The following is a 72,089-nucleotide window of genomic DNA, read 5'->3' on the forward strand; positions in this document are numbered from 1 at the left end:
CCCAGGTACTGGGCTTGCCCCATGGGCTATTCAGCGCCTTTGAGAGATTCTATGGATCTTGATTAGATTTGTCCCATGTAAATGGTATAATGACGAGTTATTTTCTGTGTACACATTAGCCATCCCAGTCATGCGTAAGGGATGTTTCTCCTTTTGACAAGCTTTCAAAGCTACTTCGTCAGTCAGTAGGATTTTTAGCCATTAGCCATGCCCCATGCAACTTCTCTCTAATGTTTGAACATCTGCATACACATAGACAAGTGTACTTTATAATGAAATTCATAAGATGCGAATGCATATGTCTGTCTTGAAAGTTTAAAAACATTTTTTGAGTAAAACGGAGTTTTTTTTTTTTGTAAGAAAGTGATATCAACTCAAAAGTTATAGTAGACCTTAAGGAGTCGGGATACCTTTGGTAACAGCATGCTTTCGAACTAACCATGCTTCAGTTAGGACTTTTAAGGGTTGTAACATGGTCTGGTTCATGGTTTTAAGAAACAAGGATAGTGGCTCAAAGTTTATTTGTACCCATCCCCCTCTCCGTGATGTCCTCCGGTCCTATGCTCAGTTAGCTATGTGTTTAAGCTCCAAAAAGACTTTGGGAATATTGATATTTTTGATGGTTTAAAAACCAGAAGTTTATTTTGCAAAGGCAGTCATCCTCCTTTCTTGTAATATTTTCTCTTGTGAGGGTATGTAATGACCTCTTTTCGACTTTGTTATCCCTAACTTTTGCCTGAACTGTTCGTTTTAAAACTACAGTCAGCGGGATGCCCCAATTTTATCTAAGTCTCCTTAATAGGTTTTGACCTAGCAGGCCCTTGGATTGCTTTCTTTTTCTTTGCGGACATTGACTGCCGGACTTAATGATGACGGGGAACCATCGGTGATTATGTTCAAAGGAACAACTTGGAATAATTAAGTTAACTGAGCAACTACCCTACCCCAGGTTATGTATTAAGGGTTTTATTCTATATGAAGGAAAACTCCTACTTCTTTAGGCTCAAAGGGGTTGACAAGGGATTAACATCCTTATATCTCCGTTATTTAGGAATTGAAACAATGCCTGTACATCGTCAACACGGTCTGTTCGAAAGCGTAGTGTATGAAATTGTGGTATCGTTTTCGTCATTCTCCCTCTAAAGGTGTATGATTTTAACGAGAGTTGAATATCACAAAGAAGAAAATCGGGTAAAGACACAGTTTTAAATATAGTGAGAACACTAGGAGTAAATCAAGACAAACGTAAGCAATGCATTAATGATTATTGTAAAGTACACAGCATATGTCGTAAGACTAATGTTTAAACAAACGGAAAGAAATTGCGAATGAAAACAAAGCTAATGATCTAAGAAATCCTTCTTCTAGCCACCTATGGCGTTAGACTTGCGAGGATCTTCGAACTCAATGAGCCCTTCATCAATCAAATCTTGGATCTTGTGCTTCAATGGCCCGCAATCCTCTGTATCATGGCCAGGACTATCTGAATGATAAGCGCACCTAGCATGATGCTTGTACCCAGGAGCGGGGTTAGTTGGAGCTGAGTATGGAGGTAGCAGAGTTACCAAGTTCTGACTGAGCAAACGTTGCAAAGCTTGGGACAGTGGTATGTACAACGGGGTGAATGATCGTTTTGGCTTGGGCCTCCAGGTACGTTGGCCACCCTGTTGCTTTTGCTGATCCCTTTGCTGTGATATTGGGGTCTGATTACCCATGATTGCCCCCACAGTGTTGGATTCCTTTTTTCCGTCATACGACTTCTTTGTGTGATAGGAACTTGAGGGTGCCCCTTGTATCTTCCCATTTTTGATTCCATCCTCAATTCTCTCACCAATGACTACCAAGTCCGAGAACCCTGAAGATATGCTTCCAACCATCTTGTCGTAGTACGGTCCTTGCAAAGTGCTCATAAATATGTCCACCAGTTCTTTTTCCATTAGGGGAGGTTGGACTCGAGAAGCCATTTCCCTCCACCTTTGGGCATACTCTTTGAATGATTCATCCTTCTTCTGTGACATGTTTTGTAATTGCATCCGATTGGGTGCCATGTCCAAGTTGTATTTGTACTGCTTCAAGAATGTGTTAGCCAGATCATTCCAGCTTCTGATATAGGATTTCTCCAGTTGCATATACCAGTCAATAGATGCTCCGCTTAAACTATCTTGGAAGAAGTGTATCATCAGCTTTTGATCGTGAGCATAAGCAGCCATTTTTCGCACATACATGCACAAGTGATTTCTCAGACACGTGAGCCCTTTGTATTTTTCGAAGTCTGGAATCTTGAATTTGTGTGGGATAGTCAAGTCAGAGACTAAGCTCATTTCGAAGGCATCCACGTCGAAGACATCGTATCCTTCTACCACTTTTAGTCTCTCTTCCAGCGCCTTGATTTGTTCACTATCCTTGGAGTCTTCCCTAGAGTTGGGATTAGACTGTTGCGTCTGAGGTGCTTGGTCTGTGTTGTCCACCTCTTGCACTCCGTATTGTAGATCCAGGTAATCATCATCCCTAGGGACATTTCTAGCAGGAATGCGAACTGTGCGGGTTGTCCCTTTCATTTGTGGAGTGGGGACAAATCCTTCTTGGGAGGTCTCTCCTTTCTCTTGGAATTGGATAGCTCTCCTGACAGATCGGACCTGAGGTTTGTCCTTAGCCGGGCCATAGCCTGAAACAAATCCTAGCAGCGGGTTTTCGTCGTTAGGGATCTCATCCTGAACCAGGGTATCCCCAGACTGAACCTCTTTTGCCTTGTCTTGTTTATCTAGGAGGGTCTTCATGAATCCTAGCATCTGGGTCATACCTCCTTTAACCTCTTCCATACTAACCTTCAGTTGATCCACTTCCTCACAAAGGGCGGCTTGATTCTGTTCCAGCTGATCCATTGATCTCTTTTGTTGAAACCTTGTTTGATAAGACGGTCGGGATGTTAGGTTATCCTTCCCAATGGTCCCTTGTTCTTGAGATAGAAGAGAAATCTTCTCTTAATGCCATGAAAATGATGTGTATGCGATGCATGATATGCATGATATCCTTTTTTCTTTCTTTTTTTTTTTGAAGAAGATATGATGCAAGAATGCACATGATGTATGATGAATGGAAAAAAAAACAATAAAAAAATAATGATCAACACATATATATACATATAGCACATAATCACATAAGTTCATAGGTTCGACGTAGCGGCTCTTGGGAGCCAACCTTTTTATAGGGGGGTTCTAGAAGGTCTCATGGGGTCGTTCGTAGCCTCCGAGACTTTTTTGTCTCTTCCGATTTTAGAACAACTCATTTTATCCATGAGGTTCGAATTTTTGGGGTAGGTTCTCGGAGAGATCAGCCAAGTATCCAGTCCTGCCCTCAACAAAGTCAAGCCTCGTTTTGGACATTTCCGAATACTCAACCCACTCTGAGTGGAGTTATCGATGAGACTCGTAAGCGATTCATGTCCCCTATTGATCTCAAAGTTAACTCCCACACTTAGGGTTTAACACAACATAAAAAACAACAATGTATATAATAATATAGGTAAACATTTTAAGACAGATAAATAAACATTTAAGAAAAAACAAAAAACAAATAAAAATAATAATTTAATATTTATTAAAAGATGAACCTCCCCCAAACCCTAAAAATGGCAAGTTTGCCAAACCCTAAAAAAACTTGCCAAACTTAAACCCTGCCAAAACCTATAGGAGCATAGTATTCACTATTAAGTTGTCCCCAGCAGAGTCGCCAGCTGTAGCAACCTGCCTAAAAATTTAATGTTTAGAGTCGCCACCTATTCTACCAAGGCGAATAGGAAACCTCGCGCAGTTAAGAGATCAGGGTAAGATATTATATTCAGGTCGAGGGAAGGTGTTAGGCACCTTCAACCCTTTCCTATGGTTTGCATTTTAATGATTAGGGTTTGTGGAAAAATATAAAGAAAGATGACAGACAGTAAATAGAGTTAAAGGCTAATTATTTGAACATGATTAGAGTTTGGAAGAGGGGGACTCGCCTTGTTGCCAAGTGCCTACGTACCTCTTATGGAGGATCAGAGTCTACGTAGTTCGGGGGACGGGTTGTACGCCCTTTGAGTTTGAAATTTGATTTGATATGGTTTTGGAGGCTTTTGAGTAGCCTGTCGTAGTTTGAATGAGGATGAAAATCCGTATTTGGTATTGAGGTTTTGAAAGGTTTGAGAAGTGTTTTAGGATGTGGGCGTGCAACCCTGATTTTAGTATGCACTATTAACCGCGATAATCGATTGATTCAATTACCATAATTAACAGATTTGAAGTTGTATCGTTACCAATTTTAATCAATTGATTTGATTATCACTAATAACGAATAATAGTATTTTTTATAATTTTTATTAATTAATTTGTATCGTTACCCCTCGTAATCGATTGATTCGATTAAAAAGAATAACGAATTGGAATAAGAAAAAAGGAAAGATTAATCATCGCGACTAATAAGATAGTCGAAACCATTTAATCAAATAGAAATTAATTGCATTTTAATTAAATAGCATTTTAATTAAAATTATTGTTGACCATAGCGATTAATCGATTTAATCGGCACGAACAACAGATTAGAACTTTTAATATAAATATCATATAACAATTTATTTTAAAAAAACAATTATTATTATATTAATAAATATATTTTAATTTAAACAAATAAATAAATAATTAAAATTATTTAGTTTATTAGGATTTTAATTGAGTGTGGTTAGATTTAAGTGTTCATGATATAGGAATTAGTCCTGGGGCGTTTGATTGAGCTGGATGGTGATTTAAGGGTTAGATTTTGAGGGACTATGGTAGTATCTAGGGCTGCAGGCGCATGGGATCCAGGATTGAGAAATTCAGAAAAATAAATGTGTGAGGGGAGGCTCGAACCCATGACCTCCCCCTCATACGTGCGCTTCACTACCAACCAAACAAACACACAATTCTGTTTATGAACTGCATCCATGAAGCAATATATGAAACAAAAAAAAACCCTGGGTTATTCACGCGCGCGAAAGTTCAAATGGGCCAACCGTATCTTGCCACCTCATCGTCTTTTTCACCAAGACCCTGTAAATATTCTTTTACAGCGCTTATACAAGCAAGCTGTAAAAACTTGTATCTATTACACCTGACGTACATAAAAACCACACAAACATACACGAAAATCAAAATTAAAACCATAGTTCATCTCGTCTTGCCCAGACGAAACCAATCATGCCCGTTTTGGACCCTAATTCATGCCAAATCACGTAACCCTAAAATTTCCACCAAGAACCCTAATACGGCAATCAGTCACAAACGCACACCAAAGCTCAATTAAACAACCAGAATCAGTCAATACAACACCCTGATTAATAATATGCCAACGAAATTCAATAAACACGCATGATTTGTCGTACCCGACCTCAAATTTTTCGTGACATACCTTGGCTTTAATGGAGGTTATTTGGGGGTGCTGAAGTAGAGCGACGATTCAAACAGGTTCAGAATGGCCCAAGGAACACGTAGCAATCTTCAAAACCTCTTGAATACTCCTCAATCTCTTGATCCGGACCTGAGTTTTTTTGAGGAAGATTTGTTCCTTAAGTGTGCCCCTCTGAGCAGAATTCCGACCCCTAATCCATTGCTCTGTGTTGTATACTTATAGAGGAACAAAATTAGGTCAACAAAGAGAGCCCAAAGCCTTTGCATCCAATCTTGCCATATTTGAGAATTTGATTTTATTTCTTGAATAGAAACTTTCTTTTTTGGCCAAAATTTGTGTTGATCTTTCTCCAATCAATATGCACGAAAATTATATTATATTTGTCATTAATATTGATTGGAATCAATCTATATGTACTCCCTTACCAAAATATTTGATTTTTATCTCAATTAAATCACTAAAATGAAATAAAAAATCATATTAAATCAAATATAATGCTAAATTTCGTGGCAAATGATTTTAGGCATGCTAATGACTTGTGGACCAAGATTGCATCAAAAAAACATAGGCCCATTTGCAAAGTTTCTCAATTTGAACCTTCTTTTTTCATATTTGGTCCTCCAAAATCACCCAACTTTGATCAAGCTTATCTCACTCAATTTTTAAGCTATGAAGGAGTTCTAAGACTTTTTGGAAACCTCAAGAAGTCCTCTATAAGCCACTTTGGAACATATTTTCCATTTGGATCTTTTATCTGGATCATATCCTCTTTGCCAAAAAACTGCTTTTGAAGGATGCTTGAAAATGATCTGTAATCTTTTACACCATACCTCTCAAATGAAGCATTTCTAGCCCTAGATTGTGAGAGGCAAAGTTGTAGAGAATCCAATTTCCTTCAAAATAGGCTTTGAGTGGGGAATTTTTGATGTTCCATGTGAAAGTTATGCCCAGTCAAAGTTGGGTTGACTTTCTCCTAAGAAACCTTAATTTGAACCTTTTTTGTATTTGTTCATCTCTGAGTTTCTATTAATGGAATCATGATCATTCTTTGATCAAATGATGGTTATGCACCTCTATACTTGATGTTTGACCAATGATCATAGGTTTGAATCATGCTTTGATTGTAGTTGGCCTTTAGGATTGGATCAGTTGACTGTGGATCTTGGGATTGTTTGAGCAAAGCTTTGGAATTGAATCTTGAACTTTGAATCATTGTAAGAGGAATATGGAAGGCAAATTTTGGGGTATGACAAATGCAAGAGCATCGAATTCAAGGACGGCGGAGTCCGTGTTCCGAAACCAGGAGCCCCTAGACCGGGAGCAGACAAATCCAAGTGGTGCAAGTACCATAGATCTTATGGACATCTGACCGAAGATTGTGTCCACCTAAAAGACGCAATCGAAACACTCATCAAGGAAGGGTGCCTCTCGAAATACACAAAAAGAGGGGATACCACCCAGAAAGATAACAGGAGATCATATAAGCATGACGAGGACAACTCCCCCGACCAAGGGCCTTTCCAGATCGCTCTCTCCATAACCAGGCCGGAGGACTTCCTCCCCTCCATGGAAGTGGCCTCAGCATATAGCCGCTGGGAAAATTTCTCCGGTACAATGGTCATCTCGAATGGGGCCATCACCGGCCAATTATCTGTCGACTCGATAAAAAGAAAATTTGACGAACTCATCGACAACAACGCCGACATCGGCCATACCTTAAGAAGATTCAAAGGCAAGTCCGAATCAATCACATTTTACCTTGAGGAGCTACCCGGAGGATCCCCAAACGCCAACATTCCTCTACTCATCCGAGCAAAGATGGCGAACTTCGATGTCCGTCGAGTACTGGTCGACGAAGGCAGCTCGTGCGACATAATGTACTCGCATCTATTCAAGACACTCCAGCTCGACGACTCCCACCTGACCCCGTACGTGGGAGCCGACCTTCAGGGATTCAACGGCTCCACTTCCAAGCCTTGGGGATATGTCGAACTCCTGGTGACAATCGGCGAACAAGAAACTGCCAGGGTGATCAAAACTCAATTCCTCGTCGTCAACTGTGAGTCTCTTTACAATTGCATACTGGGAAGGCCCGCTATCGCCGAACTCACCGCAGTCCCGTCCACCGCCCACCTGCTGATGAAATACTACACCGAAAGGGGTAGAGTGGCGACGATCAAGGGCGATATCGAGGCAGCAAGGAGGTGCTTAGACGCGGCGGTCAAAGGATATCAGTCCGTGAACAAACAGCCGAAGATCTCCGGTAGAGTCGAGGAAGAGGAGCAGAGCAACAAGCCAGACGTGAACTCCATCGACCTGGACGCACGGTTTTCCGAGGAAGAACTAAGGCACGCCTTCGAGGATCCAGCGGCAGTAAACGGGAAGTCCACCTACCCCTTCCGCCCAATTCCTGACGGTGACTTTGAGCTCATCATCTTGGGAGACGACCCCAGCAAAAAGGTCAAGATCGGAGCAGGAATCCCGGAGATCGCGAAGAAACAACTACAAGCCTGCCTCCGTTAGAATGTTTATCTCTTCGCCTGGAGCGCCGCCGAGATGCCCGGACTCGACCCCGAGGTCGCCTGTCATCACCTTAGTATTAATCCTCCCACTAGGGCCGTAGCTCAACGTAGGAGAATGTAGTCTCCCGAAAAAGCGGAGGCTGCCGAGAAAGCTGTAAAAGACCTCCTAGAGGCGAATTTTATTTCCGAGGTCAAGTATTCAACTTGGCTCTCAAACGTTGTACTCGTTAAGAAAAGTAATGGAAAATGGAGAATGTGCGTTGATTACACTGATCTTAATAGGGTATGCCCTAAAGATGCTTATCCCTTGCCCAATATTGATAAACTGGTTGACAACTCAGCCGGTTACAAACTGTTATCTTTTATGGATGCATATTCAGGATATAATCAGATACCCATGGCGAGGAGCGACAGGAATCACACGGCCTTCATGACCGAATCAGGCAACTACTACTATAACGTAATGTCGTTCGGACTCAAGAACGTCGAGGCAACCTACCAACGGATGATGAACAAGGTCTTCCGAGGAGAAATTGGAGACACTCTCGAGGTCTACATGGACAACATGATCGTCAAATCTAGAGAGGACGTAACTCATACCGAGGACCTCGAACGAGTTTTCGCTCGAGCAAGACAATGCAAGATGAGGTTCAACCCCGAAAAATGCACTTTCAGAGTGAGATCGGGAAGTTCCTCGGCTTCTACCTGACCGAACGGGGCATCGAGGCCAACCCAGACAAGTGTCGAGCATTCTCCAGCCTCCCCACACCGAACGACAAGAAATCAATCCAAGTCCTGAACGGCATGCTCACTGCATTGTCCCGTTTCGTCGCGAAATCCGCCCAGCACGCCCTCCCATTCTTCAAACTTTTACACAAAGAGGCAACTTTTGAGTGGACTGACGACTGAGAGAACGCCTTGTCCGAGCTAAAACAAGTACTCTCACAGCCACCTGTCCTAAGCTGACCAGAAGTCGGAGAAACGCTCTACCTTTATCTGGCCTTATCTGCCAAGGCCGTAAGCGCGGCGCTCATACGAGAAACGGGCAAAGGACAGAAACCCGTATACTTCACGAGCAAAGCCCTCCAAGGACCCGAAGTGAGGTACCAGCAAATAGAGAAAGTAGCCCTCGCGCACACCATTGTCGTGAGAACCGACCAACCCATCAAGCAACTATTGGGCCGCCCAGATATGGCCGGTAGAATGCTCAAATGGTCCCTCGAACTTTCCGAATTTGACATCCAATACGAAAGCAGAAAGGCCCTGAAAGCACAGGTCCTGGCCGATTTCGTCGCCGAGATGACAATCCCCGGGCCTCTAACATCTTCCGGTGACGAATGGACGATCTTCGTTAACGGAGCATCCTGCTCGTCAGGAAGCGGGGCAGGCATCATCCTCGAAAACAACGAAGGCATCATAACAGAGGTTTCGCTCATCCTGTCATTTCAAACATCTAACAACCAAGCAGAATATGAAGCCCTCTTAGCAGGAATCCGTCTAGCCGAAGACCTGGGAGCACGGGTGATCACCATTTACACCGACTCCCAGCTCGTCGCTGTAGCGCTAAAAATTACTCGAGGTGTCTACACACTCGAAAAAGAACAGAGTCGCCACCGATCTTTATTTGTTCCAAAGAGGAAAGGGAAAATATCGAATAAAACCCATGAATAAAAACAAATGGATAAGATGGTCATCGCAACCAAATTAGGGTTCGGGAGTCGGTTAAGCAAGGGGAAGGTATTAGCACCCCTCACCTCCATCGTACTCGATGGGACCCATTTAGCTAGTTTTATGAATGAGTGTTTGCGTAATGTTTGTGTTCTTTAATTTATTAATCAATAAGAGAAAAGGGGTTTTTATTTTTTATTATTGTGAAAGAAAAAAGAAATATTTTTTATTATTATGCTCGCCAAGACATTTGTATCTTGTGCCTACGTATTCCCTCGTGCAATGGGAAAGTCAGAGCAATCGTAGTTCGAATAAAAACTACGAGTTTGTTGGTTAATTTTATGAAGGATGTTTAGTGTTTGGTTCGAAGGATCAAAGGTGTTCAAGAGGTGTGCACCCCTTGTCACTCGATCACTTTGATTTAATTAAGAAAAAATTTTAATGTTTGGTTTGAAGGATCAAAGGTATTCAAGAGGTGTACACCCCTTGTCACTCGATCACTTCGATTTAATTAAGAACTAATTTTAATATTTGATTCAAAGGATCAAAGGTATTCAAGAGGTGTGCACCCCTTGTCACTTAATCACTTCGATTTAATTTAGAAAGATTTTAATTGTTTGATTCAAAGGATCAAAGGTATTCAAGAGGTGTGCACCCCTTGTCACTCGATCACTTTGATTTGATTAAGAAAGATTTTTAATATTTGATTCAAAGGATCAAAGGTATTCAAGAGGTGTGCACCCCTTGTCACTCAATCGCTTTGATTTAATTTAGAAAGATTTTAATTGTTTGATTCAAAGGATCAAAGGTATTCAAGAGGTGTGCACCCCTTGTCACTCGATCACTTTGATTTGATTAAGAAAGATTTTTAATATTTGATTCAAAAGATCAAAGGTATTCAAGAGGTGTGCACCCCTTGTCACTCAATCGCTTTGATTTAATTAAGAAAGATAACTTTTAAGGTTTGATTCAAAGGATCAAAGGTATTCAAGAGGTGTGCACCCCTTGTCACTTAATCACTTTGATTTAATTAAGAAAGATTTTTAATCGTTTGGTTCAAAAGATCAAAGGTATTCAAGAGGTGTGCACTTCTTGTCACTCGATCTTTCGGTACCGTTTAAAAAAAAATTTGTAAAAAAGAAACTCGACGTTGGATCGAGAATTTATTTGAAACGACTTGGCATTGGACCAAGTTTATTGTTCTTTATTGGATCGAGATTAATATAATGTTTTTAGTATTTTAGTAACTAATAAAAAAAAACTAAATTAAAAAAAAACATATTTTAATACATTTTTTTTGACTAAAATCTACATCTAAACATATTTTTTGTATTTTGGACTATTAGAAATTAAAACAATAAAAACAAAAATAAAAGATAATAGCAAACAAACTTAATGGGCTAAAAAAAAGAAATGGGGGTGCATTATTATCCTGAGCGCTGGGCCTTTGAATGAGTAACAGGCCCATAAACACTCTATGCTGAACCGGGTCGAATTCAGACCCGATACTCTCTTTTCTTGAACCAAACTGAGTTCAGAAAAACCTAGCCCCCAAATAAACTATTAACCGCTCCTCACCCTCTCATGTTCGTTTCACGATTACGGCTTCTATTATGGAAAAAATGCAACAACAAATTCAACGTTCTCTCATCTCTCTCGCCGATTCTCATGTTCATTCTCTACTTTCATCTCAGTTCTCTCCGCTGCTATGGTTTCGCTCGGTCCTCTCTCGGTTCAAACATCAACAAATCGAAGGAAAACCCTTATCCCAAATCAATCCCTTCAGCCCCAATTGATTTTACTATGTTCATGGAGTTACAGATTACAAGCTACATGGTGAAATTTGAAAAGTAATTACTACAAATCAACAGATAAACGACTCGAAATACCTCAGGTAATCTTCTTCCCCCTCCGACTTGCTTCTGTGTTTGGTTTCTTCTTCTTCTTGCTTTTGAGATTCCCTTTTATTTGTTAAGCTGAAACAACCACGACAGCAATGGCAAGGACGTCCAAGGCGGCTCCACTTGAAGAAGTCGTGAACGATGAAGTGATGGCAAGCTGCTACGCACAGGGATTCCGTTGTGGTGGTTCACATTTAGCAGTGCTTATAGCGCTTCCAGTTTCGCGGTGATTGTTTCAAGGTGAATCCGAACTCCCTTTCTTTTCTCCTCCTTTGTTGTTTCCGTTACCGTAACTTTGTTGTGTTGATTCTGAACTGATGCCTACCTGTTGAGGGTGAGTTGAGAGATTTATGATTTGTTGTTGGAAGCTGTTTTTGTAGAGGTTTGTAAATGGAGGTTTGATTTGTGGTTGAGTGTTGACTGAATGAAGCAAGAGCTTAGTTTCAACTCAACCAAGCAGTGCTTCAATATGAAGCTCTGTTGATTCCGAAGAAAGAGTTCTATCGGAGGTTATTTTGAAATTTTAACAGAGTTTTAGCAAGGTTGCACTAGGGTTAGATTGAGAGTTTTTCTATTAGGTTTTCGTGGCTGCCGATTCTCTTTTCCCTCAATGATAATGAATAGAGGTTTTTATAATCAGTAGGTTTGGATGTGATTCTAGGGTTGGATGAATTCAAACTTGGTTCGGAATCAAAAGGGGAAAGTCTGTAGGCTAACTTTTGTGCAGCAGTTTTTGTTTTATCATTTCCTTTGCAAATTCTGATGCAGGCAGCAGCATAGGGAGAACAGGGCAGCAGCAGGGCAAGAGTTTTGGACTGTTTCTACTGCACTTTTTTGGACCTTTGGGGCAGCAAACTTTGGGCCCTTAGAGCTTAGGTTTAGGGACTGAATTCATGTAATAACTTGTGTAATTCCAATGTAATCTCTCAATAATTATTTCAAATGACCATTTCATTAGCAAAAGTCTTGTAATTTTCAAGTGAACTCTGAATGAAGCTTCTATCTTTTTGTAAGATATAATTGCAATTGAATACAATTTATTCTTGAAGTGTTCAAATGAAATTAAAATGAGATCTCTTTTTCTTGTAAGATGTAAAGCTATTGGGAATTGAATGGAGAGTGGAACCTTGTGACTTGAAATGGCTTCATGTTTAGATTCATGGACCTTGTATTTAGATGACAAGTATCTCTTATAACTTAAAGAAATTATCTTATAAGTTAACCTATAATATTGTCAAAAACATACAAACTTTGTCTCTCGAATTCTTGAATCAAACATTTGCCTTTCTTTTGCGAAATTGACACTTAATCTTGAATTCTCAAACGCAAAGAAGCACAACCTCACCCTAAACCAATGATCATGACCAAAATGATTCTTGAATTCATAAACTGAATCAACATATTGATGAAATAGAAAAACCCTGATTTCTTTCCACTAGAACCAACACTCGAATCACGCTTAATTGATATACCCAGCTTAAACCATGCAAAAAAAAAACCGATTTTGTACGAATGTCAATTGTTTGAACTCATGTCTTAGTGAGTGAATGAATGATATGCAAATGATCTAGTGGAATAAAATGTATGGGGCAAAAATTGGGGTATGACAGATGCCCCTATTTAAGTGTCTTCAATCTAGAGGTACGAAGATTGAAATCTTCGTATCGACACGATTGAAGGGACTTAAATACAAAAATAACACAATTTTTGGCCCTAAGAACTGCATATATGCATATGATATGATATGTATGAATGCATATGAGAAAAATTAATGGTACAAGGTGTCGCAAGAGACAAACTACCACTAAAGAAACAAAGAAAAAGACAAATGAACTCCACAAGGGAATATCGACAAAGCGACCTAACTGGGGAAGGGATTGCAACAAAGGGATATCCAAGTCCAATTGGAAATGGAATCCAACTCCACTAGAGAAGCGATTACAAATCTACAGGGGAAAATACCCCCATTGGTAGAGAAACAAAGGATGCACCGACTTTTACAGAAGGTGGAGAAACAAAAGATACACCAACGTTTACTGAAGGTGAACTACCAACTTTTACTGAAGGTAGAGAAACAAAAGAATCACCGACGTTTACTGAAGGTGAACTACCAACGTTTACTGAAGGTAGAGAAATGAAAGATACACCGACGTTTACTGAAGGTGAACTACCAACGTTTATTGAAGGTAGAGAAACAAAAGATACACCGACGTTTACTGAAGGTGAACTACCAACGTTTACTGAAGGTAGGGAAATGAAAGATACACCGACGTTTACTGAAGGTGAACTACCGACTTTTACTGAAGGTAGAGAAATAAAAGAATCACCGACGTTTACTGAAGGTGAACTACCAACGTTTACTGAAGGTAGAGGAATGAAAGATACACCGACGTTTACTGAAGGTGAACTACCAACGTTTATTGAAGGTAGAGAAACAAAAGATACACCGACGTTTACTGAAGGTGAACTACCGACTTTTACTGAAGGTAGAGAAACAAAAGATACACCGACGTTTACTGAAGGTGAACTACCGACTTTTACTGAAGGTAGAGAAACAAAAGAATCACCGACGTTTACTGAAGGTGAACTACCAACGTTTACTGAAGGTAGGGAAATGAAAGATACACCGACGTTTACTGAAGGTGAACTACCAACGTTTACTGAAGGTAGAGAAACAAAAGATACACCGACGTTTACTGAAGGTGAACTACCGACTTTTACTGAAGGTAGAGAAATGAAAGATCCACCGACGTTTACTGAAGGGGAACTACCAACGTTTACTGAAGGTAGAGAAATAAAAGAATCACCGACGTTTACTGAAGGTGAACTACCAACGTTTACTGAAGGTAGAGGAATGAAAGATACACCGACGTTTACTGAAGGTGAACTACCAACGTTTATTGAAGGTAGAGAAACAAAAGATACACCGACGTTTACTGAAGGTGAACTACCGACTTTTACTGAAGGTAGAGAAACAAAAGATACACCGACGTTTACTGAAGGTGAACTACCGACTTTTACTGAAGGTAGAGAAACAAAAGAATCACCGACGTTTACTGAAGGTGAACTACCAACGTTTACTGAAGGTAGGGAAATGAAAGATACACCGACGTTTACTGAAGGTGAACTACCAACGTTTACTGAAGGTAGAGAAACAAAAGATACACCGACGTTTACTGAAGGTGAACTACCGACTTTTACTGAAGGTAGAGAAATGAAAGATCCACCGACGTTTACTGAAGGGGAACTACCAACGTTTACTGAAGGTAGAGAAACAAGAGATACACCGACGTTTACTGAAGGTGAACTACCAACTTTTACTGATGGTAGAGAAACAAAGGATGCACCGACTTTTACTGAAGGTGAACTACCAACTTTTACTGATGGTAGAGAAACAAAAGACACACCAACGTTTACTGAAGGTGAACTACCGACTTTTACTGAAGGTAGGGAAAAGAAAAGATACACCGACGTTTACTGAAGGTGAATTACCAACTTTTACTGAAGGTAGAGAAAAGAAAGATACACCAACGTTTACTAAAGGTGTAGGAATAATGTTATCAAAAGTGAAAAATAGATATACTCTTGATCCAAGTGATACACTCTTGATCCAAGTTGTAGGAGACAAAATTCAATCCAGGGATAAGTTGGAGAGAAACGATCAATCAAGACTCTTCCTAGTGAAGAATAAGCTCATCTATGGATTTATCTTTTCCAAAATGGAAAGGAGAGATAAAACAAAACACTCCCACGAGGGATAAACTCACTGGGGAATTTAGAAAGGATATACACTTTTCTGCTTAAGACTGACACTCTATTGGAGAGAGGGAATACACTACTTGTAGATAAACACAACCAAAATGGATTTAGGATCATTAGGAAATGCAAATGTGCATGAATGGTGTAAGTATGAATGTATGAATGTCATGCATACGCTGACAAAACGAACACAACAGATAAACTGGAGATCTTCAAAACATCAAAGTACAATGGGATACTCAACTAATCTCAATTGGATGGAGACTTCTACACAGAGCCTGTCTTTTATAACATCTTCTAGAAGAAATAAATTTATGCTGGAGATGAGAAAAATTTGATGAGAATAACATCCATTAGGGAAATAAACCCTAGAGGGAAACCACACTTGTCAGAAAATCATACTAGCGGCGGAACCACGCTTACTGGGATAACCCAAAGCGAAACTGCAAACACCAATTGTTGGAGAAGCTTTAGAATTGCTTGGGGAATCAGGATCACCACTTAGGAGAAAACATAATCCGCTTACTCTATTGGACAAATCAAAGATCAATTGGATAACCCCCCAAAATTATTAAGGTTTCAAACACTCTAAATACTGCAGCAAATAAACCGGCCGAAGGAGAACCACCATTAACCAAACAGATCATGATTCACAAATCACAGAAGAATCTTATGCACTGTTGTAAATGAGGACTTGAGATCTTATGCCTCTATGCTTGGCACTTGGAAGAAGATTGCCCCTGAATGATGAGCCCCTCAAGTGACTGACTTTAACATTTCAGTAATGTAACATGCCCCAGTGTGAGCCTTTGAGAGACTTTGTCTCGAGGTAACTGCCTCAGATCGACTGGATCTTGTAATAACTTGCCCCAAGTTGACTATGCTTGGGAAGAATGTGCCCCTGATTGAATCACTTGCAGATACCTAATTTCACACATCTGCGATTCCTTTAATGCTAAGTGCTGACTTGCAAATAAAACAGTTTATTCAAAAATGGTAATTTTAATGGAACACATATGCAAAATTTTGAAAACAAATCATTTATTGGAATGGTAAAAGGTATAACAAAAGGTGAGTCCTTATGAGGACATTTTTATTTTGAAATTCAATTTGTGAAAGATAACGTGACAGCATGATGTCAACACAAATGATTAGCAAAGTAAATTAGGAGTCAAGTTAACACAACCTTGCAGTAGTATGCTTTCAAAATAAACCTTGCTTCAATTAGGTCTTTTTAGGGGTTGTAATGTGGTCTGGTTCACGGTTTATGAAACAAAGGATATAGGCTCAAATTTTGATTTTAACCCACCCATTCTTCATAATGTTCTTCAGTCCTAAGTTCAGTTGACTTTTTTAGTATTCAATTTCCAATAAGGATTACAAATGGTGCTCGAGAACCAATGGATTCTAAGGTGGCAGTCACCTATTCTTCTTTGGAAGTCACACAAGTTTGTTCTTGCTTTTCTTTTGACAATGATCTTTTATGATATTTCAATCTAGCGGAATGCCCTAATTTTTGCCTAAGTCTCCTTTTTAGGTTTTGACTTAGCGGGCCTTTCTATTTTTTCTTCTTTTTTTTTTATTCTTTTTTTTTTATTTTTTATTTTTTGAACAACTTGTGTGACGTTTGTCCATTTGATTAGAGAATCTATAAATTGTCTGCAACTTTGATGGTTCAAGAGAGCACAACCTTCAAAAACTTTAGATTTTTACGACTTCTTCGACATTGTGTACGAAGAGAGGACGCAGTTGAACCTCTTTTTGGGATGGTTACTTCAAAAATGCATGATTCTCTTGGAAATGAATTAATCATTGTAACTGAATAACTACCCTGCCCCAGGTTCAAGATTAAGGTTTTTAATTTCTTGTAGAAATAAACTCCAACTCCTAGGCTCAAAGGGGTTAACGAGGGATTATCTTCCTTATAACTCCAGTGTTTGGGGATTTGAAACAATGCCTGTACATCGTCAGCAAAGTTTTATTTAAAAGCATACTATTTCAATTCGGGTATTTTGTTTTCATCATTCTCCCTCCAATACTTGCTTAAACAAAAGTACGATAAAGAAAAGGAAATGGGAGAAACAAAGACATATTTTGGTTTCGTTTTTGTAAAGAAAGTAAAAAAACAGAGTGAAACGAATGGATTGATTCAAAACTTGCATTCATTTCATTAATACTACCATTAAGTTTAACAATGTTTTTAAAAGCAAATAAACACTTAGCAATCAAGGAAAAAACTACAAATGCAAATGATAAAAGTGGCTCAATGATCTTCTTTGATTGGCTTTGAGGAGACGATTCAGGAAGTCATCACACTGATCATGGCATAGGATTGGTGACCATATTAGGACTGATATCCTTGAAAGAGAGTATCTCATTGTCAACCAGATCTTGAACTATTTCCTTCAGGACATTGCAATCTTCAATGGAGTAACCTGATATCCCACTATGAAAATCACACTTGACGTCTGGATCGTATTCCTTGGGAAATGGAAACTTTGCAGGTCGGGTTGGTCTGGGAGCCACCAATGAGTTCTGAATCAACACAGGATACAACTCTGTATAAGTCATAGGAATAGTATCAAAGCGGCGAGGCCTCTTTTGTTGTTTCCTCAATGTTTTATTCAGCTTCTTTCCTTGCCACTGATAACCTTGGCTTTGTCGAGGGATAGGCAAAGATTGTTGATCAGGAATTTTTGAAAAGGAGGGTTGAGGAAGATCCATAGGAGACGGGCCATAGGCTTCCACTTGAGCAACCACTGAATGATACAACCTTTGGGCTATAGGAGCATGCACTTCTGGTGCAATGATCGGTGGAGAAATTTCTCCACCTTTCAGTAAGATTTCCAGAATTCCCATGATATGCTTCATCTGCTCCCTCAACTGGCTAACTTCCACTCTCAACAACTTTTGGTCTTGTTGAAGTTCTTCCATAGTCTTGAGGAATCAGCTTCTAGTCAATGTTTCGAGGAACCAACTTGACGATTGAGGGTGACTCAATGAAAGAGACAGTTGGAATGAGGTATAAGGACAACATGGATGTATGCATGATGCAAATGATATGCAATGGCATGCAATATTGGATGTAAAGCGTGATAACAAAATAACCTATAGGAAGGCTCCTTGAGTTAGGATAGTTCTAAGTTCTTTACCCAAAAAATCCCCTCACAAGGTTAGCTCTAAAGTTTTTGGATATAACGGTTCCTAGAGGCACCCAAGCATGATCAGAATTTCATCATGCGACAGGTAAACCGTCTTATAACGAACTTCATGAATATGCAACCTCTAGGCGAGGTTATTGTATCAATCAGACAAGGAGTGCACCTTGGGGATCGATACATAACTTCTTTAGATGGAACGGGTTCTAAAGGTCCTTGGAGTTAACGGCCAAATCAGATTTTCGCCATGCGACAGGCGAACCGTCTTATGACAAATCTCATGAATGGGCCTCCTCCAAGTGGGGTTTTCGTATTAGCCATTCAAGGTGTTCACCCTGGGGACTAGCACTACACAACCACCTCCTAACTTATGTTTTTTCTCTTGTTTTTCAAAAGCTCGGGTTGAGAGCTTCACTCAAGCATCATTCCCATTCCCACAGATGAATATATATATATAGCAATATAAATACAAGTAATAAAGCAAGAGTAAAGAAACATAAATAATACAAGAGTAAACATAAATAACACATGAGCACAAGAATAAGCATAAAGAACATAATTATAAACATAAAGAACGTAAGAGTAAGCAAACAAAGGCAAACACTTAAACATAAACTAAACTAAACTAGGGTTGACTCTCTTAAGATTTCTACTTTTCCCCAGCAGAGTCGCCAATTCTGTAGCGCTAAAAATTACTCGAGGTGTCTACACACTCGAAAAAGAACAGAGTCGCCACCGATCTTTATTTGTTCCAAAGAGGAAAGGGAAAATATCGAATAAAACCCATGAATAAAAACAAATGGATAAGATGGTCATCGCAACCAAATTAGGGTTCGGGAGTCGGTTAAGCAAGGGGAAGGTATTAGCACCCCTCACCTCCATCGTACTCGATGGGACCCATTTAGCTAGTTTTATGAATGAGTGTTTGCGTAATGTTTGTGTTCTTTAATTTATTAATCAATAAGAGAAAAGGGGTTTTTATTTTTTATTATTGTGAAAGAAAAAAGAAATATTTTTTATTATTATGCTCGCCAAGACATTTGTATCTTGTGCCTACGTATTCCCTCGTGCAATGGGAAAGTCAGAGCAATCGTAGTTCGAATAAAAACTACGAGTTTGTTGGTTAATTTTATGAAGGATGTTTAGTGTTTGGTTCGAAGGATCAAAGGTGTTCAAGAGGTGTGCACCCCTTGTCACTCGATCACTTTGATTTAATTAAGAAAAAATTTTAATGTTTGGTTTGAAGGATCAAAGGTATTCAAGAGGTGTACACCCCTTGTCACTCGATCACTTCGATTTAATTAAGAACTAATTTTAATATTTGATTCAAAGGATCAAAGGTATTCAAGAGGTGTGCACCCCTTGTCACTTAATCACTTCGATTTAATTTAGAAAGATTTTAATTGTTTGATTCAAAGGATCAAAGGTATTCAAGAGGTGTGCACCCCTTGTCACTCGATCACTTTGATTTGATTAAGAAAGATTTTTAATATTTGATTCAAAGGATCAAAGGTATTCAAGAGGTGTGCACCCCTTGTCACTCAATCGCTTTGATTTAATTTAGAAAGATTTTAATTGTTTGATTCAAAGGATCAAAGGTATTCAAGAGGTGTGCACCCCTTGTCACTCGATCACTTTGATTTGATTAAGAAAGATTTTTAATATTTGATTCAAAAGATCAAAGGTATTCAAGAGGTGTGCACCCCTTGTCACTCAATCGCTTTGATTTAATTAAGAAAGATAACTTTTAAGGTTTGATTCAAAGGATCAAAGGTATTCAAGAGGTGTGCACCCCTTGTCACTTAATCACTTTGATTTAATTAAGAAAGATTTTTAATCGTTTGGTTCAAAAGATCAAAGGTATTCAAGAGGTGTGCACTTCTTGTCACTCGATCTTTCGGTACCGTTTAAAAAAAAATTTGTAAAAAAGAAACTCGACGTTGGATCGAGAATTTATTTGAAACGACTTGGCATTGGACCAAGTTTATTGTTCTTTATTGGATCGAGATTAATATAATGTTTTTAGTATTTTAGTAACTAATAAAAAAAAACTAAATTAAAAAAAAACATATTTTAATACATTTTTTTTTGACTAAAATCTACATCTAAACATATTTTTTGTATTTTGGACTATTAGAAATTAAAACAATAAAAACAAAAATAAAAGATAATAGCAAACAAACTTAATGGGCTAAAAAAAAGAAATGGGGGTGCATTATTATCCTGAGCGCTGGGCCTTTGAATGAGTAACAGGCCCATAAACACTCTATGCTGAACCGGGTCGAATTCAGACCCGATACTCTCTTTTCTTGAACCAAACTGAGTTCAGAAAAACCTAGCCCCCAAATAAACTATTAACCGCTCCTCACCCTCTCATGTTCGTTTCACGATTACGGCTTCTATTATGGAAAAAATGCAACAACAAATTCAACGTTCTCTCATCTCTCTCGCCGATTCTCATGTTCATTCTCTACTTTCATCTCAGTTCTCTCCGCTGCTATGGTTTCGCTCGGTCCTCTCTCGGTTCAAACATCAACAAATCGAAGGAAAACCCTTATCCCAAATCAATCCCTTCAGCCCCAATTGATTTTACTATGTTCATGGAGTTACAGATTACAAGCTACATGGTGAAATTTGAAAAGTAATTACTACAAATCAACAGATAAACGACTCGAAATACCTCAGGTAATCTTCTTCCCCCTCCGACTTGCTTCTGTGTTTGGTTTCTTCTTCTTCTTGCTTTTGAGATTCCCTTTTATTTGTTAAGCTGAAACAACCACGACAGCAATGGCAAGGACGTCCAAGGCGGCTCCACTTGAAGAAGTCGTGAACGATGAAGTGATGGCAAGCTGCTACGCACAGGGATTCCGTTGTGGTGGTTCACATTTAGCAGTGCTTATAGCGCTTCCAGTTTCGCGGTGATTGTTTCAAGGTGAATCCGAACTCCCTTTCTTTTCTCCTCCTTTGTTGTTTCCGTTACCGTAACTTTGTTGTGTTGATTCTGAACTGATGCCTACCTGTTGAGGGTGAGTTGAGAGATTTATGATTTGTTGTTGGAAGCTGTTTTTGTAGAGGTTTGTAAATGGAGGTTTGATTTGTGGTTGAGTGTTGACTGAATGAAGCAAGAGCTTAGTTTCAACTCAACCAAGCAGTGCTTCAATATGAAGCTCTGTTGATTCCGAAGAAAGAGTTCTATCGGAGGTTATTTTGAAATTTTAACAGAGTTTTAGCAAGGTTGCACTAGGGTTAGATTGAGAGTTTTTCTATTAGGTTTTCGTGGCTGCCGATTCTCTTTTCCCTCAATGATAATGAATAGAGGTTTTTATAATCAGTAGGTTTGGATGTGATTCTAGGGTTGGATGAATTCAAACTTGGTTCGGAATCAAAAGGGGAAAGTCTGTAGGCTAACTTTTGTGCAGCAGTTTTTGTTTTATCATTTCCTTTGCAAATTCTGATGCAGGCAGCAGCATAGGGAGAACAGGGCAGCAGCAGGGCAAGAGTTTTGGACTGTTTCTACTGCACTTTTTTGGACCTTTGGGGCAGCAAACTTTGGGCCCTTAGAGCTTAGGTTTAGGGACTGAATTCATGTAATAACTTGTGTAATTCCAATGTAATCTCTCAATAATTATTTCAAATGACCATTTCATTAGCAAAAGTCTTGTAATTTTCAAGTGAACTCTGAATGAAGCTTCTATCTTTTTGTAAGATATAATTGCAATTGAATACAATTTATTCTTGAAGTGTTCAAATGAAATTAAAATGAGATCTCTTTTTCTTGTAAGATGTAAAGCTATTGGGAATTGAATGGAGAGTGGAACCTTGTGACTTGAAATGGCTTCATGTTTAGATTCATGGACCTTGTATTTAGATGACAAGTATCTCTTATAACTTAAAGAAATTATCTTATAAGTTAACCTATAATATTGTCAAAAACATACAAACTTTGTCTCTCGAATTCTTGAATCAAACATTTGCCTTTCTTTTGCGAAATTGACACTTAATCTTGAATTCTCAAACGCAAAGAAGCACAACCTCACCCTAAACCAATGATCATGACCAAAATGATTCTTGAATTCATAAACTGAATCAACATATTGATGAAATAGAAAAACCCTGATTTCTTTCCACTAGAACCAACACTCGAATCACGCTTAATTGATATACCCAGCTTAAACCATGCAAAAAAAAAACCGATTTTGTACGAATGTCAATTGTTTGAACTCATGTCTTAGTGAGTGAATGAATGATATGCAAATGATCTAGTGGAATAAAATGTATGGGGCAAAAATTGGGGTATGACAGTCGCTTCCCAAGTGAATGGCGACTATCAAGCCAAAAACGATCTACTAGTCGAATACCTGGCCATGGTCAAGGAGAAAATAAAAAACTTTGCTCAAGCCAAGGTCGAACATGTCCCTCGCGAGCACGACGCGCGAGCAGACATCCTTTCCAAGTTGGCGAGCACCAAGAAGAAAGGGAGCAACCGATCCGTAATTCAAGAAACGCTCCCCCGAACAAGCATACAAGCGACCACCCAACATACTACGATTCTACAAGCGGAACATGCTCGTGTGATTCGGAATACCCCGAGATCTCGTCACCGACAACAGAACACAGTTCACAGACAGAAAATTCCAAGACTTCGTCGCTTAACTCAGTAGGAAACAACATTTCACTTTTGTCGAACACCCCCAGACCAACGGGTAAGTCGAAACCGCCAATAGGGTCATCCTCCGAGGACTCAAGCGACGCCTAGGAGAAGCGAAGAGGGCCTGGGTCGAAGAACTCCACAGCGTTCTGTGGGCTTATCGAACCACCCCCCACTCGACCACAGGAGAAACTCGGTTCAGATTAACTTACGGGACCGAAGCCGTAATCCTGGTAGAAATCCGCGAACCATCTCGTCTCACCGAGCTCCCTCTCGAAGAGGAACTAAACGATGAAGCTATGAGGGAAGAACTCGACATGGTCGAGGAGATACGCCATGGAGCATCACTCCGAGAAACCAAAATCAAACAACAAATCACTCTTCGCCACGACGCGAAGGACATCAAACGCGAGTTTGAGGTCGGATCTCTCGTCCTCCTCAGAAACAAGAAAGACTCGCGCGAAGGCAAACTTGCTCCCAATTGGGAAGGCCCCTACCGTGTCTATGAAAAAACCGAGCACGGAGCCTACTACCTCGAAAACCTACTCGGGGAAAAACTTGCTCGACCATGGAACGCCGAAAAACTCCGTCAGTACTACAGGTAAAACTTACATCAAAGTCACCGACCACCGCTCGGCAACGACGCCACCTGGTCGGCCAAGAGACGCGTCTCGGTACAGACGATTCTTCTCAAACATCACAAATCGCGTCGCTGCTCCCACCGAACATCTGCTCGATTCGACGGGGAAACCTACATCTAGCTTCGCCATCGTAGTACCACACTGGCCGGACCCCAGCTCGCGATGGATAGTCCGCGCTATGAGCTCTTGGTTCCGAATGCAGCCTCGAATTCGCTTCAGGTCGGGAATATACCCCACCTACCCGATTCGTTCCCTACACAATCGGATGACAAATACTGGTCGAGCATAAGAAAGCAAACACACAACGAATTGATAAAATAAACGTACAAACAAAACACAATTACCAATCACTGAAAAGAAGTGCATTACAACGGCTCGAAGGCCCCAAAAATACCGGGAAAACGCCCATTATACAAGTCATACACGGCTCTAAGGCCGACAAAATCTTGGCACGCAGGCCAGAAAACAAACAAGAAAATACAAACCAATCACACATCACCACCATCATCGTCCTTACCCCCATTATTTCCGCCACCTTGCCCGTCCTGCCCGTCTTCCCAATCATCAAAGTCCAGGTTCGCCTCAATCCTGCCATTCACAACTTTGTTATACGGGCTAATCCCTACAATGACCAAACGTGGGTTGAGGACCCGCAGTTGATCCACAGCCGCCTTGAAACCAACCCCCAGGGTGGCGACACAGTCCACTTCGAGCTCCCTCACCTTCCCCAACAGCTGGGAACGAGTTTCCAAAGCCTTCTCGTCCTCCGCCTCATCGGCCGCGGGAAGATGAGACTCCTCCAACTCGGCGACCTGTTCCCACAACCTCTTCTCCTCGGCTTCCAATTCCCTGACCCTGTCCTAATCCTTGTAGAGGTCTTCGACAACATGAGTGTGAATCTCATACTTATCTTGGTAGTTTTCGAAATCATGTTCCAATGTTTCTACTTCTGTAGTAGGACGTCATAATCCTTCTGGGGACAAACCCTCTGAGAATTTAGAGCCATGGCCAAAGCGGTCACCCTCATCATCCCCTCGACGTCCTCGGCCAGATCATTTTCCCGAGCCACCCTGTCCCGCTTAATTATATGTTTCACCTCATCCCTCTCCAGCAAGAGATTCTTTCTCGAGAAAAGCCCTCGGTGCAAGGTGCAAGGAGGCAGCACGATGTCGTCGTCAGTAGGGTTGTCGTTGATCAGGGGACGAATCTCGGGAACCCCATCAGTCCTTTGTTTCCTCTCAGTCGGAGAACTCCCCGGCGTAGTCCCTGCCGAGGAAGGAGAACTACAGCCAACACCAGCCGCAGCAGCCGCTTTAATCTCCTCGACGCGAGTCCTCTTCGCCACTCCCTTTACGGTCGCCTTGTTCTTCGCCCTCATCTTCACAACTTTGTCATGCAAGTCAGCCATTTGTCCCGCAAAACAAAAGAAATTAGCAACAAAGAAGTACAAAACAAACAACCAAATAGTTTCCTCACCAAGTAAAATCACTGCATCCCCGTCAGTCTCACACTCGAGGATAGCCTTGGTATTGATATATCGAGGTTCGAGCATAGGCCCCCCATCCTCGTCAAACAAAGGATCCCCGTTGGGCAACATGCACACAGCCGGCCTAAACCCATCCACAAAGGTGACGAGCCTCCGGTCCCTGAAGATATATGCATCGGTCCCCTTCTCAAAATGGTCGTATTGCCACTCCAATGGAAACCGAGCAGAAGGACCCGCCTTTTTCACCCTATCCTGGTAGTATTCGAGGATCTCAAACAAATGATCATCAGCCTCAAGAGTAAAAGGTTTGACCATGAAGTATCGGCTCTTGAAGTGCTTGATGGAATCCTGATATATAGCGAACAGCTTCTTCGGTTGCTTAAAACATACCCAACTCCATTTGCCATCCCCGTCGCGCAACCTCTGAAGATGAAACACTCTAAAGAAGAGAAGCAGAGTTGCATCGACCTCCAAGAAGCCGCACACGATTTCAAAAGCCCTTAGAAAAGCAAAGGTGTTGGGATGAAGCTGGGACGGACACAACTGCAACCACCTAAAAACGCTTCGCTGAAAGTGCGTGAAAGGAAGCCTCAGCCCGGCCTCCTTGAAGACGAACTCATACATAGCAAATCGAGGACTGGCATAGGCCGAGCAGATCCTCTGGTGAGACTTCGGCGCGAAAACACCCCATGAAGGGTCCATGCCCGGCCCAAGGTCTTCGAGAACGTTAAAAGCTTCCTTAGGAAGCGCCGTAAAGCGCGAGGCGATTGTTTTAAGGGCGACGGCCACCCAATCCTCAAGTTTCCTCGGGGAGACTTCCACAACTAGAACTTCTTCATCTTGCGAACAACCAATCGCCTCATCTTCGTCAAATATGTCGAGGACAGCATCGTTCCGGGCTTCGTCGTCCATTTACCTGAAAAGTAGAGGAAACAATGAATTCGACTTGTCAAATCCACCCTTCCACCGCAAGTCAAGTGAAAGGGCGAGGAGAACAGGCGAAGAAAAGCTCCCACCTATGACCGACATCACCGAGGCACTTTTCGGTGATGGCCGGGTCTAGCCGGCTAAAGTCCGACAATGACGCTGGCCCTCAACGACCAACTAAACAAAATACTCAAATAACATCCTCGTCTCACTCAAACTACCCTAGGAAAACGCGCGCGCCATTCATAGATTACTCTCACAACGTGCTCGACGTACACATTCGGCTCCCCTCCAGGCTCATGGTCTATTCGGCTCACGTAACCGTTTTCCCTCGTCAACCCTAAACCTCCCTCGGCAAACACATACAAAATATTTACCATTTCCTAACCCGCTCGGCATACTCATAGCTAAATCTCCTAAATCTGAAGTAAATATGAAGGAGAAGACGAGGACACTTACTTGAGATAGCAAAGAAGGAACACACGATGGGAGGTGAAATCCTTGAGCGAGTCTTGGGAGAAATTCAAATGTTAAGTGACAAATGAATGACCTCCTCACTCTTTATATAGTGAAAGGAGACCAAAGGGCGCCATGATTGCCTAGGGAGCCTAAGAGACGCAATCATTGCCTACGCCCTAAAGAAGGCTCCCAGCATGGGGAAACGCGAAAGGCACCATAAAGTGCATTGGGAAGCCCAATGAGGCACAATTAATGCCTGAACCAAAAAACGGCGGAATAATGATGACGCTCCAAACAGTCGCCACCTGTCAGTCAAAGCCTTACAAGACAAATCGAAACATTTCAATTTAAGACCAACAACAGCTCCGTCCACCTCCTCGGCCAAACTATGCACCGTCGAACCGATTGTCTCCTCGGCCTGAGCGTCTCTCCACAACAACTCCGCTCCCCGCGAGCCGAGGACCCAGTCTACAAGAAGACCTTAGTTTTCCACGAACGCTCGTTTGGATATATGCTCGGCCAACCCTTAGCGAAAGTCGTCACTCCCACGGGACTAACGACTTGGGGGGCTCCTGTTCTGGACTAGGCCGAGCAGGCCCAACTCCCCTTGCCAGCCGAGCAGGCCCAATCCATTTGGGCCCATTTCCTTGTTACCGTTACGAACTGGTCAAGCACAAAGACCACGTGTGTAACACTTCAGCGAAGGATCTGGTCAACCACCTCTGAATCCTACGCCACGGTCATCCAGAACGTGAGTTACCTGCTGACTCAGCCCTAGCAGAGGTTGTTTTAGCAGTTTCCTAGCACGTGGGCCTCCAATTGGATTTGGCCCAATTAGGAGACCTTGGCCCAGCGCTGGGGGCTATAAATACCCTCTTTCACTAGAGGGTAAGGTATTCATTCTCTACTTCTTAAACCCTCATTCTCTCTAATAGCTTCTGACTTTAGCATCGGAGAACCTTGCAGGTACCCCCCCCTTTTTGTTCATCAAGCCAGATCCAGCCGCCTTGACGATCCATTCTGATCAGGTTAGATCAGATATAGTGTAAAATGTATTTAGTTATACATATAAATTTGAAATGAGTTACTTAATCATAAAATTTAACAATAATCATATAAACTAAATTGTATTATATAACTCTAAAAAAAGGAACATGTGAGATGGAAAAAGAAGAAAAAAAATTGACATTTGAAAATAAGATTTTATCTTTCAAATAAAGACAATTGTTGATTAAAATAAAATAGATATTGTCCTGATTAGGGATGTTCAAAATCAAACCGGCCCAATAAAAAACTGCAAAATCGAATCGAACCAAATCGAAACCGCAAAAAATTATATTTTATTCGGATGTGTTTGGGTCATTTTCTAACAAACTGCGTAGTTTAGTTAGGTTTGCGGTATTTATTTTATAAAACAGTCTGAACCAAATCATACCACATTATGTTACAAAATCTTATTACTAATAATATATATTTCTCTAATTTTTTAGAGAAATCAATTATTATGTGTATATTTTATCATATTCTATGTATGATATTTCTTTTAATTTATATATCATAAAAAATAAAATATTATTAATTTATAAATACTATTTTGACAAAATATATGTTATCGTATTCTTTTTATAATATTTATTTACGAATGCAATTTCATGTATATCATTCTTTAGACCTAAGATAAAATTATAAGACGTGTTTTTATGTATCAAATTATAAACTTATTTTGACAATTATAAATTTTTTTATGGTAATGTATGAATAATTAAACACAAAATTATATTTTCCTCTATATGTGTATGTATGGCTCAATAATTTTTTTAAAAAAAAAAACCGAACCAACCGAACTAATCCAAACCGCATTAGTTTGGTTTTGTTTGGTTCGGTTTTATTTTTGAAAGTCAATCGATTCAAACCGAACCGCACTTTTTTTCTCTTGCGGTTCGAATGATTTTTAGAGTCAAAACCGTTCAAACCGCACCACGAACACCCCTGATCCTAATAGTGAGTGATTCATGAAAAAAGTTGAAAAAGTAAAAAAAAAAAAAAAAAATGTGATGGAGTCATGTGTCACGTTTAGGGATGGCAATGGGCAGGGTTTGGGCAGGGTACTTTAGTACCCGTCCCCATACCCGCAGTTTAAAAGAATCCCCGTACCCGAGCCCAAACCCGCATGGGTATCAATATTCATACCCGTACCCGTACCCTTTGGGTACCTCAATGCCCATACTCGTACCCGTTTACCCGCATTTATAGTAAAATTAAATTATTTAATTACAAAATATCATATAGTTTAAGTCTTTTTAACAATATTAAAAAAATTATGCATGTTATTATTGAGTTAAGAAACAAATAAATACTTTTATTAAAATGTGTAAAGATTTAATAGCGATATATTTTTAAAAAAATTAGAAACATGCATTTTTTATATAATAATATAAATAAAACTATATAAACATGTGGTGCGGGTATGTGGCGGGGTGGGTAGTAAGGTACCCGTGCCCGCACCCATACCCGTATATTTTAATGGGTAATTACCCGTGCCCGTACCCATTTTTGCGAGTTTTTACCCTACCCGATATGGGTATTTTTGTGGGTACCCACTGGGGATGGGCCAAATTGTCATTCCTAGTCACGTTGAAGTTGATTTAGAAAAGAAATAAGTGACTCATTAGCGAATTATTGAATAGAATTTAAGTATACATGTAACTTTAAAATGAATTATTTGATTGTAAAATGATCAATAATAATATAAAATTAATTATATTAAATAATCATAAAAAAATGTTTGTAAAATGAAAAAAGAAAAAAATTGACATTTAAAAAAAACAATTTTATGTCACAAATAAAGGTAGTTATTAATTATAATAAAATAGATATTTTGCTGACCCGTGAGAAAAATAAAAATTTTGACATTTGAAAATAAGAATTTTGTGTTTTAAATAAAGGTAATTGTTAATGAAGTAAACTATATATTTATTAATAGTGACCTGTGAGAAAAAGAGAAATTTTAACATTTAAAAATAAGAATGTTGTGTCTCTAATAATGATAATTGTGATTAAAATAAAATAAATATGTTCTTGATAGTGACGTGTATGATGGAAAGTTAGTTGTGTGTGCGGCTATTGGATATTATCCAATTTGATAAAATAAATTCTTAATTTTATTAAATTTGAAAATAGATTAATTAATATTTTTATTAATAATAAATAAATAAAATTGCTTAAATATATCGTAAAAACAAAAACAAAAATGTCAACATTGTATACATTTTTATACTAATAGCATAAACTAATATTGAAATAAATAGTATGCTCTATATAAATAATTAAAAATATAAGATAAAATAGAGAAATAAAAATTTATAAATAAAAAAATTAGTAAAAATAATGTGACTCTTACTTAAAATTAATAATGAGATTATACTAAAATTAATGTTAAAATTTAATTCCATTTCCTTTGGTGAAATAAACTTTATTTTCCAAAAAATGTGATTCATACTTAAAATAATGTGAAAATATATTTTTAATTTTCTTTAGTAACATGATTATTTTTTAAACTTTTATTAATTTGTAATATTATTATATCGTACAACTAATTTTTTAATTTACTATATTATTATATTATATAATTAATAATAAATAAGTTTAATGAGAATGCACTATAGAGAAATATTGTAATTATAAAATATATAATTCTCTTCTCTTTGACCAAATTAAACATCAACGAGATTCATGATATAGTTTTGAAAGGTTATAGGTCCAATTTTTGAAATTTTAAAAAAAAAAGTTCATTTTAATAATTTAACATTACTTAATTATCATAAATAATTAATATAATTATAAATATTAATTAAATTAAATTTTAAAACAGAGGCACCAAAACTTAAGAAAAATGAAAATAGAGTGATCAAAATTGTAATTAAACTAAAATATTAACATGAAAAAGATCTACCTACAAGATCAAGAAACCCGATGGTTTACTGGTCTAACTAATAAATCGACTGGGTTACACTAATTTTTACCAGATCAATTGTCTATAAAGTCATATGATTTTACCAGACTACTTTATCCTCCAATCTTTGATTCACAGTCCGAGTTTTAAAACACTAAAATTTTCCTTTTGTTTACGTTTTTTCAATTGTTTTTGCTGCTCTTCTATTTTAGGATAGTAAAAAATTTCTGATGATGATTTACTTACCGATCATACAATAGAAAATAGCTAGATGAGAACTTTGGCAACTTTGCCAAGTTTCACCATTCTAGGTCCCATGCTAATTTTAAGATTTCCATTTTTAGTAATTTTCCTTCTGAAAAGCGCCTTCGTAGCCAGGCCTTTACCAGCGCTTTTTGGGGCAAAAGCGCTCTTGTACCCCACCCCCTATAGCAGCGCTTCTGAAAGCGCTTTCATAATCCCCCTATAAGAGCGCTTTTGAAAAGCGCTTTCGTAACCCCCCCCTATACCAGCGCTTTTAGAAAGCGCTTTCGTAACCCCCCCTATAAGAGCGCTTTTTTAGCGTGTTTTTTAATTTTGTTTTTAGCGAAACCTATGCCAGCGCTTTTTCATAAAAGCGCTTTCGTAGGGGTGCTGCTAAAAGACAAATTTGGCATAGTGCCACGTACATAGTAAATCTCTTCCACTTCCCTAAATTTTATTCTTATTTTTAGTTTTTATTTTATTTTTCCACGTACATAGTAAATGTCTTCCCCTTCCCTCAATTTTATTTTTATTAATTAAATTTTATTAAATTTTATTTCCACCAACAATGTGTATGTAAACGATACATTATCCCTTCCCTCAATTTTATTTTTATTAATTAAATTTTATTTCCACCAACAATGTGTATGTAAACGATACATTATCCCTTCCCTCTTTTTATTCTCTTTCAATGCACTGGTCCTTTCTGATACATCTCTCTTTTCCCAATTTTTTCAGTTTACACACCCAATACATTTCCAAATTTATTACGCTTTTAGAAATCTCTCTGATCCTTAACCTATTTCAAATTAGGTTTTTCAAAAATTTGAATCAAACCCTTAATGTTCGGCGGTTGGTCTTCTATTCCATTCACGATGCAAATAATTGAATGTTGGTTTCTCATCTCCTAAAATCTAATCACTGCATCATCAATGTTAGTTTGAAGGTTTGTTCTTTCAACTTTCTGTATTTCTTCCTTATTCTACATGTATAAATATGACCTATCTCATCTCCAATTCATCATCCCCTTTGAACCCTTACAATTTTGCGTTATTTTCCTATGGCCGCTGCAAGACGCGATTTTGTTTCTGAAATCACACCAGCAAAAGAGTCATGGAATGTTGTTGTTCGAGTTATTCGATTGTGGTTTGTGCCAGACATGAATTCGAAACAGAAGTATTATGTTATGGAGATGGTTCTAATGGATGAGAAGGTTGTTGTTGTTGTTTGATTTGTAATTTTTTTTCTTTGCTTATTATTATATATGGTTTTGTTCTGATCTTGATTCGTTATTGTTTATAGGGTTTCAAGATTCAACCTTTTGTTCGTAAGGCTCTGCTGTCTCGATTTTAGAATAAGATTCGTGAGGGTATTGTTTATAATTTACAATATTTTGGGGTTGCCGCTAATACTGGAGGATATATGACCACGAAACACCAATTCAAGTTGAATTTCCAGAGTTCTACTGTGGTTACAAATTTTTTTGATGATCTTATAACAGTATCCCCTTACTCATTTGTGTCCTTCCTAGAGATCGTTGGGAAAATTGACATGGACTACTTGATTGGTAAAATTTGTATTTACTTCTTTCTATTTTTTTATCTATTGTATGATTTTCTTTCTTAATCAATTATGTCGTAATCTAGTATGTCAAATTTATGTAATAGATGTTGTGGTCATTTTGTCTGCTGTTGGACGTGAAAGGGTCTATGAAAGGAATGGTGTAACTACTAAGTTTAATGTTATTGAGTTACAGTCTGATGGGTAAGTTACATGCTAAAAAACTTATATTATTTTATATGCAGTTATAGTTACAGTCCAATAACTTTTAAATTAATTGGTTTCATGTAGGATGAAGCTTGACTATACACTGTTTGGACCATATGTTGATGAACTTGATGCATACCTCAAATCTGGTAACACCGACCCAGTTGTTGTTCTTGCTCAGTATCTGAAAGTCAAATTGTACAATGGAAAGATCCAGATGCAGAATGCAATGAACTGTACCAAACTGTTGTTCAACCCAAAAACACCTGAGGCAGATTCTTTGAAGCTGAAGTAAATACTTTTTAGATTTCCATATCTGTTCAATTTGTATAATTAAGTCTTCTCAAATTTTCTGAATGCTGAAAATTGATTATTGCTTTTTTCTTTCTTAATAGCGATAACATTGGATCGCCTACTCAATCATTTAGTTATATGAAGGATGCTTCTGAGATGAGTTTAGAAGAAGATTTCTTAAATCTGAGTCAACGCAAAACAATAGAGGAACTAAAAGATTGTCAAGATGTAATGTGCATTTTACTTTTATTTCATTTTTATCCTTCCTTACATGCTTATTATGTTATAGGTTAATTTGACATTGTTGTTTGTTGTTTATGTCTACAGAATATGGTTTGTGTTGTGTTAGGCACAATCAAACATGTTTCTGGTGGCAATGATTGGTGGTATGCTGCATGTGTCTGCAACAAGGGTGTTGTTGTAGACTCCAGAAGGTTGTTCTGTCCAAAGTGTGACAAGCATATTTGGACAATTATCCCAAGGTGTTTAATTGTAAATTTTTTCAATTGTTCCAAATATCAGTGGCTAATTTTTCTAAACTCGTATATTTAATATTTAATTTTCCCACTTTGTAAATATGTAGGTTCCGTGTCAAACTCAGGGTAATTGATGAAACTGATTCTGCTACTTTCGTGCTTTTTGATCGCAATTGTTATTTTCTGACCGAAATGACATGTTCTGATTTGATTGCTGAAATGGATCGGGTGAGTATTTATATGGTAAACAATTTTTACATATTTTCATCTGTCAGTATAATCAAAATATTAGTTGATAGTGACAACATTTTGTTTGATGTTTAAATATATTTTTAGGAAGAGGAGCCAACAATTGTGGCTAAAGTGATTGGTGGTTTTGTTGATCAAACATTTCTGTTTAAGATAGATGTAAAAAATGATGTGAGCTCTGGATATGAACAGTCTTTTCGCGTGAAAAAAGTTTGTGCTGGCAAAGATATAATTTCAAAGTTCAAATCTGCTGCAAAGGTCGATAATACTCTATTTCATGTTAGTTCATATTTTTTGTGTAACATGTCGCTTTCATGTTTGTTCATATATTTGATTAATGTTACAATTATTAACTGTTTTAAAAATCGGTTGACAATGAGGATGATTTGACTGCTGGTGTGGTACAAAATGATATGTCTGCTGGTGATATTCAGGATCTGAATTCAGTTGTGAAGGTTGCTATACTTTTCAATCAGTTGGACTTTGTTTTAATTTTTTTAGGTATTCTTTGATGCATGTTCATATGACTAACTTTAATATTGTAAATTGTTTAGAAAAATTCTGGTGTTGAAGAAGTTGCCATTGGTTCTAATGTTCAAAATGAGTTGGTTGCTGGGGTAGCTCGGGATTTGAGTTCAAAATTTGAAAATGATGGCGCTGAGGATATTTGTGATGACAATGGTTCTGTTCCAGCACATAATGAAGTTGATTCTGCAGATTGTAATTCTGTTAAGAGAGGAATTGGAGATGTTGCTGGAGTTATCGATGCAGGCGACCCTAGGATTCTGAAAAACATAAAGATTGAGAAGGATTAGTCTACTTGGTTCATTCACTATAGTTTTTGAACTGTTGTTTTTTTCTGTTTTGTTAAACTGTGATGCACTTTGAGTTGTTTAGTTTATCTTTGATTTGGCTTTTTGTGGGATTTGTTTAGCCCATAATTTGGAACTTCTCTTTAAATTAAGTTTTCATTGCTACTGTTATTTCTTATTAATGGAGCCTTCATATTGTTAAATTTTTATCTTTTTTTATTTTGAAACATTATAAGCTATTCAATAGTCCATATTTTGGTAAATTAAAATTACCATATATTTTGGATGAATTATTTTATTAGATTGATGTCAATATTTCCCTTATAGTCGGGAGCAAGATTACCTCTTTATATGGCCTTAAAGGTATTCAGACCCTCTAATTTGTATTTTCTAATTAAAGAGTTACCAAATTTATGTTTCTAATATTTTTTAATTGTTGTGGCAGGTTATAATGTGATGTGGCAGGAGAGCTATATTGTATGAAGTTTGAATGGTATGAAAGGTATATTATATGAGGTTTCCATAACAAGACCATACCTCATCAAGTTCAAGATTATACATACACAAAGAATAAGTCCTTAGGATTATGTATAACTGTTATTGTGTAGTTTGAATAGAATAAGTCCTTAAGATAATGTATAACTGTTATTGTGTAGTTTGAATGTACATCAGATATGATATGACTATATGACTATGAATTTTTTAATGATTTGCCATCTAATAACCAAACTCAATTTAGTAATATTTATTATTTATTATACTTTTAGTTTATTTCTTCATATGACTTACTCATGAATATGTACCATCTAAATTAAATTTAAATGGTGTGCAAGCATTTGTATGGTTTATTTAATAATTACAAAAATCTTAAATGAAAGAAATCCGTATTTTTTTAAGAAATCAAATTGAAAAAGTTGTAATTGTTAGAATTCTAAGCATGTATATTAAAATATTTATTATTATTTATCACTTAACTATATATTAATTATTATTGAATTATTATAGAATAAATAGATAGTATTTTTTTTGAAATAAATACTGTAACGGGTATAAGAATGATATCTCTCTTGATGTTAGAGTAACCATAAAATATAATAGTTGCAATATAATACTCAAAATAATACTCTAAACGTATTTGTAGTAATATATTTTTGTTAAGATAAATTAGTTTCAATCTTTTTTGATTTCATCTGCGATTATATATGACTAATTTTATAGACAACTTATTGTCTAGTGCTATTTGTAACTACACCAACTACGATTATATACAACTAATTTTATATTCAAAGGAATGTATTTTTGAATTAAATTGATTTTATTATAATTTTTTTAATAATTCCATTTTATATATACTTACTTGTCGTGTTTTTAAAATTGTCATTTTTGTATTTATTATTATTATATTATTATTATTATATTATATTAGTACATGACTATTCATTAATATCATTGATTCATTTAGTACAAAAAATCTTTGTTGTTTTATGATTATATAAATAATAAATGATAAATGATATGTTATACTCACTCCGTTCCTTTTTAAGTGTCATTTTAGCATAAAGCTCTTCAACCAAGATAGTGGAATGTTAGAGTTATTTTTTCTATTATACTCTTATTTATTTTTCTCTTTCCAAATAAATTCATTCATACACTCTCTTTTTCCAATAACTAATTGAAAAATGTGAGGTGGAGTTATTGAGAAAATAAGGGTATAATTGACAAATTATAACATTAAATTATAAAACGACACTTAAATAGGAACAAAAAAATTCTTCTAAAACGACGTCAATGTTTTGCGCAAAAACAATATAATAATCAAAATAATGAACCTAAATCCATCGTGGCGGCAATCCTCGATTTCGATGCAGTGGAAAAAAATAATCTGCAAGGTTAGCACTCCAACGCTAAACTTAGTGTTTAAGTTAAAAGAGGAGATTTCGAATGAATGAGAGATTACCTTTAAATGGCTCACTTTCTTTTCTTATATAGAAGAGCTTGCTGGTAAGTGAACTGTGAAAGGACCTCGAATAATGTGGCGGACCGTAGGATTGATCTGATTACTCTGACTGCTTTGTATTTTCCCTCCTAGTCATAAAATGTTCTTAGTTGTGAACCGTTATTCTATCCATTTTCTCTGCATTTTGTCTCTATTGAATGTTGGACTTCGTTCTCTTCAGTGTCGTTGCGGTCGGTTTAAACTACTCAATCTATTCATTTTCATTTATCTTGATTTTAAATTATTTATCCTTTTAAAAAATTAATACAATATTTATTAACATACCATAATCTATTATATTTATCCTAAAAAGCATCAAGGGCTGGCCCAAGGGCCAAGCTACTCAAACTAGGGCTTTAGGCCTCAAAAGTTTAGCTCGAAATTTTTTCATTTTGTTATAAAAATATATAATGACACTTGAGTTACATATACTATTGTAGTTTAGTTGGTAAAATATAGGTCTCGTTTTCTTTTGGTCTTGAGTTTAACTCTTAGCAATCACAAAAATAAATTTTAAAATACATTTAAAAGGCCTCACTTTAAAACTTGCTTTAGACCTCTAAACGGGTTGGGCCGGTCCTGAAAGCATCCACAACTAAGTAACAATATCTATTACATTTAATTTAATATTTATTATATTTAATTGGAAAGAAACCTTCCTTTTTCCAAAGAAGACCTAAAAAGTCTTCCTCTCTTGAACTAAGAGGCTGCTTGTGCATCTGCCACCTTAATAGCAATTTAAAATCATGCTACAAATTATTTAACCAAAATAATATATTCTTCAACAAATGCATTCAGATAAAGTCCAATTAAAGATTGTGCATGCATAAGGATGAAGAAACCATAACAAAAATACTAAAATAACAGAAGAAAATATATAAATAAATCAGTGGAATTTCATAGGAGGAACAAAACAAACTACTGTATAATTTAACTATAAATATATTATTATTCATTCATAAAACTTCATATTTCCATGAAAAACGGCCATCAATTCGTGACCGAAACAACTCAAACTTGAGGATTTGATCACTAGGTTCATCGGGATAAAAACTGAGATTGAGATTATCAAGTAAAGGGAAACAATGAAGGATGAATAAAAAGTCATTCTTCTTAATATTACCCATTCTTCGAGTGGACGGAAACAAAGGAGTAAACGAAAATGAGGTCAAATTTTTCATCGTTTTGGACAAAGCTAGAAATCCATTTGCAGCGAAGCTGTTGCATGACAATGAACGCAGATCGATGGAGAAGGTGGAGATTTGTGTAAGAATGGCGCCGAGGTCACGTGCTTGGGATAAGCGAGTGAGGTCTACGGATGTGAGGTTAGGATACCGGTGAAAGAGTCGAGGAAGGTAAGGGATGGTTTCGTCGGTGATTGTGAGAGAGGATCGGAGACGGTTGGTGATAGAGAGAAACTGTTTGGAGACGACGGAGAGAAACTGGTGGTTGCAGTTGAGAGATTTGAAGATTTTTTCCCATAATTCATCCGGTAAGCATGAACATCTTGGTTTCTTAGTGTTTTTTGCTGCTGCTGGTGCCGCCATTTTTCTTCTTTTTGGTGTATTGGATTTGGCTGCAGCTGCTGGTCGTGCCGCCATTTTTTTTCTTGTTGTTTTTCTTTTTGGAATATTAGATTTTGATGATGATGATGATGCCGCCATTGTTACAGAAACAAACTTCTGCGTGTGGGCGCTTATGGGGTAGAGAATCAGGGTTACCGAAATTTATAAAGATTTTTGTTTTTAGATTAATTGAATAATGAATGTAATGTATATGGTCTATGGTCTACGTAAAAGACTAAATACATTTATTATTCAATGAATCTAAAAGAAATATTAGGTCAAAATTCTTTTAATGATTTAACCGAATATTAATTTTCTATTGATAATAGTGTCACTGTACATATCATTAAATCCTTTATTTAATCACCGTGATCTCTTTTTTATTTCACTAATAATTGTTTTTGTTTGAATTCCTATCTATTCATTTAAAAATTTGGTTAAACTTAACCAACTGAGATATCATCAATAAAAATATATGTCAAATGTATTTCATTAACCTTGTCATTAAAAATATGATATTTTATATAGAGAAAATGGGTGATGCACTGACAGTGTAAAAAAGTTTTACACTGTCAACCAATCACGACCATGAATCAGGACAAGTAATTTTAAAAAAACTTATATGACATGGCAAAACGATTTGTTTCTATTGGATGACAGTGTAAAACTTTTTTACACTGTCAGTGCACTACCTTTAACCTCTTTTATATAACTAGCAAGTAGCAAATTTGTTTATGTAATTATATATCCTTCATTAAATTTGACATGATTATTAAAATAATGCGGAATTTTTTAATAAGGCGGAATTTTATATAATCATGTCAAATGCGGAATTTTTAAAATAATGGGTAATTTTTTTCACTCAATTTTGACCATACTTAATTTAGCAAATTTTTTTTGACGAAATATATGTTAAAGGTTATATTCTTCATTAAAAATTCCGAATTATTATTATTTCAATTTAACATTTGATATTTTGCTATGTTTAACATTTGATATTTCGTTATGTTTAACATTTTTAAAAAATTTCAATTTTAAAGAATAGTTTAGAAGTTTTTAATTTGAAGTAATAACAAAAATCAATTGAAATTAAACTTCTCACTTTTAAATGTTTGAATTTGAAAATTTTGCCATCACCCAAAATCGTTGGGCATCTTTCCTTCATATTTCTGAGTTGTGCACAGATCCAATTGACTAGGATAAAAATTGAGGAAGAATAAATCTAAAGCATCAATTTAATATTAATAAATACAGAGTATATTTTAATATAAGTATGATTCAAAATTTGAATATTTAAATTAAATTGATATAATGATAATTGATTCACCATTAATAAATGCATGGACCTGGCTTTTCAAAAAAAAAAAAAGGTAAATGCATGGACATGACTATAAGTCTTCTCAGGAAAAAGGAAGATTTCTTTCCAATTAAACGTAATAAATATTAAATTAAATGTAATAAAGTTTAAATTAAATGTAATAGATATTGTTAATTAGTTTTAGATAAAGATCTTATCTATCCAACACAAAAAGTTGGGTAGAGTTACCCTAGTGTAAAATATATGAAAACAACTAAAAAGTGCATCATTTAATAAATAATTAAACATGATAAAATTAAATGGTGTTATATGATTGGTGGAATGTACTCTACCCTATTTTTTGTGATGGGTAGAGAAGTTGTCCCCCTTTTACATAAGTTTTCCTCATTTTTTGTGACTTTTGTTTCTAAGATTAAAAATCTTGCTTCACGGGGTGATTTTAGGCATATCTCATTCGTGAGATCCCTTATAAATTACTTAAGTTTTGGCTCAAAGGTTGTGAGTGGTTAACATTCATCCCCTTTTCTCTACACCATCAATTCACCCGCAATCAACATTATTATAATACACTTTAAATTTAAATTTGTTTTACACTATGATCCGACTATTTGTCATTTATCATAATCATCCCTGGATTGCCTATCCAAGTAGCGAAGAGATTTTTCACTATGGCCAATCAAATGCATTTTGGGTGAAAGTTTGCTTTGAGCCAATGATTTTGGCTTCCCTTTACAAATCTCTGGGTGAATTAGTAGATTATCTTAGGGCATACGAGGCGGGAACCAATCTACTCTTCGCATGACCTTTCTGACTACTTCAACTGTGGTTAGAACTTTACAAGGGAGGAAATCAGGGAGGTTGTGTTCAGTTGTGAAGAGGACAGAAACCCAGGGCCAAATGGTTTGAATATTGACTTCATCAAAAAAAATTGGGAAGTTGTGGGAAACGGCGTAGTGCAATGTGTCCAAGATTTCCACAACAAAGCTTTTCTACCTAGGGCTATGACAACATCGTTTATTGCCTCAATCCCAAAGGTAGAGCATCCTCAAGGACTTGAGGAATATAGGCCCATATGTTTAATTGGATGCATTTACAAAATCATTTTCAAGCTATTGGCAGCAAGACTGAGGAAAGTTATTGGAAAACTGATTTCTAATTCACAAACAACATTTGTGCCTGGGAGACAGATATTAGATGGCGTGTTAGTAGCAAATGAGATTATTGATTTGGCAAAAAGAACAAAGAAGAGTTGTCTGTTGTTAAAAGTAGATTTTGCCAAAGCTTACGATTGTGTTGATTGGAGCTTCCTAAAAGAGATGCTTAGGAACATGGGTTTTAGCCAACGTTGGATGCAATGGATGGAGGCGATTGTATTCAATAGCAATATGTCAATCCTGGTAAATGGGAGTCCTTCAAGTGAATTCAAAGCTCAAATGGGATTGCGGCAAGGTGACCCGTAATCACCATTTCTGTTCACAATAGTTGTTGAAGGTCTCGTTGGGTTGGTGAGGCAATCAACAGTAAGAGGCGTGTTCAAAGGGTTCAAGGTTAATGAGGAGCTGTCGTATGATATCCTACAATTTGCTGACGACACCATATTAGTGGGAGAGACTTCTTGGATAAATCTGTAGGCATTCAAGGTAATTCTTCGAGGATTTGAAATGGTATCGGGGTTGCGTGTGAACATGTTGAAAAGTAAGTTCTATGGAGTGGAATCGGATCAATATTTCTTTCAGGCCTCTAGCCAATTCCTCTGCTGCAAACTGGGCAGTACTTCATTTAAGTTTTTAGGGGTCACGGTTGGAGGAAATCTAAGAAGAACAGGTTTCTGGAATCTGATTATTGACAACATGAGGGCCAAGCTATCTCCTTGGCTTGGGAGGCTCCTTTCCATTGGTGGTAGGGTGTCACTAATTAATTCAGTGGTCACCAATCTCCCTGTGTATCAAATGTCTATGTTCAAAATGCCATTGAAGGTGATTGAAGCCATTGTGAAGCTGCAGCGAAATTTCCTTTGGCATAACTCAGTGGAGAAGAAGGGGGTAGATTGTTGGAACACAATATGCATACGATTTGATAACTAAATAATGTTTTTCGATTTTCAATGTGGGATTAAATAGTTACCTTAGATAATCCATTGATCTTGGAAATAGTATGTAGCTTATACATTGTATAAACAAACAATTAAATATACATTAACCATTCTGATGTCCTTATTCTTGCCTTCTCCATATTGTTCTTGCAGCAGCCTCTATATGTTTTATACTTGCAGTCTCTATATTGTTCTCCACAACAAAACCATTGACATTCAAGGTACTATTTTCTCTGTCTCTCGCTTTATGTTTTATAAGCAGAACATTGTTGTCTATATTATTCTTTTCTTTTTCTACAGTCACTGTATTTTAAATCTACTTCATATATGCACAGTTCTCATCTCATAATATATATGCTGAATTTTTAATAGGAGTGAGTGTATAAATATGGATGAAAATGGTTCATCCAATGCCGGATCGAGGAGGAAAATGTTAATGAAAGACAAATCGTCGCGGCAGAGAAGTACATTCACCACTATTTTCCCATGAAGCACTAAAAACAAACTTTTTATGATTGCTCATGACCTCGATATTTTGTTATATTGTTTACTCTAACATTGAAATATTTAATTATTTATGTTGTCATAATTATGTTAATCGTACTCATATTTTGTTAGGCAAAAATTTAACACCTGCTGGACATAACCATGGAGCTTCGAACAGTAGACAAAATCAATTTCCTAGAACTCCTTTGTCTTTGTTAACAAATGGTGAAAATTCATTCCATTGTTCATTTCGGTTTTTTATTTTCTTTGATCATCATCTTCCTAATAATCCATTGCTGAAGCAATAGACATACAGTCTTTTGATCACTCTTCTGCAATTTTGTGCAATAAACGTAAGAATCCATCTCATGCAACTTCACCAACACTGAAGTTATACCTGATGCAGGTTAGTTGTGCCTCGGTTTTACAATATCAAATTTAACAGCCGACATTTCCTAATAATAATTTTTCGGTATATAAGATTTAATTATTTTTACATTGATCCATTGCAATTATTTATTTATACTGCAGCGATGGCTAGAAGGCGTAGGATGATGATAAGAAGAACCAAGGATTCTCATTCAACTAAAGATATTAATGGTTCGTATATCTTCTTTATGATTTTCCATGTTACAACTCGAATATTAGTATACTCTCTAATATACTTATAATCCTTTGTTTCTTGCTCTATTTGTATAGATGTCACTGAATTGAGAACTCCTACTCCTATGTCCGAAGTGATCAATCCAACTTCCATACATATTGCAAAAAATGTATCTCATCCTACTCATGTCCTTCGATCTATTCCTTTATTCGATTTGAATTTAAATAAAGAACCAACTGTCGGGACTGTTATCCTTGAAGGCACAAGCATGAATGAGCATAGAGCAATTCTCCATTCTGACAAATATGAACAGGCTGAATGTGAAGGTATTAACATAATTTCAAATCCCTAAAAAATTAACAATCACATTTCGTGTTTTTTGGATGATCTTAAAATTGTGTTTTTTGTTTTTAACAGATATTATTGATTTTGGAGAACCATCATTGTATGTTCTTATTATGGTGCCCAAATGTGGTATAAGGAGCGATCTAACAAATGTGACATTACAACCATAAATGTTACGTTTTCCCTTTGTTGTTTGAAAGGAATTGTTGAGCTACCGTACGAATTAAGTCCTCCAAATCTCCTACTTAGCTTAATGAATGGACAAGATTCAAGGAGTAAACATTGCAGGGAAAACATTCGAGCATATAATAGTATGTTCTGTTTTACTTTCATGGGTGGGAAGTTACAGTCTAACTCAAGTGGAGGTCCTCCCCAATTTATTCTTAGTGGTCAAAATTTTCATAGAATTGGAAGTCTGATTCCAGATGAAGGTGTAACTCCCAAATTCGCCCAGCTGTATATTTATGATACCGAGAACGAGACATCTAATAGAATTAGTCATTTTCGGTATATTCATGGTTTACTCTCTTATTGTTATGAATACTATTAGTTTTACCTGTGACTATTTTATTGCAACATTATGCAGATCCAAAGACAACCCAGACAACCTGGAAAAAACATTGGTGGAAGACATCACAAAGATGGTAGATGAACACAATGTCTTAGCGAAGTCTTTTAGAAAAGTTTGCAACCACGTGCAATACAACAACATATCTGAATTATGTTTGAGGTTGTTTATAAATAGAACAAAGGATCCAAGAACACATAATTTGCCAACATGTGATGAGGTTGCTGCGTTGATTGTGGGAGATTTTGACAATCTTGAACCTGGAAGAGATATTATTGTTAGGAAGACATCTAGTCATTTGAAAAAAATAAAAGAAACTCATGTATCATTCCTTCCACTGCAGTATCCATTGTTATTCCCCTACTGTGAAGACCAATATCATGAAATGATTCCTTATAGAGAGTCTGTTATCAAAGAAGGAAAAGGAAGCGACTTAGAGTTACATTTAGATATTTCATTGCATTTCGTATTCAAGAAAGAAAATTTGAACATGGAGGTATTGAAAATTCTGGCAGATTATTTCAACAATTTGTTGTTGATAGTTTCTCAATGATTGAGTCACAGAGGTTATGTAAGGTTCGCCTGAACCAAGCATCAATAAGATGTGATATATTTAGTGGTTTACAAGAAGCAGTACACAACGGTGAAAATCAAGCATCTATAGTAGGACAACGTGTTATCATACCTGCATCTTTTACTGGCGGACCACGATACATGTTTAACAACTGTCAGGATGCAATGGCAATTTGCAAAAAATTTGGGTATCCTGATCAGTTCATCACTATAACGTGCAATGCTAACTGGCCAGAAATTAAAAATTTTGTTACTAACAGAGGGTTTACCGCCAGCGATAGACCGCACATTGTGTGTAGAATCTTTAAGGGAAAGCTTGATCACATGATGAATGCTATTAAAAAAGATAAGCATTTCGGAGAAGTTGTTGCAAGTATTGATACTAACTGGTTTTTGCGTTATGTTAGGTGTTATTTACTTATATACATGAATATTGAAATTTATTTACGAATCTCACAATTTATTGTATAAAATTTTGTTTATTGGGGACATATACCATAGAGTTCCAAAAAAGGGGCCTCCCACACGCACACATTTTGTTGTGGCTGGTTCAGCAAATTCACTCAAGACAGGTACTGACATCGACAAGTTCATTTCTACAGAACTACCTGATCCTACCCTTTTATCCAAAACTTGCAAAAGTTGTTTCGAGCTTTATGTTACACGGTCCATGTGGAAGAACCAATGTAAACTCCCCGTGCATGAAAGATGGCAAATGCTCCAAATAATTTCCGAAAGACTACCAGAATTCTACTATTGTCAACAATGAGGGCTATCCAAAGTACAAGCCCCGAGATATGGGTTTGTTTGTTATGAAAAAGGGAATACGATTAAACAATAGATACGTAGTTCATTACAATCCACAATTTTCAGTTAGATATCAAGCGCACATAAATGTTGAGTATTGCAATAAGGGAAATGCTATCAAGTATTTGTTTGAATATGTTAACAAAGGCTCTGACAGAGCCACAATTGAGATATCAAACAGAACTGAAAATGGGCGAGTTTTGGATGAGACAAAGCAGTACTACGAATGTAGATATTTGGCCGCATGTGAGGCTGTCTGGAGGATTTTTGAGTATGATATACATCAAAGATGGCCTGTTGTTATAAGGCTTTCTTTTCATCTTGAAAATGATCAGTCTATAGTGTTGTCAGAAAATACTTTTGTTGAGTCTGTTGTTACGCGTAACGAAGAAGTTGATGCGATGTTTTTAGCTTGGTTTGAGACAAATAAAAAATATCCAGATGGAAGGGAATTAACTTATGCTAAATTTCCTACACGGTTTGTTTCTGATAAAAGCGTTCGAGCGTGGTGTCCCAGGCAGCAAGGTAATTCTATTGGAAGGCTTACGTATATTCCACCCGGATGAGGTAATGTTTTTTATTTAAGAATCCAGTTGACTGTATAAAAGGGATGCACAAGTTACAATGACATAAAAACGGTGGTTGGAACTAAACACAACACATACAAGGAAGAGTGTGTTGCACTTGGATTGTTGTGAAACAAAAAAGAATTTGTGGATGCCATTATTGAAGCCAGCGATTTGGCGTCTGGAAATCAGATTAGGAGATTATTTGTTATGCTATTGTACATGGATTCGATGACAAATCCTTTTGTCGTTTGGGAAGCAACATGGAAACTTTTATGCAATGGCCTTTTGTACGATGCGAGGAAGACGTTAAGAAACCTAGGTATTGAATTATATAATGAATATATGTTTAAATTATAGTTTCATTCTTACTATGCGTTAAAGAAATGTCTATGTACTGTAGGTCTTCAAATTAGCGACAATGATTTAAAAAATCTTTGTTTGATTGAGATTGAGAAAATGCTCTCTATGAATGGTAAATCTCTTGCTAACATTGAGCACATGCCACAACCTTCGAATTCAGAAATGGCTCGATTTCAAAATGGTTTAATGGCTGCTGAATTAAACTATGACAAGGAAGAGTTGGCAGCAATGCACGTGTCTTTGATGTCAAGTTTAACTACTGAACAAAGGTTAGTGTATGATCAAATTGTTCAATCTGTGATGTATGGTTCTAGAGGATTCTATTTTTTACATGGATATGGAGGCACGGGGAAAACTTTTATTTGGAAAACTTTGTCAGCTGCTGTTAGATCCCAAGGTTTAATTGTTTTAAATGTTACTTCGAGTGGGATTGCAACTTTGCTATTACTTGGAGGAAATACTGCCCATTTTATGTTTTCTATTCCTTTAGTTACAAATGAGACATATATGTGCAATATAATAAAACGCACTTACAAATGTAATCTAATCTTGCATGCTAGGCTTATTATATGGGATGAATCCCCGATGCTAAATAGATTTTGTGCCGAATCTGTCGATCATTCTTTGAGGGACATCATGAGGGCTGTAGACGATTCAAACCAATACAAACCATTTGGTGGAAAGGTCGTTGTATTTGGAGGAGATTTTAGACAAATATTACCTTTTGTTAGAAAAGGTTGTAGGCATGATATAGTGTCAGCGTCAATGAACTCATCTGAACTATGGAAATATTGGAAGGTATTGACATTGTCGAAGAACATGAGGCTGGCTGATTCAAACTTGAGTGGAGATTCTAACAAAGGGAAATGGTTTGCAGATTGGTTGCTTGATGTGGGTATTGGAAAACATGATTCAGATGAGTTTGGAGCGAGAAAAATTGATATCCCTAACAATTTATTGGTTACTGATACTCATGATCCTCTATTGTCTCTGGTTGAACTAACATATCTACAGCTTTTAGAAAACAGGTACAATTTGAAATACTATGAAGAGAGGGCGTTACTTTCTCCCACTTACGACTCTATGGATATTGTTAATAATTTTGTGCTATCGTTAATGTCGGGTGATGAAAAGGTTTATTTGAGTGTTGATTCAACTGTTATATCTGATGAAAATAGTGCAGTGCAGGCTGATTGGTTCACACCTGAATTTTTGAATGACATAAAATGTTCAGGAATGCCTAATCATTGTTTAAGGCTGGAGACTGGTGTTCCAGTTATGCTTCTGAGGTATAGATCATTCAAATGGGCTCTGCTATGGAACAAGGTTGCTCATAAATGAATTGTGTCCAAATATTATAGGTGCCACTATTATTACAGGAAAAAATATCGGGGAAAAGATTTACATTCCGAGAACGAATTTGATTCCTTCTGATCTGAGTTTTCCATTTAAGTTTCAGAGAAGACAATTTCCAATTGCATTGTGTTTTGCAATGACAATTAATAAAAGCCAAGGTCAGTCTCTCTCTCTCAGGTTGGTTTGTATTTACAACGCCATGTGTTCACTCATGGCCAGCTATATGTGGCTGTTTCGAGGGTAAAGTCAAGAAAAGGATTGAAGATTCTTATTTTGGATGATGAACAAATCCCGTGTGAGAACACTACAAATGTTGTTTATGGCGAGATTTTCGGCAACTTATAAACATGTAACATTGTGAAATGATTCTGGTAATAATATGTTGAAATATTTCCATTTTGACTGCAACTGTTATATTTTTAAGTTCTCTACCTGGTGCAATTTTAATTGTGTAAATATAAATTGTTTTCAAAAGGTAATTATTTCTTTACGTTCTTGCAGATGTAAATCGACAACGTATTGGCATCTGCTGTTGGTTGACACTACAATATCATTCAAAAGTCTGTCGATTAACTTCGAAGCGCAAATAGAATGTGTCAAAGCTATATTATTGTGCTATGCATTGAACTCTGGTTTACTTTTGGAACTATTATAACAGATTTATGTTTAGACAGATTTAATTAGTAATATCTTAATTTGTAAACTATATAATTGATGGTTTGTCCTAAAACAGAAAAGCATGGCTTCGTTGTGATCAAAAATAAACTTTCAAAATTAAATCAATGCATAATACTATTCTTGGCAAATCCTCATTTTGCATACACTGTTTGGATAGAATTTAATTCATTGTTGGAACTGAAATTATGATTCTTATAATATTTGCAGACTCAGATTTTTTTTAAATTCATACCATATATTGCAACCATAATTAGAAGCAGTGAACATACTAAAGTTTGTTAATTAGTATGATACCACTTCCTCACTGTTTGAATATTTCTATTGTCAATGTCAATAACCTATTAAAAACATGGAAGTTAAACAATATGATTGTTATAAATTGGTATCACTCATCAACACATCTCTGTAATGCAACTTTGAGGTTACTGATCGGAAAAATAGCAAGTGTACTATTTTGCCTCTGTAGTAATAAAGGGAAAATTCCCCGAATATCGATCTCAAGGACTGCGTGAGATTATAGAGTTAGTCGCACTTCAATTAAACAAAAAGCCTTGGGGTTTTGGTTTTTGTGATTACAAATTAAATTGCAAATAAACTTAAAAAGGATGATTTAGCCAAAGATGAGTAACATGCCAGGGTAGGTGTGTGCATTAACATATGTAACAACTCTGAATCCTTATTCCAATAACAAAATCCAACTTGTCAATTACCGGTTCTTAAGGGTATTTGCTCCTAAGTCCTTAGTGGGCAAACCTTTGAACATTCAATCCTAATCCCAAAGTCCTCTGAAATTATTGATGAAATCAAGTATTATAATTATCAAGAATAATCCGGTTACTCTAGGGTATCCCTAGTCCTAGGTGATATCTACTATAGTATAATGGGATAAAAACCCTAACAATGGAGGTCAATCCTAATTGCCAGTTATAAATCAATCCAGTTGGTCCGACGAGGAAAGCAGTAAAAACATTATACCATTAAATTGAACATGAAAGGAAAATACGTTATTGAAATTCGGAATTCAAAATCATTACAAATGTTAATCAGGGACACCCCCCTAGCATTGGGGGGTTTAGCTACTCATATCATCCAAAGAAATTACAAAGATATTAAATAAAGACATTACAATAGGGATGATGAACTTTGATCTTCAATGGCTTCCGCTCATGAGAGTTCTCCGTTCTTCTCCAATTGCATAGGCTTCTTCTCTCAATCCTCAAATTCTTCGTGTGGCAAAAAGCTCCCTAATTCATCTTGAAAACTCTCCTAAATAGTGCAGACTCACTTAAGTTGGTTGGAAATACCAAAAACACCCTTGCAGGCAAACCACTGAACAGAATCATAAAATTCACTGAAATCAGCGTCAAACCCAACACGGGCCGTGTTGAGCAACACGGGCACCCGTGTTGGGCCCCTGGAATATTTATTTTTAACACTTGGTCCCAGACTTAGCAACACGGGTCGTGTTGAGCAACACGGGTACCCGTGTTGCACCACTGTTTTCCTCTCTTCTCAAACTTTGCTCCTAACGCTCTTCCTGACACGGCCCGTGTTGGGCAACACGGCCACCCGTGTCAGGCCTCCTGTAGCATGTTTTCTGAACTTCCTCAAAACTTCCGAGTTTCGCACTGATTTACTCTGGTTTCTCCAAATGAACCTGGAAACATTAAAACATACAACCAAAGCATAAAATGACGAATAAAGAACTAAAACACTCAATAACAAAACTTAAACATACTTAAAAACAACGATAAAAATATGTGTGAAAACCACTGATCAAACTCCCCCAAACTTAAACCGTTGCTTGACCTCAAGCGACAATTACAAAAGTTAATGACCTTCAAAGCACACGGTGTTCATACGTGAGATATCTGTCTGTATTGATCAAGAAACAGTTATTTGGCATTCACATGACGCGACGAGTTTTGTTACCACATTAATCCTCAAGCTCCCGTTTCGGATACCTCTCCAACTATGCTTTGCACTTAAGTCTCTTTCCGATTTTCCTCCTCTTTCATTCGGACAATCATATTAAGGCACTGCATTTCTTATAATACTCATCACCTGCATGAGATGGATCAAGGCTTCTTATTATTTTTTCTGGCACCAAACTAGCAGCATTGGCAACTTTTTATTACCGATGAAATTTTCAAACCTTGCAGTTATATATTGTCCTTTTGGACGACGTTTGGGGATCAATCTCCTTTGGGCTGAATAACCGGGTGAGGGTTACCCAACTTAGCGAGCCGATTGCCTTTTACCGCCTTTTCATCATCTGGTGCCAACTTTATATCTCTTTTTTTTCTCAACCAGCCATCATGCAAGTGAATCTGAATTATGCCAGACTGTATCAATAAACTACTCGAGAAGTACTTCTCAGGAGACAAGTACTATGGTGCAAATCTACACGTTAGACTCGTATCTCTTTCAGGGAACCAGGGGTGCTTAAACAAACCTCTTGTCACATTATTCCGCACTTCCTGTCCTCAAACAATCCTTGCTTCATCTCTATATACTATTCCCGATCGCTCTTTAGGATCAAAACTTCTTCAACAAAAATTTCAAATTTCGGTAAAAATTTGGGCAGAATTCACTTTATGGTTTCACATCATACAAGTAACATAAAACTAAAATAAAATGCACAGAGAAGAGCAGAGAAGAGCCTCCCCCAAACTTGAACTAAACATTGACCTCAATGTTTCAGAACGAGTTCGAGAGAGGTGACTCACAGAGGGTAATGCACTCTCATTATCACTTCCAAGCTTTCACCAGAGACGTCCTCTTTTATTTCCTGAAAATAAAGTAAACAAACAAAGAAATTAATTATTAAAACCGTGGGTTGCCTCCCACGAAGCGCTTCGTTTAACGTCGCATGGCTCGACGGTCCATTACCCTTTATTATGGAGGGTATTTCCTTTTCCAAACCTTGTTGCTTGTCACTTTCGCAACCACTAACTCATGAAGACGAAAAGCATTCACCGCTTTTCTCTTTAATTTACTTCCCACATTCTTCTTCTTTCCTTGATCTTTCTCCTCCACCTTCTTCTTGACTTCCTTAGCTTTCTTAAGATTTTTGACAACTACATAAGATGGTTCCACCCGGGAGGCTATGCTTGACACTTTTTCTTGGAGCTGTTTAGACTTCTTGTTCTTTTCCTCACTTTCTGTCAAACCATCAGAAGTTTGATCATTCACAACCGCCCTCTGTCTTTTGACTCCTAACATCTTCAACGTTACTTCTTCATCAAAAGATTTCAGCGTCAGCGTTCCTTTTTCAATGTCGAGGTTGCAGCGGCCTGTTGACAAAAATGGCCTCCCAAGAAGGATAGGAGTTTCTTCGTCTTCCGGAATGTCCATGATGTGGAAGTCAACAGGGAATACAAATTTATCAACTTCCACTAGTACATCTTCAGCTACCCCATATGATTTCTTAACGGTGTGATCGGCAAACCTTAACTGGGTCTTACTTTCACTAATCTTTTCCAACTCAAGCTTTTTGAAAATGGACAAAGGCATTAAACTCACACTAGACCCAGAATCGAGGAGTACCTTTTTAAATGCTATATTCTTGATAGTGCATGGTATCGCCACCGCCCCAGGATCTTTCCTCTTTATTGGGATCTTTCTTGCTGTCGAGACTATACCACACTTCTCGGTTGCAATTTTTGGCTCTCCTCCTAGTGATCTCTTTTTCGCCAACACCTCCTTCATAAATTTTTTATACAAGGGCATGTGTTCAAGTGCTTCAAAGAATGGTAGATTTACCTCTAACTTTTTGAACAATTTTGTAAACTTTTCAAAGTCTTTCTCTCTTGAAACCTTCTTTGTCACTCTGGAGGGGAAAGGTAGTTTTATCACCGGTTCAACGTCTTTCTTATTTTTTTCTTCAATTGGTTTAACCGGTGGTACCACAACTTCTGGCTCTTTTGGATTCTCTCTTATTTCCAGATCCACCTCTATTACCATGGGGTCATCTATTTCCTCTTTCTCTTTTTCTTTTTCAGATTCTGCTACTCTCCTACTTCTTGTAGTAACAGCATTAATCTTCTCTTGGTCTTTCGGATTTTTCACAGTTGAGCTCGGAAGGGTACCTTGTGCCTGTAGAGTGAGATGTTGTGCTATCTGCCCCACTTGAACTTCCAGATTTTTAATTGAAGCCGAAGTGTTTCTGTGGTTGTTTCTTGTTTCTTCTTGGAACTGAGAACACTGCCCAGCTAATCTTTCAATTGCCACTTCCCACTCTGCCTTCTGGGTACCTTGTTGTTGTTGATCTTTCCAAGCAAAATTTGGATGATTCTTCCACCCTGGATTATAGGTGTTAGAATACGGGTTGTTTTGCCTTAGGAATTTGATTTCTTCAATCTGCTTGGGAGTAGCGAAACAGTACACCGTTTGGTGTGGGCCATTACAGATTTCACAGCTGACAGGTTGAGCTTGTTGAACTTGAGCCACCTGTTGTTTACCTATATTCATAGCCTTCAATTTCTTTTCAACTTCTGCGGCTATCGCATCTTCAACCCGAGTTTTAGAAGTCTCCAGCTTGAGATCAATGATTCCTTCCGGTTTGCTAGCACACCTGTCATACAATTCCAAATGCTCATTTGCAGCTATTGCTTCGATGATTTTGATGATTCCTGAGGCTGTTGTGAAATTTGTCGAGCCTCCAGCTGCTGTATCAATTAACTGCTTTGTTTTGATTCTGAGCCCATTGACAAATACTTGCATCTGTTCAGTCTTGTCCATGTTGTGAGTGGGACATGCCACTAGAATTCTTTTGAATCTTTTGTAGGCCTCTCCTAAGGGCTCACCCTCCTGCTGCTTGAAATTTAGAATGTCATACCTCTTCCTTATAAATACCGAAGCGGGAAAATACTCATTTAAGAAAGCTTTTTCCATCTCTTCCCATGATGTAATGCTGCCCGCTGGAAGGGAATAAAACCACTCTTCTGCTTCTTCTGCCAAGGTGAATGGAAACATTCTCAGCTTCTTGGCCTCTTCTGTATGACCTTCGATTTTTAAAGTTGTACTCATGGTCAGAAACCTCTGTAAGTGCTTGTTTGCATCTTCATTAACCTTTCCGGTGAAAGGCTTTCTTTCGAGCTGAGTGATGGTGCTTGGGTGCAATTGAAAATTAGGGACATTCACCGGTTGGTTGATAATTGTTTGTCTTCCCCCCGGTGTATTTGCAACTCCATAGTCTCCGAGGAGTCTTTCCGGTGGTGGTACCTCGCCCATGACTTCTTCTTCACTTTCAGAACCTGAATGAACTGTCACAACTTCTTCTTCGGATTCCAGTTTAGTTTGATGAGCTTGTCTGCGCCTGGCGTGAAAAGTCCTTTCAATTTCTGCGTCAAAGAGAAATTCTGCTGAGGCCTTGCCTCGCATAAACAGATTAGACAATTATTAGAATGAGGAAACAAATAATATAAAAAAAAAAAAATTATTTTTTATTTTTTTTTTATATATTTTTTTTTTGAAAATAAAATTTTAGTCGCAGAGCAACAAAATTCTAATTGAAATAAAACTAAAACTCTACAATTTTCGGCAGTCCCCGGCAACGGCGCCAAAAACTTGATCGGAAAAATAGCAAGTGTACTATTTTGCCTCTGTAGTAATAAAGGGAAAATTCCCCGAATATCGATCTCAAGGACTGCGTGAGATTATAGAGTTAGTCGCACTTCAATTAAACAAAAAGCCTTGGGGTTTTGGTTTTTGTGATTACAAATTAAATTGCAAATAAACTTAAAAAGGATGATTTAGCCAAAGATGAGTAACATGCCAGGGTAGGTGTGTGCATTAACATATGTAACAACTCTGAATCCTTATTCCAATAACAAAATCCAACTTGTCAATTACCGGTTCTTAAGGGTATTTGCTCCTAAGTCCTTAGTGGGCAAACCTTTGAACATTCAATCCTAATCCCAAAGTCCTCTGAAATTATTGATGAAATCAAGTATTATAATTATCAAGAATAATCCGGTTACTCTAGGGTATCCCTAGTCCTAGGTGATATCTACTATAGTATAATGGGATAAAAACCCTAACAATGGAGGTCAATCCTAATTGCCAGTTATAAATCAATCTAGTTGGTCCGACGAGGAAAGCAGTAAAAACATTATACCATTAAATTGAACATGAAAGGAAAATACGTTATTGAAATTCGGAATTCAAAATCATTACAAATGTTAATCAGGGACACCCCCCTAGCATTGGGGGGTTTAGCTACTCATATCATCCAAAGAAATTACAAAGATATTAAATAAAGACATTACAATAGGGATGATGAACTTTGATCTTCAATGGCTTCCGCTCATGAGAGTTCTCCGTTCTTCTCCAATTGCATAGGCTTCTTCTCTCAATCCTCAAATTCTTCGTGTGGCAAAAAGCTCCCTAATTCATCTTGAAAACTCTCCTAAATAGTGCAGACTCACTTAAGTTGGTTGGAAATACCAAAAACACCCTTGCAGGCAAACCACTGAACAGAATCATAAAATTCACTGAAATCAGCGTCAAACCCAACACGGGCCGTGTTGAGCAACACGGGCACCCGTGTTGGGCCCCTGGAATATTTATTTTTAACACTTGGTCCCAGACTTAGCAACACGGGTCGTGTTGAGCAACACGGGTACCCGTGTTGCACCACTGTTTTCCTCTCTTCTCAAACTTTGCTCCTAACGCTCTTCCTGACACGGCCCGTGTTGGGCAACACGGCCACCCGTGTCAGGCCTCCTGTAGCATGTTTTCTGAACTTCCTCAAAACTTCCGAGTTTCGCACTGATTTACTCTGGTTTCTCCAAATGAACCTGGAAACATTAAAACATACAACCAAAGCATAAAATGACGAATAAAGAACTAAAACACTCAATAACAAAACTTAAACATACTTAAAAACAACGATAAAAATATGTGTGAAAACCACTGATCAGTTACTACCATAATTCCACTTTCAAACAGAAACATAAGCATTAAACAAATTAGTTGTGCAATTGTTATGCCAAACTTAGTGCACAATACCATAAAATAACAACGGTTTATCAACGACCCCATAATTCTTCGTCTTTTACATCAAGTAACGCATATACAACATGTCTTACATATTAAAAAACATAAGTCCTAAATTATAGATACAAATACATAAACACGAGCATTACATTACTTAATTGAGAGTCGTGGACATTAACAAACACATAACTACCCAAAATGATTTTAATCCACTTGATTTAATCCAAAACAACTTGATGGTACACGATTACGCCTTCTTCACTGACACTGACAAACATCTTACGGGAGGGTATTCAAGCGAGAAGTTCAACACATCACCACGACCCAAACGCCTTACTTCTTCAAATTCGTACCAACCTTTACAAATGTACGTATCAATCTGATCCTCATTAGTCTTCAACTTACATGTGTATTTTTTATCCCTGTCACTCTCATAGACTTCAATTGAACCTTCTGACTCTTGAAAACAAGTATGTATCACCCAAGCTGGAATTTGCTACCCAAACACACACACACACACAAAAAAATTCCTTATGAAATTATAAAAAAATTCCTTATGAAATTATCACCGTTGGAAACAAGTATTGGAAGACACATTCTGTCAGTAATCAAGTTTTGTTCTGTATTATTATAAGTGATATAAAAAATAACCAAATGAAATTATATTACCTTTTATTATTAAGTGAAACAGAGTATTTAAGAATTGACCTGCTATCTAATTTTTCTTAACTAAAATAATATTTGCATACTTTCCAAATGTTTTTTGTATACCATTCTAATTATCTAGCATGAATCTTACCAAGACGTTTTTCCTAATAACCCTTGCATCATTGACACGTTTGGTCCACTTGCACACATTTCGGGCAGGGGAGTTACTGACTCTGCCTTCTTCTTCCAGACTCTGCTCAGCACTATATTTTCATAACAAAAATCATAATCAACTATTGTTAACAGAAACTTTTGACATAGTATGTACATCTCTCAAACTATTTCTCTATAACAACAACACAAAGACGATATAATACCACAACTAATTGTTTCACAATAACGTACTATTAGTAAATCAAAAAGTTTACCTTTCGGTGTCGGATGATGATATTGAGATGTGAGAAGGAGCAGGGCTTGGGATCCTTTTCCCTTTCCCTGCCTCTGCAATAGAAGATTGCATGTCCATCATACCAGATTCCTTAGTAGGAACTTCATCTTTGCTTTCATCATCAGACACTTCTAGGACACGAATGAAAAAGTCTTCGTAAGACATCATTTTCCTTATCTTATTTGTACGTAGCTCCCGCTCTTCCTCATAATCCACAAAGATATCGTACAGCTCTCGACGCTGATGCTCATCAAAATTACGCTTCTTGTGGATTCCAGATCTGCAGAATATACAAACATGCAACACAATTGATTAAAAAACCCATGCAACCCATTATAAATAACAAGGTTCGAAACAGTTTTTGCATGTGTCTTACAACAAATGCTCCATTTAAGACAATGGCCATAATCATATATCTTCCATTGATTCTAACAAAAATTGATAAAGATTTATCTATCTGAGAATCGTTAAGCTGATAAAATAAAACATGAGTTAAATTTCTTATGCTGTTTTTTTCCTTACCCGGAACCATGATGATCGCTTTCTCCCGAAGACATCTTCCCCGCCGTATGAAAAGTGTGTTGTGGGTTTTTGGCAAACATGAAAGCAAAGCTGAGGAAATGTTTAAACCTGTCTACTACCTTTCTAAAATGATGCATTTTTTAATATCATGTAACATGTGGAAACTTCTCTAATCTGATGCCTTTTTTAATGTTCCATATCGTATAAGCACTTTAAACACACCTGTAAGCACTTTTGACCTGTTTGCTTATATGTGTGTCCAAATGAGTTGTTTTTGTGAACATGTATGGTACCTTAAACATGTGATATATTTTGTATATTATTTAATTCTTAATAAACTAAATGATTCTATATCTTTTATTTAATTTTTAATAAACTAAATGATTCTTAATAAACTATAAGTGTAAATGATATTTGCTGTTTGTATCACAAATACATAGCTCAATTAAATTGTCTTATCATTCTAAGTTTCCAACTCATTAACAAACTTACAAAACAAATAGACAATCTTATGGCCAAATCCTCTCATTTTTTCATTGTTTAAAAGAATTTATCCCATTTGATAAATTCTAATTAAGCAACCCTCATGTTGACTTTACATGATAAATACATTTAGTATGATGTTTGATATTAAAAAAAATACTTTTTAACTCATTTTCATATTGAATTAACGATTTGAATGAAGAATGATGCTCAAATTTCTTATAATTCTTGCTTTATAATGAACCAGTAATTAGAATGCAAATTTATACTCAATTTGTTTCAAACTCATGCTTCATATTGAACTCATAATCTCGCAGCAATCACAAACTTAAAAATATCCATACAACACATAATTAAAGAAGTTGCTATAGCAACCTTAGTACACAAATCCATAACGTTATATTGATTTCTCAATAACATCACAAACATAAACATATAACTACTCAAAATAATTGTAATCCATTGACTTTAATCCAAAAGAACGCAGTGGTCCACGATTACGCCTTCGACAGACTTAAAACATTGTTAACCAAATATTGACCGGTCGACAACTGTCAGGCAAACCATTTTGGATGTTGGGTCAACATTCTTCTCTTCACGGTCCCGAATTATTATTGTAACTTTTCTCCATTTTGGATACATCTGTCTTTAACTAGCTGATACCATCCCTTCCCAATATAACTCTCCATACAATACTTTCTTATGGCAAAATGAAGCTTGCAATCGTATGTCTTCTCCGTATCGGCATCACATAACACAGTGCTCCTGAGACCCTCATGGAGGCAATTCTTGATTACTTCCTGTGGGATTGCTGCAGATGGCGCATAAAACATAACATAAATACATGGCATTTTTTCAAACGATGATAGTTATAATGGTTAATTCAATTGCGTCTATACTTACAAAAATATTTTTCCCCGCAGGCTTTACACAATCGATTTCCTTTATCCAACAAAAGTACCTATGGTTGTTGATGTACTTGATTTTGAATTTCGGACCGCGTAAACACTTTTTCCTGATGCAACCTTTCTCTCCTTTAAATCTTTGTCATTCACATAATCAACATGATTGCTTGGCAATTTCTTTCCAGCTTTCTTTGCCTTCCTGAATGTTACATCAAGGTTATTAGAGGTGCAAGGAGAGCAAAATATATTGTACAAGGATACAAAATTAGACTACTAAAATGATTAACATTTAACTACTAAAATGATAATATAAAACCCTGTACTTATACCTAATGTGATTTGAGTTAACTAATTTGACAAACTCAAGTCATATAGTACATCTATTTTTTGGACAAGCCTTAATTTTATCCTAAATAAACCCTAATCGATTCAATTTGGGGGTTTTTCAGTTTCTAAAATACATTCTTCTTAAAACCTGAAGAAGGAGAGGATTTCATCAACAGGTCAAAAAATTATTGCATGTGTCTTACAACAATACATCCATCTAAGACAATGGCCATAATCATATATCTTACAAAGATTTAAAAAATAATATTGGGAACGATTGATCTGCAGCGAATATTTTCACTTACAAAAACCCAAATGGGTTAAATTTCTTATCAAGATCATTTGCTTTCCCGGAACCATCCCGATTGCGCTTGCTTGAAGTCATCTTGACCAAGTGTGAAAATCGTTATGTGGGTTGTGTAATCCCTTTGAGAGAAGAAGCTGAAGGTTTTTTTTACTACTTTAACGAGCGTTTTTAGTCTGAGAGGTGTTGGTTCTATTTGTCACTTCTAATGCCAAACATTAATGCCATTGTTTTTGCCATTAATAAAATAAATGAATTTGTGTCTTTTCTAATATTATTGGTTAATTTTGTATTTCATTATTTTTAATAAAAATTATAATTCAATCCTTTTTAGTTTATTTGTTGTTTTTAAAAATTTGGTTAAACAAATTTTAAAAAATATTCTAAAAAATGAGGCGGTCCTTTCACTTTTGTAGGACAAATTTTTATTTTATTTTATTTATTTCTTATTCATTTGATTTAATTTTGTTAATAAATTTTAATTATTAAAAAAACAAACATAATAGATGTGTATTTGGTCTTTTGTTTTCTTTTTAAAAAAATAATAAACAAACATTTTTGAAATTATATCATATTGTTTTTTAGTTATAATAATCAAATGTTTAATTTAACACGTCTGAATTATGTCTTGCTATTTTTCTTTCGTCTTTGTAAATACTAATTTTTTATAGCATAAATATTTTTATGATAGTTAATCATTATTATAATTTTAAAAATATTTGCTTATTATAAATTTTATATTACTTCAATAAAATTTTAATAAATAATAATAAATAATAAATTTCAATTTTAAGTATTTTTAAATATTATAAAACATTTAACCCGTATATATATATATATATATATATATATATATATATATATATATATATATATATATATATAGAGAGAGAGAGAGAGAGAGAGAGAGAGAGAGAGACATAGCTAAAAAAACTTATATTCAAGAGTCATATGATATAAATGAAATCAATAAGGCTTTAAATAATATGCTGGTCCCTGAAATGTAGCGTGTTTTTGTTTTTAATCTTTAATCTGGATTATTTTTTTAAAATAGTCTCTGAATGTTAATTTTTTTTTAGTTTTAGTCCTTCAAGTTAAAATCCGTAGGAAAATTTGTAGAAAACCAACAGATTTTCCTGTGGATTTTAAATTTAAGGAATAAAACCAAAAATAATTAACATTTAGGGACTATTTTCACAAAATATCTAGATTAGGGACTAAAAACAAAAACACGCTAACTTACAAGGGCCAACATACTATTTATGCCAATCAATAAATATATTTTTATTAATTCTAACCAAATTATTATAGTTTCAATGGTTCGTATGTGAATCATTTTGGTAAAGCTCTTGGGTTCGAATCCTCTCTAAACAAATTTTTGAAATAAAGTAATAATATTACCAAAAAGTGTCTATCAAGAATCTAATTAAAGACCTTTAAATAGCAAAGTAGCTCCTTAATTGCTGCACCACCATTAAATGAATGGCTAATGTATGAAACAAGAAATATTTATTTGTAGAATTTATTATATAAAATTTTGAAATGCTTGGGATGGTCATGGCCACCCTCAGTCCAACTGATGCTCTGCCATTATAACTATGACTAGATATACAAAATTGTAGCCTAAACATTTATCCCACGATTATTCAGGTGTAGGATAATTAATTGTTTCCTATTTTTATAGGCACTACAAGAAGAGAAAGAATTGTTTTGCGACATATAGACTGCGACGGTTCCATGAGAACTGCCCACTTCCTTAGGCTATGATGGTTGTCAAGGCAGTTTTAGACAACCACCCTTTAATTTTTTTTAAATAATATAAACATTTGTGATGGTTTTGTGCTCAACCGCCCTCTTCCTTAGCCACGTTTGTCAACCCGCCATCCCCTAAATATATGCAAGCCGTACCTTGGAGAGGGATGATTCATAGATCTGCGACGGTTGTTCATCATCTTCATTCACTTAATGAATACATACAACAACTACACATAATCATTTTTGTTGTGTGATCTTGATAATTTTGTGGGGGTTTGGTATAACATACAACAACTACACATAAGCATTTGGTATAACCAATTGGGTTGGAAATTTTGTGGGGGTTTCAAGATAAATCCAATAGGGTTTTCTTCCGAGATCAATGATTAATTTGGGAGTTTTTCATAATATTGCGCAATTTAGATTTAGCCGAATGAAAGCTTTGAAGAACATGGGTTTATGTCAAAGGATTAACGCTAATAAGAGGATCACTTTGGTAATCTTGGGTCACGATACATTCGTAATTCGGGTCCAGACGAGTGAAAGCTTTGAAGAAAGGGTTCTGTTTAAGGAGTAACGATAATCGGAGGATCAAATTGGAAGTATCGGGTTACTTGATCGAGCTCAAGATCAAAGGAAGAGAAAAAGTTAGGAACAACATCAACTTTAGAGTTTTGAGGGTTGGATTGGTACTTTTCTCTTGTAAAACTACATTTGCAAAGGTTAATTTTCATTATCTCAATTCCTTTGGAATTGGGGGTAGACGTGCCCTAGCGAGGACGATCGGGGAACTGCTTAAACAAATCCTTGTCTCTCAATCTCTATCTCTCTCTTTTATGTTTACGCGCAATTAAACCATTAATTGTGTGATTGATACATAGAAATTTTTTCTTTGTCTAATATTTCGAAAAAAATTGTTGAGAAAATTACAATTTATGTGATTGTAAATGGTTTCTTATATCAATAAAATTCAAATAAAACCCGGTTTGAATCGATTGCACACAAAGTGTTCGACAAATTGCTTTAGTCATTATTGTGTGTTAATTCATTAGAAATTGGCCACTACTGTGTTATTTACATTCAAACGCAAATTGTTGAGAATATATTGGTTATCTTTCTCATCTTACGTACTCATTCGATCAGTTAACGCATATATGGTCTTTTTGATAACAGTTCGGGATAGACGATTGTCGATCCGGGATTGGTTTTGCACGCCATAGTTAAAACATTTTTAAAACAGAATTTTAAAAAGAAAATTTTATTTGCAATCTATTCACTCTTTCCTCTATATCTTCGCCTATCATCTAGCATCAATGAGTACACTATCAAGCAGGAACTCCAAAAGCAATTGGTAATGGGTACTTAAAATGAGAAAACTGACTCTGATGAGCATACTAAATAGTTCAATGTACTTCTAAATTTTTGTGGAGCAAAAGGCCTCAAAAAATGAAAGAAGTGCGTCCTCACTCTAAAGGTAGAAGCCATGACTTGGTTTAGAGGGGTGAGAAATGAGATTAAAAATTTGTGGGGTTAACTTCATAGACGCTTATCCATGTGGATATATGTGCTTGCAAGTATAAATTGAATAATCCTACAAAAGATCCTCTCTAGAGTTTTGATGACGATAACAGTTATTGATGTTGAAATCGATGGCAATAACTTTTAACTCTCTGGCGATGGTGATCCAACTAGAAAAAACATCTCCAGCCTCATTAAGAAAATAGACTCAAGATTGAATTACTTATATGACCAATGTATCTGGAAAAGAATCTTGAAGCCTTAGAGTAATGAAAAAGAGGAAATAGGAAAGCTCGTCAGGTTGTGTGAGTTTGAGTGACCAGAGTTTTGTAAAAGTAAGAAAGTAGCTCCTAATTTTTAAGGCAACTCACACGCACGAACTTAAAAGTCTTTTTCTAACCTTTTCACATCTTTAAAGTGTTTTCAAGATCAATCCAAGGGATTAAGAAACTGTCCACTATCTTTTAGAAGGTTTTTTGAACTACTTTATCGATTGGGGACTTAAGCCAATTGATTGGAAAACGTTTCTTTAACCATACAATCGATTGGAGCATTAAGTCAATCAATTAGAGAAAGCCTAAACAATTAACCAAATGATTAAAGAAACATTTTAAAGACTTATAACAGCTTTGTATCTTTTCTTTCCTTTTAAACAATCATAATCGGTTATTTTTTGGGCTTTCAATTGATTGGCAAATTAACTTCTCCCATGTATCTTTTCCTTTTCTTGATTTTCCTTCTCTTATATATAGAAGGGTCGCCTCCTCTTCATTTCACACAATTTTCCTAAACTTTACATTTTCTTTAGAATTTATCTCTCTATTTTCTTTCTTTATCTCTCTAGAAATAATTTTTATTTCACTTAAGTTGCCTTGGTGCTTTTGAGAGAAACATTACTTGTGAGGAAGAATTTGTATTTCTTCATAGGTCTGTTCATGAACCTTCTTTCAACCAAACGAGAGTTTTACAACGGCTATCCTCCATGCCAAACACGTGATTTTAAACCAGGAGAATATCGGAACCAAATTGAGTTTTTACACCAAGCTGAGCTCTGTAACCAAATAAAGATTTTAACGCTCAATCTCACAAATCAAACGAAAGCTCTTACTCATAAACCAAACGAAATCTTTTTACTAGCTAATGTCACAAACCAAATCGAAGCTTTTACTAGTTTAGCTCAAGAACTAAACAACAACTTTTCACAAGAGATATTACACAAGAGATAAAGACCTCCTGTGTAAATTACAATAATAACCCCCAACACTAGAACAAAAAGCCTCACTAATACTTTCCCTCTCAATGCACTAAGACAATTTAGTGAAAAACAAAGAAAGAAATGAAATGGAGAGAGTAAAAAGTAAGAAAGTATATAAAAAACATGTTATTTGGTGTGTTTTCAAAGTGAGAAGAAACCCTCTATTTATAGGTAAAAAATTGGCTCAAATAGGAAAAATATCCATGGGCCTTTAAATGAGATAATCGATTCAGCCATAAGGTTAATCGTTTATGAACTTCAAAATACGACAACCGTAGTTCCCAACAGGAAACTCTACAATGGTTATGTGCCTTAATCGATTAAAAAGCTTTATACGTTGATCTAATCGATTGGCTAAGACCCCTAATCAATTAGGCATTGTATACAAGCTTCTTAAATGATTAGGAACATCCTTGGTCAATCTCACAAACACCTTGATGATTCCTTCATAGATTGTAAGGTGTTTTAGCAAATTTAGAGAGGTTTAAAACAATTTTAGGAGAATGTGTGCTTTGCCTTTGTAATTTAAACATTACTCTAAAATCTTTACAATACTCTAATCACTCAGACACTGACCTGGCGAGCTTTTAAACTTCCTCTATTTCATAATCTTTGAAACTTCAAGATATCTTACTTGATTTATCATTGATTCTACATTTCATCTGAGGCTTGAGTTCTTCAAACTGATGAGGCTTGATGAGATTTCTTGATAGACATCATCATTAGAGATTACCTTACCATAGATCATCAGGAATTTCACTGATTGCTGCTTGATATTAGATGTTGGCCTTAGAGAAATTGACTTTGACATCATGATATCACAAACAGAACATCTTAATCTTGCCAGATAAAGATTTCATATCATAGTGTTATCTTCATTCCTATTGTGAATTTATAATTGTTTAAATATTATATCTACAAGCACACAAATCTATATTGGTAGTCATAATGATGATTTTTACCCTAGTGCGACACTTTGAAAAAAATACCCAATCTGCCACACTTTCCCTTCGTGTTCGTCCAGGTATTGGACGAGAAAGTGAAATTTTTTCCCCAGTTAGGGTTCGGCCAGGGGTTGGCCGACCCTGAATAGGGCTTTTTTTTTTTTGTTTTTTTATTTTGAATTATTAATTTTTTTATTTTTAATATTAATAATTATTTATTTAAACTATTAAATGAATAAAATATAATATTTAATTATTAATTTAATTTTATAATAAAAAATAAATGTAATAATTAAAAAAATTATTAGTGCCATAAACAATTTAAAAAAAAAACTATTTTTTATTTGGCTTTGGCTTTTGCTGGACCACATGACCCCCTGTGTAACAGAGGATAGGAAATTTGTTCTGGTTCCCCTTGTCGTACTGTGGTTCATCGTTTAGTGGAGGTTGCCTTTGTGGAGATTCGTTGCTTGAAAGATATTCATCATGCTGCGATGAACCGTCGCCCATTGCGAAAGCCAATTGTTCCATAGTTGGAGGCGGTAAATTCAAAAACTCATCATCAGTGAGTTGAATGTTGGGGAGTGGTTTATTCGACGGTACAAAGGTTGGTGGCATAGGTGGTTGAATGTCTGGAAAATAGGCATTCGCAACGTCAAATGTATATGGGAGTTGGGAGAGTGAAGGGTTAGAGGATTGTGATTGAGACTGGGAGAATGGGTGGTCGAAGTCGGGTTGAGGGATTGGGGTGAATTGTAGTGGTGGTCAAAGTGTTGATTGTTGTTGATGGTAGTAGTAGTTTGTCTGGGGGGTTAGGTTGAATGGACTTGGATGTTGAGACGCGGCGATAAAAAATGTGTGTTGTTGTGTGGTTTAGATGTGATGGTATGTTTGTTGTGGGAACGAAGATGTTAGGGTTTAAAATTGTGTTGGATTCATTTGTGGGATTCCTTGATGAAAGAGAGGCGGGGTTGTTTGTTGTGTTGTGGAAGAGGAGGCATAATGACGGGGCTCTGCCAGAAACTGTTCTTGAGACAAATGCATAAATGGAATATTGCTAAACCATTGTATATATTCATTGTTGTGTTGCAGAGTAGTACTCACTTCCCCAAGAAATACCAATTTTTTTCTATTTTTCCAGTCGTTGTTATCACTGATGTTCAAATTGATATATGCAGCATCCCTTATATCGTTCTTATCTGTTTCATGGTGCTCTCAAAGTTACCTCGGCGGGATGGGTTGAGTAAACCCAAACTAAAGTCTCACCCTGTCAGCCTGATGCATTTCCACCACATGAAAACATATAATATAAGTAGTCACACTCCACACCCGACTATCTTGTCGAGTACAAGAAAGTTCATTTGTGTAGGGCCTCCACAAAAACTGCAACACAAAAATTGATAATTAGAGTTTAAACTTGTATCCACGTAGATGAAAGAGTTAATATATGGTACGATTATAAACTTACATCTCCAGGAACCATATGATCCAGTACGAAATGATATCCACCTAGATAAGCACGAGGACTTGCGAAATATTCCATGCCTCGTTGATCAAATCTAGCATTTTTTAAAAGTGTAATGAGAAAGAAGCGATAAATTTAAAACATGACTATATGAAACAAAGAATTTATAAAATAAATTTACCTAACAGCGTATGGATAAGATGGAATCACTTCACTCCTTGGAGCAAGTTGTGGAATTCGATAGTAGGTCCACACGGCGAGAAAGAGTACGCATCCTCCAATACTCTTGACTCCTTTACGACATGCTTTGCACATCTCCCTGTGAAGGTAGCACAAACAAGCATATCCCCAACTATATTGTTCGTGTTTATCAAGATCTTTGACAAATTGGAACCAAGATGAATGCAACAAATTATGAGATTTATCAGAAAATAAAACGCTAATCATGATTAAAATATATATTTTTGCGTGCAGAATATTTTCCGCCTCGGTTGTTTGGGGATTTGCTTTTAATTCACGTAACATTTCGTGGAGCCATGCCAACCTTACCGATGACTTCACCATATCCCCGGCAAGAGGTTATATGCCTAAAGCATCCATATACGCATTATCACCTCCTTCAAAAGCACCTCAAACAACCCTCCCATCTATACGGAGGCCGAACAACATATGTACATCCTAAGGGTTATTGTACATTCGACAGTTGGAAAATTAAACATATGTGTCTCCGGCCTCCATCTTTCAAGCATCACAGTAACGAGCTTGGAATCAACACTTCTAAAGTTGATTTCGGCGACACGCCCAAAACCGACTCGTTCCAAGTGAGGCTTAATAAACTCACTTGGTTCCTCGTCGAAACAATGCGAATGTAGTCTAAATCTTTTATGGTCGTCATGTACAAAAATAGACAAAAGATATCAATAACTTGTAAAAACCGAAGATGTATAAACAAAAAAAATTCTAGCAAGAAACTTACATATGATGTTACGTTATCTCTTTTTCCTTTGTGTTGTTCTCCCATCCAAAACAAAGAGGCCATTATATGTGATTGAAAAGGTCACAAAAAACACTTGAGTGTAGAAGATGATGTTAAAACAAGAAATATTTAGAAGATGATATGAATTTGGAGTGATAATGAGAAGTGGAATTTATAGTCAAACTGGATGCATCCTATTGTCCATTGGGTTAACGAGTATTTAGCATGCAAATATGGTTGCACCCTATTATCCAAATAAGTAGGTAACTCTTGCATGCTACCAAGGCTATGATGGGATAACACTCTACATGAGGTGACAAGTGCATGCGTGCATAAAAAAACGTGACTAGTAGGAGATCGGCCAGGCCTTGGACGACCTAGTATTGGTTCGGCCAACCCTTGGACGACCAAGTACAGGTTCGGCCAGCCCTTGGACGACCCCAAACATCAATTCGTCCTTTACTTGGACGACTCCCAACAATGATTTTCCTAGTCCACACTTGTGTATATGTCATTGCCATAGTTTAAATACCTAGTCAAATTCAAAACTACACACATTCAAACACACATAGAATTATTTCTAGTTCAAAAAATGGCTCAGAGAAATTTCATTGTAACAATGTACTACAATGGTTATATCATCAACGATCTAACTAATAGTTTCTCATTTAACAATTTTGAAACAATGCGTTTCAAAATTCATTGCAGGTCTGATTTTATGCATTTGAAGGAAAACATTGAAACAAAATTGCAACAATCTGTCGGTGAAATTATATATTGACTTCCATTATTTAATGGAGACAACTGTAACATTTTTACGTCATGAAAAAAATTGAGGACGACGATGCAGTCAAAGTGATGTTCGAATGTCACAATTCGTTTGCTCCTATAGACTTGCTCGAGTTATATGTCTGTATTGTTGTTGCTGACCTTAATCGAACACAAGAGTCATATTCTCATCAATACGGTTTGAGTCAACCCACTGATGAAGAGCAAACACAAAACAATGAACTGTTCTTACAAAACAAAAAGGTGGGTGAAAATCAATGACGATGAAATACATGAAGTGCAATATGAAGATCATTTTGGTGGTAGTGATGTTGATGATAATGACGCATATATTGTTGTGTCGTCGCAGACTACAAATGCACGACCAATTAGTATGTACGCTCCACCGGCGCACATGTGAAATATCTATTTAAAGGAGGCACAACCTGACTCAATATTTGGTTCATACAAAGCAAACTATAGTACTGATGATTTATAAGTGCGAATGGAGTATGAAGGCAAGGAGGTGTGTGTTGCTGCTATACAACATTGGCATATCACCAATAATCTTGACTATTCGGTGTAAAATCTGATAACAAAAGGTGTGCGATCAAATGCAGGAATCCAAATTGCCCATTCAAATGTAGAGCTTCAATTTGAAAGAAGAGCTCAAAGTGGATGATCGGTAAGCTTTGTGGACCACATGTCTGTACAGTGTCTTCAATGTCACAACACCATAGACAACTTACATCATAAATGGTCAGTCACTGCATCAGGGATCTCATTAACTCTGACCTATCGATGAAGGTAAAGCTTATAATCGCACACATTACAGGAAAGTATGGGTATATAATATCGTATAGGAAAGCGTGGATTGCAAAGATAAAATCCATAGAATCCCTGTATGGAAATTGGGAGATGTCTTACAATGACCTTTCACAATGGTTGTTGATAATGAAAACATATCTTCCTGGTATGATAATAGATTTGCAAACGTTGCATGCATTTTAGAACGAAGGAAGCCAGTTGGGTGATAGGATGATCTTCCATCGTCTATTTTGGACGTTTCAACCGTGCATCCATGGTTTTGCTTATTGCAAGCCTATTGTGTAAGTCGACGGAACATGGTTGTATGGAAGGTACAGAGGGACTTTGTTGATGGATGTGGTGCAGGATGGGAATGGTAACATTTTTCCAATCGCATTCGCAATTGTTGAGGGTGAAACCAAGGATGCTTGGAGTTTCTTTCTTCGCAATCTGAGAAACCACGTGACACCCCAGCCCAATCTATGCCTAATATCAAACAGACATCCATTGATTAAAAGTGCCTATGATGATCCTGTAAATTGATGGCAAGATCCTCCGTCTTCACATGTCTACTGCATCAGGCACATCGCGCAAAACTTCATTTGTGCGATCAGAGACAAGGAACTACATAAAAAACTCGTCAACATGGGTAATAATCTTCTTTTATACATAGTACATGTGTCAACTGAAATTCATATTTTTGACATGTTGATTATTTTATAACAGGATATGCATTGACGGAGTCGACGTGCAACTACTATAGAGGTGAAATTCGACGAGCAAATAGAGATGCTTTGGAGTGGATTAAAAATATTCCGCAAGAGAAGTGGGCAAGGGCGTTTGACAAAGGACATTGCTAGGGACACATGACGACTAACCTTTCCAAAGCAATGCACTATGTGTTAAAGGCAACTCGAAACCTTCCAATAACTTCTTTGGTACGGTCTACATATTTTCGAATGGGAGCGTTATTTGGTCAACACGACCATGACTGGACAAAGAGGTTGGCATCAGGTCAACCTTTTACAGAAAATTGTATCAAGGGGATGTATGAAGAAGTCAACAAATTAAGCAGCCATAATGTAATGCAGTTTGACCAGGAGATATTATATTTTATGGTGGCCGAAAGAATAGACTGAAACGATGGTCAACTAACTGGTAATTACAATGTTGATTTGAGAAAACGGACGAGTGACTGTGGAAAATTTCAAGTGTTTCATCTGCCTTGCTCACATGTTATTGCAGCATGTGCAAGTATGCACCAAGACTACACCGTTCACATACCAGACATGTTCAAGATTCACAATGTTTTTAAAGTCTTCCAAGAAAGCTTCCTTGTACTCCCACATCAAGAAAATTGGCCGCTATATAGAGGATTTACTCTTTGTCATGACGAGATTATGCGTAGGAAGAAAAAAGGTCGCCCAAATAGTACTCGGATTAGAACTGAAATGAACGACGTGGAAAAGGAAAAGAGGATGGGTGGGATCTGTCGTGAAGTAGGCCATATCCGGAGTAAATATCCAAATGTAGCAGGCCCGTCTAATAGGCCATAGTATTTACTTCAACTAGCTTTACTAATGTAATATAATGTCTTTTTAATTGAGTTTTAATTTCAATTATAAATAACAACCCAGATAAAACAGAACTAAAACAACATAAAACATAACTAAAACAACATTCGAGGATAACGAAGTAAAGACAACCACAAATAAAACAACAACACATGAAATAAATAAAACATAACTAAGAGATTACAACCATCAATGCAATATCATCTGGTCCTAGCATCATCACAAGGATACCAACGTCATTTTCACGGGTTTCCAATAACGAGTTACTCCATTTGGGTCTGATACTGTGACTTGCCTGCCAATTCTCCTTATCTTACCGTCGAGAATGTTTCCGTCTAGCCATCGGATCAAGTGCCTCTGAAGATGCTTGAATGTTTGCGTGTTCCAGAGTTTAATAATCAACAGAGGCTTTGTTGCCGAAAAAAAATAGTGTTGCATCTCTCTTCATAATCAACGAAGGCTTTAATAAGTCTTTTTAACAAATGAGATTAAATTAGTACTTGCGGTGAGAGCTTTAAAGAGTGAAGTCATAAAAATGTTGAGAATTATATCTCTGCTCACAATATAAATAGTGAGAATGGTAGGAATAATTATTGTCCCTTAGATTTAATTTAAATATAAATAGTTGAGATTAAAAATTTTATATGTGATTCTCTTTCATCATTTCTTTTTTATGTCTTTTTAATAAATAATGAAAGAGAATCACATATGAAATTTTTAATCTGAACCATTTATATTTAAATCTAAGGGCTAATAATTATTCCTACCATTTTCACATATATATATATATATATATATATATATATATATATATATATATATATATATATATATATATATATATATATATATATATATATATATATATATATATATATATATATATATATATATATATATATATATATATATATATATATTATTTGACATATTTTAATTGAGTTAGAATTTGCATTGATAATTCTTGACAAGAAAAAAAAATGAAATTATAAGTTCTTTTAATATGACACCGATGGTAAAAATAAGAAGTTGAATTGTGAATAATACCTGACAATAAATAGTGAAAAGTTTGTTTTCATTTATTTTTTTTAGGATGTAAAATATTTTATTTACATAAATTATTTGTAAATTTGTAATTACAACTTTATTTGTAAATTATAATTAGTTCTAAAATATATTATTTACTTAAATAAATTTTAATCTCTGCTCGCACTTTTGTATTTATTATTTTGATCAAAATTTATTTTAAACAGTTATATAATATTATAAAAGATCAAAATAATTAACTTATATTTTAAATTACAAATGCAACTCATATCAAAATTATTTATATCAATATATTTTTAATTATTTTTTAAAATTATAATATAATTTATCTTGGGTAATTTTTATATGATTAAATTATTAATAAACTAAATGATTTTATATATGTTTTGTGGTATTTTTTATTTAGCGAGTTATTTTTTTTTAAAACTTACACAAATTATTAATAAATTAGAAATGTCCAAATAATTTTATAATTTATAAAAAACAAAATTTAGCTAAATTAACATTTTTTTTATATATACTATTAATAACAATGAAATTTTATCTATACAATAATAATTTTACTATAAGTAAAATTTCTAATTTATAAGTGTTTTTAAAATATTTTTTTACTTAAAAAATATTTAACCCGTGCTTCGCACGGGTCTAAGTATTAGTTATGTATAAGAGCGCTTTTAAATTTGAATATTGCTTAAATCTCTTTTTTTTTTATATTCTATAATAATTTAAATTAGTAACTAAATCATTTTAAAAAATAATAGTTGAAAATACTTTAACTATACAAAAGAATAGTTAATTGAAAATAATTTAATCATACATTTTTCAGAAGAAAAAAAAAAGGCAATTGAAGTAATAATTAAAAATTACTAAATAAAACAATAAAATAAAAATACTTTATATTACCTATGAGAATTTATTAGGAGCAGCTACAACAACCGTCTTAAAATTTTGGATTTATATTAAAACGATTATTAGGAGCAGCTACAACAACCGTCTTAAAATTTTAGATTTATATTAAAACGATATGATACAATTTTATTATAAAGAAATTCGATGCACCAATTTATGCCATTAGTCCGATTCTTATTAAATAGATAAAAGAAAGATCGAAGAAAAAAAAAAGTAAGAAATAACTTTAGGCGGTTATCATAGATTTGTTCTTCCAAGTATATAGTTCGAAACGGCTAAGTTTTAATGAAACTTTATGAAGCTGGTTTTGAAATTATAATAACACTATATACAATGAACTTTTATCAAGATATACTTTCAATGAAAATATGAATTCTGAGGCCATATGATATCCGAGGCCCTGTGCAATAGGTCTGTTTGCACAACTCCTCCACCGGCCCTGATGTCGTGTTATACATACAAAAAATTAAACTAAAAAGAGTTTATTACTAACACTATTAATTAAATATAAATAACATAATTAATTAAAAATAACATAATTAATTAATCAAAATAATTAAATACAAATAACAACTTACTTAAATTTTTCTTGACAACTCATTAACATACTCGTTGATGCTTTTGGTATAAGTTTTCACATAAAACTCATCAACCAATGGGGTTCTCCCCTTCTCCTTATATTATTTAATGCAATTAACTTTACTTTATATATATATATATATATATATATAT

The 72,089-nt window shown here is 36.1% G+C and overlaps 2 protein-coding genes and 1 pseudogene across 2 annotated transcripts; 2 read left to right on the forward strand and 1 right to left on the reverse strand.

Moving 5' to 3' along the window:
• The first annotated feature begins 31,464 nt into the window (after positions 1-31,464).
• On the forward strand, positions 31,465-34,496 carry LOC131647495 (uncharacterized). The gene is made up of 10 exons (XM_058917390.1): positions 31,465-31,731; positions 31,860-31,998; positions 32,088-32,352; positions 32,453-32,549; positions 32,637-32,843; positions 32,948-33,074; positions 33,174-33,328; positions 33,430-33,550; positions 33,659-34,026; positions 34,126-34,496. The coding sequence occupies exons 3-9, from the start codon at positions 32,208-32,210 to the stop codon at positions 33,959-33,961; spliced, it is 1,155 nt and encodes a 384-aa protein (XP_058773373.1). The 5' UTR covers positions 31,465-31,731; positions 31,860-31,998; positions 32,088-32,207; the 3' UTR covers positions 33,962-34,026; positions 34,126-34,496.
• A 2,839-nt stretch (positions 34,497-37,335) lies between these two features.
• On the reverse strand, positions 37,336-37,980 carry LOC131650708 (uncharacterized). The gene has a single exon (XM_058920410.1). The coding sequence runs from the start codon at positions 37,978-37,980 to the stop codon at positions 37,336-37,338; it is 645 nt and encodes a 214-aa protein (XP_058776393.1).
• A 2,283-nt stretch (positions 37,981-40,263) lies between these two features.
• On the forward strand, positions 40,264-47,367 carry LOC131650709 (uncharacterized; annotated as a pseudogene).
• The last annotated feature ends 24,722 nt before the right edge of the window (positions 47,368-72,089 follow it).

Source organism: Vicia villosa, linkage group LG2, assembly GCF_029867415.1.
Source record: "Vicia villosa cultivar HV-30 ecotype Madison, WI linkage group LG2, Vvil1.0, whole genome shotgun sequence".
NCBI lineage: Eukaryota > Viridiplantae > Streptophyta > Magnoliopsida > Fabales > Fabaceae > Vicia > Vicia villosa.

Bases quoted from the DNA above. Each gene is read 5' to 3' on its own strand.
- LOC131650708 (XM_058920410.1), bottom strand. From the start codon at position 37,980: ATGGCGGCACGACCAGCAGCTGCAGCCAAATCCAATACACCAAAAAGA.
- LOC131647495 (XM_058917390.1), top strand. From the start codon at position 32,208: ATGACCACGAAACACCAATTCAAGTTGAATTTCCAGAGTTCTACTGTG. The intron at 32,844-32,947 runs GTAAATACTTTT...CTTTCTTAATAG, and splicing joins GCAGATTCTTTGAAGCTGAA to CGATAACATTGGATCGCCTA. The intron at 33,551-33,658 runs GTGAGTATTTAT...ATATATTTTTAG, and splicing joins TGATTGCTGAAATGGATCGG to GAAGAGGAGCCAACAATTGT.